General features: G+C 34.4%; 3 protein-coding genes across 5 annotated transcripts; all 3 read left to right on the forward strand.

Annotated features, from left to right (window-relative positions):
• The first annotated feature begins 1959 nt into the window (after nucleotides 1-1959).
• On the forward strand, nucleotides 1960-9959 carry LOC126717520 (uncharacterized). Its single transcript, XM_050419282.1, has 10 exons — nucleotides 1960-2277; nucleotides 3174-3215; nucleotides 3308-3452; nucleotides 4472-4701; nucleotides 5050-5107; nucleotides 6685-6762; nucleotides 6934-7022; nucleotides 8351-8432; nucleotides 9148-9336; nucleotides 9425-9959. Exons 1-10 carry the CDS (start codon nucleotides 2144-2146, stop codon nucleotides 9563-9565), a joined length of 1188 nt encoding a protein of 395 aa, XP_050275239.1. The 5' UTR covers nucleotides 1960-2143; the 3' UTR covers nucleotides 9566-9959.
• A 7498-nt stretch (nucleotides 9960-17457) lies between these two features.
• On the forward strand, nucleotides 17458-27182 carry LOC126717521 (bifunctional TH2 protein, mitochondrial-like). Of its 2 annotated transcripts, none has more exons than XM_050419283.1 (7): nucleotides 17458-17888; nucleotides 20224-20332; nucleotides 22186-22476; nucleotides 22625-23039; nucleotides 23511-23777; nucleotides 26233-26850; nucleotides 26964-27182. In XM_050419283.1, exons 1-6 carry the CDS (start codon nucleotides 17569-17571, stop codon nucleotides 26646-26648), a joined length of 1818 nt encoding a protein of 605 aa, XP_050275240.1. In that variant the 5' UTR covers nucleotides 17458-17568; the 3' UTR covers nucleotides 26649-26850; nucleotides 26964-27182. The 2 variants fall into 2 exon arrangements, with proteins under 2 accessions (XP_050275240.1, XP_050275241.1); XM_050419284.1 differs by having other exon boundaries at nucleotides 17460-17888; nucleotides 26236-26850.
• A 1979-nt stretch (nucleotides 27183-29161) lies between these two features.
• Nucleotides 29162-51582, forward strand: LOC126717522 (uncharacterized). Of its 2 annotated transcripts, XM_050419286.1 has the most exons (15): nucleotides 29162-29520; nucleotides 30508-30581; nucleotides 36988-37065; nucleotides 42630-42705; nucleotides 43241-43305; nucleotides 43740-43841; nucleotides 48578-48667; nucleotides 48759-48833; nucleotides 48955-48987; nucleotides 49118-49198; nucleotides 49498-49560; nucleotides 49724-49786; nucleotides 50244-50312; nucleotides 50873-50911; nucleotides 50994-51582. In XM_050419286.1, the coding sequence occupies exons 1-15, from the start codon at nucleotides 29478-29480 to the stop codon at nucleotides 51201-51203; spliced, it is 1161 nt and encodes a 386-aa protein (XP_050275243.1). In that variant the 5' UTR covers nucleotides 29162-29477; the 3' UTR covers nucleotides 51204-51582. The 2 variants fall into 2 exon arrangements, with proteins under 2 accessions (XP_050275243.1, XP_050275244.1); XM_050419287.1 differs by lacking the exon at nucleotides 50244-50312.
• The last annotated feature ends 20507 nt before the right edge of the window (nucleotides 51583-72089 follow it).

Here is a 72089-nt window from a genome sequence, read left to right on the forward strand (position 1 = left end):
AAGCTCTCCTTCTAAACCTCCATGACTGAAATTTTTCAAGCTCATCACCTCCAACCACGCACCACTGCTGAAACCCAACCAAAATCAAAACACGACCACCACCACGGCCAAAACTCAGCCAAAATCAAATCGCAACAAAAACCCAAAAGCCCACCAAATCACAAAATCAAATCACACCCACTGAAATCAAAGCACAAAACAACCAAAATCACAAAATGAAAACACTGAAAGTGAACCCATCGTTAAAAAAACATATATTGGTTTTGTTATTATGTTTTAGAAGAAGAATCATCTTGTTGAACTAATTTTAGATTCAAATTAATAAAACACATACCACAAGCAAGAATGATAGACTGAAAGCAAAGCAAAAAAAAATGGTATTTCCTAGAAAAGTGTTTTCAGAAAATAGAAAGGGTAAGCAAAATATAAAAACTATTTGCTTCATAATCTCAAATAAATAAATAAATAAATAACCAAAAATCACACACCATAATTCGGTAAAATCTCATGAACCACAATTTCACCTAAGAGGATCGTGTGAGTTGAGAGGAAGAGATTTTCATAGTCTCTGGCTCGACAGCACAATTTTCGATTTCCTTTCTTGACGTGGCTTTTTCTCGCTCCTCTCCTGTCAACCTAGGCGATGTATAAAGAGAAATAAAAAGAAGAAAAATAAAGCACCGCGTAAAAAAAAAATGGTGAGAGAAGAAAGACGGACTGAGATCAGGTGCACTGTTGTAGGTATTTTTTTTACATTTTTTACTCTTTTTTTTTTTTTTTACTTTTTAACTTTCCTTTAATATATTTTATTTAATGGTTGAGATTGAAAGTTGTTTTTTCAACTTTTAATTTCAGCCATTAATTACAATTGCATCAGGATATTGCACCTGAATCTAAAAAAGACAAAGAGATATACACATACACATACACATACACATACATAAGCACACGCATAGTGATTTTTATTTTAAACATAAAAAATACATTCATTAAAATAAATAGAAAAAGACAGTACAAACAGATGTGGAGAGAAAACAATTTAAATGCTAAAATAAATAAATAAATAAATCATTAAAAAGAAAAAAAGGGAGTACATTAAAAATATTCTTTTTAATAATTCCGAAATAAAGAAGAAGAGATTTGAAAAAAAAAAAAAAAAAAAAAAAAAAAAAAAAAAAAAAAACCAAAAAAAAAGTGAGATTAGAATTTAGAAGAAAAAAACCGAAAAAAAAAAAAAGAAAGAGAAAAAGAAAAGTGAAAACATTATGTTTAGTGGTCCTATTTTATAGAAAAAAAAAAAAAAGTCTTTATTTTTATATGTAATTTTTATTTTAAGAATCTAATTTATAAGTGAATGAAACAATTTGAAAATTAACATAAGAGTGATTTATTGGGAGTTAGAGTTGTATTTTTACCGGATTGTTTTTTAATTTTATCTCTACTTAATCATAAGGGTAAAGTATTTTTGAACAAAAAAATAATGATTCCAAATGAGAAAAACACCTTAAATAATAGTATGAAAAAAAGACTTTACCCTTTAATCCGTTTGGATTGAGCTTATTTTTGCTGAAACTGAAAACTGAAACTGAAAACACTGTAACAAAATAATTTTTAAATATATGAATAGTATCGTGGGACCCATTTTTTAATGAAAAAGTTACTGAAAAGTGGAATTTGTGGGTCCGTGAACAATGCACGAATATACTGTTCACTGTTGATTTAGTCAAAATGTGCAGCTAAAGTTAAAAAAAAAACATAAAAAACAAAAAAATTCAGAAAACGCAGCTTGGATTCAGCGGAAAACGCTGAATCCAAACGGCCTCTAAGATGTAACCCATAATTTGACTATAAACAATAACAACAACACTTGCCTTTTTACTTCATCTTTTTATTGTAAATTTGTAACGTGAATTTTGAAAAATGCAATATGTATATTCCTCACCGTACCGTGTGTGACCCGATTTCTTGCCGGGTTACACATCACACATTTTTTTTTTTTTAATAAATTAATTTTTGTTCATCTGATAAATAGAAAGCAAAAAAAAAAAAAAGGAAGAGAAATCAAACCCCATAAGCAAATCAATCTCAGAGACTCTCTGTCACAGTTGGAATACGCTAAGCTGTGAAACAATTGCGATTCAACATGTGGGGCTCAAAAGTTACGGTGTTGTCGTTTTTGTTTCTGCTTCTTCTGGGTTTCAGCAATTGCGAATCACAAACTGAGACTGCTATGCACACTAACAACTGGGCTGTTTTGGTCTGCACCTCTCGTTTCTGGTAATTCTACTTTCATTTCATTTCTTTCTGTTAAAGTTTTTACATTTATGCTCTTTTCTTTAATTTAGACAATACCCATGTCATATTTTTTTAATAATTGTATTTATTTGTTGGAGAAAATGAATCATACCCATGTTATAGTTTGTTATGATTAACAATACCCATGTCAATTTTTTTTTTTTTTTTATATTATAATTTGTTGGAGAAAATCCATGTTATTGTCTTAGATAATGGGCAAAACTAAATTTCATTTTTAGAATTATGGTTTATTGATTAAATTCAACATTTCCTGACAGTTTAAACTTTTGGGAGAATCGGTAATTAAACACTATAAAAGAGAGAAACTTGAGACCTTGTTGTGACTGATCTGATAAAATAATAATTTTAATGTCTCTATTGTTTTGCAAACTTGGGCGTTTCCAATAAGGAGATTTCCATTCTTGACATCTAGAGCCTTGTAATGTTATTGAATGAGAGATTTCCATTCCAACCATGTTTATCGTTTCTGGAGCTTTAATATACTAAAATTTTCTTAGAACTCTATGCCCTTCATGGTGGTGATGAGAAAGGGTTTTGTCTAAGTCCATTATGAAGAGTTTTGCAGATATTTGTTACTGGTCAGTAATGAAATTATTGGTATCTGTATGCAAGTTAAAGAGCACTCATAAAAATAAAAATTTGAAAAAGGAATTTAAAAAGAAGTGACAACATGGTTGTGAGAGTCTTTTTCATAAATCCCTGTCTTCCCTGAATTGTTCTTTGAAAGGAGAGGGAGGGATACAATCAACGTCAAATACGCTAAGCTTGAATATGCATTATGAGCAACTTAAGCAAAAGCACATTTTGTTTTATATGAATTTTCCAGTTGAATAAATTTTTCATGTGTCCTTGTTCAGGTTTAATTATCGACACATGGCTAATACTTTATCCTTGTATCGGTAAGCAAATTGCATTCTTATTTATTTATGTTTAGGCTCCATCTTTCCTGGTATTCATTGATAGAGAATTTTCCAATACTTTTGTCTCCCAGGACGGTTAAGCGGCTAGGAATACCTGATGAGAGGATAATACTCATGCTGGCAGATGACATGGCTTGCAATGCCAGAAACAAATACCCTGCCCAAGTTTTTAACAATGAAAACCACAAACTTAACTTGTATGGAGATAATGTTGAGGTGAGTCTTGTGCCTGCAATTAGGCTTATGACTCTTCCAAGGAGTGCATGCATTTATATGGTTACTTTTGGCTCTGGTCTCATTAGAAACCTGAGAATTATGGCATTCATTTAGGGGCTTTTTAGTTGTTCTTTAGAATTCAAATTACTCAATTGGTACATCTAGCGTCTAACCCACACAAACATCATGTTAAATAGGGCCATCAAGAACTTGGAATGATCACCATATCTAATCAATTTGAGATATTCATAAATTGCCTTTGTTTCAGATTTCATACAATGATGGCTGACGCATTTGAATACCCCGTTACCGTGATATATTCTAAATTTTTTAAATAGGCCCATTTAGAATGGAAGATTTAAATAAATATTCATATTCAGAAACAATGGGAGATACAATCCATGACAACCGTGACTGGTATAGATTTCACGTTTGTGATTGCAATTTCAGTTAATGGAATACGTTTAGAATGGGCCTTCAACTTTATTTCCTTCTATTTAACTGACCATCTTTAAAATAGTCGTGACTTTCTTGTAGAATTTGATGCTTTAAGCAGATCCAATGCCTCTTTTAATCACTGATACTTTATGAAGCAGAAATGCAAGTTTTGAAAGTGTAATAAAATTTCTGACAACTTCCCCTTTGAAATGAAATTCAAGGTTTGGTCACTCTTCCAAACTTCTAGCAACGGAAAACCTCCTCCTCTATCATTTGAGACAACCAAAAAAAAAAGAAAAAAAATTTATGACCTTTCTAAAGAGAGGAGATAATGGCATGATAGAAAGATATATTGTTGTTCCAGATAAGTTTAGTTTTTAATTCCCCCCTGCCCCCCCCCCAAAAAAAAAAGAAAAATTGAACTCCCACCATATCTTCTCTTAATTTCCATAGTAAATCTGGTTTATCAAAGTAATCTTGGAAGGAACATTTTCTTGCTTCAGGTCAATCATAACTGAAGGACTTTTGGTAATTGGTTCTCTAGAGAGGACTCTGATCTTTACCTGACTGCAATCTCTCAGGTAGATTATCGAGGCTATGAAGTGACTGTTGAAAATTTTTTTCGTGTATTGACTGGGCGTCATGAGAATGCTGTTCCAAGATCTAAGCGTCTTTTAAGTGATGAAGGAAGCCACATTCTTCTGTATATGACAGGACATGGGGGAGATGAATTTTTGAAATTTCAGGACTCAGAAGAGCTCCAGAGTCATGATTTAGCTGATGCCGTGAAACAAATGAAAGAAAAGCGTAGGTAGGAATCTTTTACTTTCATGCATGTTTTGTATGATATTTGTAGTTGAATCTTTTATGTTTCAATTAGGATGAGGAAAATCATATGTGGAAACTGGTACTGACATCGAGCTTTGCCATTTGGTTGGAATTCTGCAATAATACCATACCTTGCAAAATCAAAATTTGGATACCAGGCAGATATACTAAGAATTAAATTCTGTAAAGTGAAATTTCTGTGTGTGTGTGTGTCTGGATATTAAGAGCAATTGGTTTATTCTCTTTTGTTTGTAAAATCTTTCCAAGTATCAATATTGCTGATACTGCTGCACAATAAGCTCATATCTTGATGGTAATGTAATAAATCTAGATTCAAGGAGCTGCTCATAATGGTGGACACTTGTCAGGCTGCAACTCTCTTCTCTCAGGTCTGTAATCTGGGTTATTATTGGGTGACGTTCTTAGAAATATCATTAACTGAAATAACTCCTAATGAAATCTTTTTTTTAAGGAATTTTACTTATCCATTTAAAGGTAAATCCACATTTTAGGAAAAAAAGATTTTTGTTTGCATTCAGAGTTGATTATTTATATAGGAATTGCATCAGTGATACGTTATAGTTTAAGAGTTGATTTGATCACCAGAATTCCTGAATCACATTAAATTTTAATCAATTACAAGATTGAATGGATTTTGGAAAGATGCCTACCCAATTGATACTTGCAGAGGGTAGACCTATTAGTGACAATAAGGTTTACGAAGGTCCTGGTTCGAGACCAACCAAGCTAAAATTGATGGTCAATATGCTGAGTCTGAATAATGAGCATAAAATCGTATAAAAATTTGTTTAGTAACATTAACATACAAGGCTCACATACACACATCAAATGAGGCATCATCAAGCTTGACTAGGATTTCTGGGCCTTAATTTATGAACAGATGAAGTTGGTTGGTGCTCAGAATGCTTGTAAACCTTCCCTATCACCGTAATCAATCCACAGACCATACTTTATTTACAAAGCTCCTGCCCAACATATTGGTCTGGGTTTATTTAGATAAATAATCATTTTTTTTTCTTTGAGATCAAGGTAGTGAATGTGGCGTGACACTTCTAGAAGGAACGCCATAGGGACCTTTTGCTGATGCACGAAAGCCACCAACACATCCTTATTCTTGTGCTGACCTCATATTGATAATGGATAACCTTTACCACTTGTTATTTCTCTGCAATTATCCCATATCAGTGGTTGTGAATGTCAAAAATTTTGACTGACAAAATTGAGAGTCGTTAATCTCCCCTGTTTTATGTTAACTAAAAATAGCAATGGGATTTGGTAAATAGCAAAATTGAGAGTCGTTAATATCCAGTGCAGAGAGTCCGCACTCTTACTGTTCCTCATGTCTGAAAGACACGGTTTGGTAAATGAAAAAGAAACAATCCCAGGGTGAAGGGGATTAGGGTCCATTTGAGCTAGGGTCAATTGGTATGAATTCCAGTGTTACTGTATCCATGGTACATATTGGTATATCGATAGTACTGTTTTACTAAATCATTCCAGCTATTTCATTCTGATATGTAGGCCCTTCACATAATTCTCTGATTTTAGTGTCATTTAAAATTATCTTCAGTCTCTGCCATCTACTGCAGTTAACCTTTTTTAAGATAGCGTGGTCGCTGTAAACTAGTCTGCTGCATGAAACTCCCCACCTGCCCCCCTCCAAGTGCTAGCCATGTTTGGGGAACTATCTTTGCAGTGAGAGCTACATATTATTGTGGCATTTTTCTGAGTATGATGTGTTGCTACTGTTATTATGCTGTGTGCATCATGTCATGTGTCCACTTGTATATATGTTTCAAATTGTTTTATGCACTTCAGGTCGTGTTTGTCACAAATGGACATGCCATTCTAAGATTTCTATTGTAGTTATTGAGGCATGCAAAATGTGGCCTTTGTAGGAATTGATTTAATCATGGAATTGAAGGTCATTTTTTAAGTTCTGCAGCTTCAATCACCAGGTGCTTTAGCCATTGGAAGCAGCATGAAAGGAGAGAACTCATACTCACATCACTTGGACTCAGATGTAAGTGTAGTTTTATTGCAGTTTCCTTCTGTTGACGATTTGAATAATGTATATGTGACAGGATGCTATGAATTCAATATGACATTCTTTGAATTTTTATATTCTAGGTCTTAGGGTACCACATATTCAGATTTCTTCTTATTCTCTTCCAAATTTTTTTCCCTGAAACAGGTTGGTGTTTCAGTTGTGGATCGTTTCACATTTTACACCCTTGCCTTCTTTGAGAGACTAAATATGTATGATAATGCCTCATTGACCAGGTACATTAAAGTATTAAGTAATAGCAAAACACTGGTAGCTTATTTTACTTATTTAATGCCTCATTGACCAGGTACATTAAAGTATTAAGTAATAGAAAAACACTGGTAGCTTATTTTACTTCTGATGCATAGTGCATCCCTGTTTATTTTCTTTTCTGGTCCTATAATTTTTCTATTTTGTTTTGTATATAAACATTTACCTATAGTAGCCTCCCCCCTGTGGGTTTCAATTCTGTCAAAGCTAGGAAGGCCTCGATTTTTACAAGAATCTCCTTTCAATTGCAGTGTCATTTATCTCTATTGCAATTTATGTTATATTTATTCCAATTTAAAAAATAACTTGGACTAATTCAAAACAGGTAAAAATCCGCACCAACCAAAAAACAAAAAAAAAAAAAATGCTAATTCTATATTTACAGCGTGATGTTGTTACTTCAGGCAGAATTAGGTTGGCAGTATATAGTTTGGAAGAACTCAGTTTTGTGATTCTTAGCAGGAGAATAGTATGTCAGTGCTTTACTTTTTTTTTTTTTTTTACAAGTAAATATGTCAGTGCTTTACTATTAAATAATAATAATAATAATAAGGATATTATGTCAGTGCCTCTCTTTGTTCTAAACATTGTGAAGTGTAAAAGTACTTTTAAAATGATGATAAATCAATCAAACTTTGCATAATATTTTGGACTTGTTTGCAATGAGCTCTAGCTCAATTGGCACCTCCCCCCCAAATAAGTTTTAGGTGGAGGGTTAGGTTGTAGGTTCAAGACCCATGGGGTAATATATACTTTACCAATCAAAAACAAAAATACAATTGGACTTGTTTACTCTTAGTTTTTGGGGTAAGTTTACATGCACCTGGTGGCTCTTGAACCCATGACCTCACCTAGTCGCCTTCCACCTTAGTCATACAAGGGGAGGTGCCATTTGAGCTAGATCTCATCGGCTGCTCCCTAGATTATTTTGTGAATTGCTTTTGTCAAATTTAAACTTTTTCTTTCTTTAAGTAAAAATAATCAGAACAACATCTCTGGATGGAATCATAAGAGAGATTGTTTAACCCATCCAAACATGGCAGAGCCTATTGAAACTAACAGATTTATTTTCCACCCTTTTATGCCAACCATGTAGCCGGAGAGAGATTAAATGAATGTATAATATTGTCTATAGGTGTTCTCTCATTGATTTTCAGTTAAATACTTTGAATCATTTTTTGCTCTGTCAATGATTAAAGTGGTATTTGGGTAGATTTAATATATTTTGCAGATGTCTAAATACCCATCATATTTTAAATTAAGCTCCATTGTGGATATTTGTGGCTATTTGCAGTCTTTTCGGTTCATATAATCCAAGTATGTTGATGTCAACTGCATATTATAGAACAGATCTTTACCAACGTCGTTTGGAGGAGGTATGGATGTTCTACACTTATCTCTGATGCTATTGATCTTCTAATCCTAAATGTGTTGAAGCTGCTCTGTCTAAATAATTCGTGATGTAATTTGAGTCATATTATGCCACTTCTTAACCTGTCTGGCCACTGGCTTTGCATGAATATTTTTTATCTGTGTTCTTGGAAGTTTATTTTGTAGCGCATTTAGGAAGCATCTTATTTAACTCTCATCTCTAACTTACATGGGATTTGAAAATTTGAAAATTTCTTAAAATATTGATTTGTTTTGTTATTCAGCTTTTAATTTTTCAAAATGCCTTTAATTTTTTCCCCTTAAGCTGTCTTATCTAATTTAGGCCCAGAAAAATCAAGTTTGTTTTCTTCTTCTCCATGCTTCCTTATGACATTATTGTGGGCATTGTCATGTTTACAAAATAAGCTTTTCCATGGGTTGAACAATAGAGGAGGGCTTAGGCTTAAACCTGGCATGATTTACCTCTTCTGATTAAAGAAGCCTATAATAATTTGTTTCCTTGTATTGTCACTTTGCATGACAAGGTTTCTTTCAATATCAAAGCAATGACCAGTGATTTTCGTTGTTTAGAATTTTTTGGTATAATTGGTGCAGCCATTACTACTTTACCTGAGTTACCCACCAATGTACCTCTTTATCAGTAATTTTTGTTCAGCTTGAAATTAATCCTAAATTGTGTCTCTATCAAACTACATCTAGGTACCTGTGACAAATTTCTTTGGCTCAGTCATGGAAACAATACATACTGATTCAGCTTACAGGGTCCTGTCAAGAAAAGAGTCCGGTAGTGTTGAAATGAGAATGTCTACAGAGAAATCAGACCATGACAAGGAAAGATTATTGCTGAATTCCAATGATTTGGATCAAATTGGTGAGCTAAACACAGAGGTAAAATTTTATTGATAAGCCTTTATGGTTATTTTTCAGTTTCTTCTATATACAACTGTACTAAAGAGGGGAGGTACACAAAGTGCAGGATCAACGAGGCAATATTGAATGTATATGGAGCACTTTTCATAAGGAGTTGCAGAAAGTCAAAGATGTTGATTCCTTTGTGAACTATGGCTTAGTAATAATGCTTCCATTGCTGACGGTTTCCATGTGGCTGTCCTGGTGAAACTTTGAGGCAACATCTTTGATTTGGTACTTTCTTCCAGATACTTGTCCCATGTCCAATATCATATTAGCCAACCTTACCTTTGATGTCGGTCTATGCTATTGGTTAATTGAGGTTCGACATGTGTAGTCCCCCCCACCTTCCCCACGGGCAGGTGCAAAGGTTGTGTATTCATTTGTACCAGAGAGAGAGAGAGAGAGAGAGATGCATAACTTCAGTTTGCACTCTCTTGATAAATTTACTATTACTGTTATGATTTACTTGATCCATGCTTCCTCTATTCCCCTCTCCTCCCTCTCCATCCAAACACGCTCTTCGATTTATTATCTTGACTTCACGTGTTTCCTTGCATTGTAGTTATTTTCTTGTTTAATGATATTATTTTTTGTGTATATTTCATGAATAGTGCCATGATTCTATGCTTATGTGTTGAATGAAGTGGATGATTTTGATCAAAGTTTGGTCAGGATATGGTTTTAGTCTTTTTAGCCAATGGTGGGTTGTGTGAGTTCATCTTGCAGAATTTATTTCAGAGAATGACAGTGAGTTGGTTGGCAGCCCAATAAAACTTGCTTCAAACGAGTTTAGTCTTAAAATAGCCCAAATAAGCCTATAGAGTCAGAAAAAGGGCTGGGCTGGAATGGCTTTAGAAGACAGCATCAGGCTTGTAAAAGGAGACTATTAACAATGGACTGTGCTCCAATCCCACAGCTAGCCAAATAAGCCCCTGTTGGGTCCCTTAGGTTAGGTGGTGCCAGGTATGGGAGGACCACTGCTTAAACTTACATGTATAATTGCATAAGGTTTTCTATCTTATCAAGGTATTGTTCAGTTCTTCTCATGTATTTTGAATCTCCTTTTCCTACTTACATAAGAAAATTTAATATATATATACATATATATATATATATATATATATATATATATGGAGCCATTAATTTTATTTCAATTTGACATTCCATCATAAACGAGTAAAATGTAACAACAAAAGAAAAACAACCTTTTCACAAGAATGACAATTATTACTCCAAAATTTGCTTACATTTCTAACAATCCAATCCAGGACACTGCAAGCCTAACATTGAACTCTTCAAGGCTTCAGAAATAAAACAAGGAGTTTTGGATGTTCTAAGGAGGTGTTTGGTAGAGTGGATTTTGGAGAGGATGGAAATAAAAAATGAGGGAAAATGAGGAAGGAAAAACTTTTGGAGGGTGTTTGGTTGGGAGGAGGGAAGGGAAAAGAGATGGTGGGGCCTGGGTGTTTTCACACCGGGCCCATAAAAAAATTCTCTTCTCAAAATGGGGAGAAAATGAAGCACCCGATGGAACAAAAATACCCTTGTGCAAGTGCACAAGAGTTTTGTCCATGCCCAAATGCCCTTTTTTTTGTGGTTTCGACTAGTTGGTTTTTTTTTTTTTAATCCATTTGCACATACACAATTTATTTGCTAAAAAAGTGTTGCTTTTTTATTTTATTTAATGGAGACATAATTGTAAATTTATATCAACTTCACTTTTCCATCCTCTCATTTTTCTTTTCAACCAAACAAATAAGTTTTTTATCTCTCTACTTTTCCATCCTCCCAAACAAATACAAATAGGAGAAAACTAAATCTCTTCTATCCTCCACTTTTCTATTCTCTCTCAATTTTTCTATTCTCCCACTTTTCCACTCCTTTAACCAAACGATTTATCGGAAAAGAAAAAAAAAATGATTTATTTAAGAGTTTTATTTATTTTTCTCATACAAGTGGTATCAAATTATCTTAAAATGGTTTATTAACAAATGCTTAGACACTTGTTAATTGAGCCCATAAAATAATAAGAATTGTACCTGGGATTTCCCATGTAGTGGGCAAATCAAAAGTAGCTTTCCAAATTACAAAGGAGATGACATTGAAGAAGTTTCAAGGCCAGAAAGAATGATTGCAATCAATGGGAGTGTGCAAGTTAATGATCGTTATAGTAGCACTATCCCAACTTATATCATTAGCCGTTTCAAACTCCCTCAAACTTTATACAAAGAACTAATACAATGGTGAATAACCACCGCACACCCTTGGTGCGATGGTCACTCTACAAGTATAAGTACTTGTGAGGTGCGGGGGGCAAGGGCCGGGGTTCAAGTTTCCAAGAGAGAGTTTCAAACACATATACACTTAGATTAAGTTAGAGTAGAATTCTATCTTGTATAAAATAAAATAAAAATACAATGGTGAATAAATTTTGATGGGGTCAACAAGGGGAGTAAAGAAGAATCCTTAAGACAAGCTTGAAGAACTTGTTAGACCAAAGCATATGGGAGTTATGGGTTTTAGGCATCTCCAAAGGTTTTGTTGATATTGTATTTGTCCGACCTTGAATTTGGATAGAAATTTTAGCTCTAAATTAAAAGATTTCATGGTTTCAATTGTTGAACCCCATTTTTTGTTGATTTTTATTAATTTTTTATGTGCTTAACTAAATCTAGTTGAGTTTTAACTAAAATTTGACCATGTGGCTGGAATAATTTTGGTACCATATTTAAGACCATGAAATTTCGTCAAATTTGACTACTTATAGGCAAAAATCGAACTTGGTTTGAATGAGATATCATTAAATGAAAAATTTTACCTGATTTGTATTTTATTTGTCGAAAAAGGGTATAATTTCTATGGAAAACACACTTTAGAAATTTTAGCTCTAAATTAAAAGATTTCATGGTTTTAATTGTTGAACCCCATATTTTGTTGTTGATTTTTTATCAATTTTTTATGTGCTTAACTAAATCTAGTTGAGTTTTAACTGAAATTTGACCATGTGATTGGAATAATTTTGGTACCATATTTAAGACCATGAAATTTCATCAAATTTGACTACTTATAGGCTAAAAACAAACCTAGTTTGAATGAGATATCATTGAATGAAAGAATTTACCTAATTTGTATTTTATTTGTCATAAAATGGTATAATTTCTATGGAAAACAAACTTTAAGAATTCTAATGTGATTTCCATAGAAGATTGATCCGTAAATGGTCACTTTGGTTCCTTTTTATGCTAATAATTCCCTTAAGGATTGCATGTTAGTTTAATTGGAGGATTTATCTGAATCTCATAGATTAGGCCATGTTTGGTTTGCCACTCACTCATATCCAAGTCTCAACACTCATAACTCAAATCTCTTCACTCAAACCCATATCCCAATATCTCACAACTCTAACTCAATAAAACTCATAACTCACTCTCACACTCGTTTGGCTGAAGATTTTCAAAGCTATTTCAAATTCAAAAACCCACCTTTCTATCATTCACTGGGTTCCACATAGCATTGGGAGAAAGGAAAAGGAAAAGTGATGAAGAAGAGTAGGGCTGTCCATGGGTCTGTCCTGGTCGGGTTTGTGCCCAACCTGGAACCGACCCGCCAGAATCAGGTGGGAAAAAAATGCACCTGTTGCCGACCCGCCGGAGTAATCTGGTCGGGCGGTTTAGACCATCAACGGGTGGTGGGCGGGTCGGTCGGAGTCATAGATCTGAGAAGACGGCGAAAAAACAGTGAAAAAAACACAGATCCGACGAAGAAATGTAGATTCCGGCAATAGTTTTCCAGATTCCTACAATATTTCCCTTAGATCCAGTGAGATTTCGCCAGATCCGGCGAAAATCTCACCGAATTTTATGAGATTTCGCCAGATCCGGTCAAAATATCACCAGATCTAAGGAAATATCGCTGGATTCTGGGTTTCTTTGCCGGATTCTGGAAAATTATCGCCGGATTCTGGAAATTTTGCCGGAATTTGGAAATCTTTCGGTCGGTTCGGGTTTTTCGGGTTTTAGAGGAGGAAAACCGAAACCGATCCGCCGGAATTGGTTTCTGGTGGTGAAGACCTGTCCCCAACCCGCTGGAGCAGTCGGGTCGGCTGGGTAAGGGTCGGATCCAGTCGGTTCTTCGGGTGGGTCGGGTTGCTGGATCAATCTGGACAGCCTTAAAGAAAAGTATTGTTTGGTGGTTAGGAAAGTAATAAGAAAAAATGTTCGTTGCTCACAAAAGCCTACAGTGATGAGACGAGACATTGCTGTGGGACTCGTGTTTGTTGGAAATTTACAAAACTGCCACTGATAACTCAAAACTCTTAACTTGAAAATAGCCTTATCGTGTTTTCAAAATTGCTCACCCATCACTCAAAATTATGAGATATCATCATTGAGTTAATGGTTTGGAAATTCATCCAAACAAGCATGCTACCGTGGGCCTCACCGATTTTAGGTTATGAGTTAACAAAACTAGGATTTGTTAACTCAGTTAAGGGAAATCCAAAAAAGGCCTTACGTATCACTATTTTTATTGGGATCAAGTGTGTGTGGAATTTTTCCATGTTTTATTAGACTAATTCCATTATTTATATCCGGTCATACATGTGATTTATTAGAAATCAAGTCAATTTTTTTTAATTAACTTAATCTAAGACCATGAAATTTTGTCAAATTTGACTACTTATAGGCAAAAATCGAACCTGGTTTGAACAAGATATCATTGAATGAAAGAATTTACCTAATTTGTTTTTTATTTGTCGAAAAATGGTATAATTTTCTATGGAAAACACACCTTTTTCTATAAGTCCCACGATGTTTGGATTATTGGTGATGGAAACTGAGTTATATAACTCAGTTTCCACCCAATCCAAACAGCCTCTAAGATCCTGTTATTTAAACCCTATTTTTCTTCTATTTCCAAGAATAATGATTAGCAGCCTATAGAGGCACTCCCTTGGTAGAAAGAAAAACCCCCTACCTGAAAATCCCAGCCCTCCTACAACCCAAAAATCACCCCCTCAACCACCCAAAGAAAACCTGAAAATCCCAGAAACAACCCATGTGACCCGGCCAATCACCTAAGACCAAAACCTTCACTTACTTATACCCAAGCCCAATCCGAAATTAGGCCTAATCAGAAATAGCACACACTCAACTCACTTTGAACCCACATACGAGCCCATTCTCTTAATGACAAGCCCGATCCAAAAATCATAAGGAACCAACTTAGCCCCATTATACCAATTCGCAACTTAAAGCCCAGTCGGCACAAATGAAAATCCAAAGACTAAATCCCACACACTTTGATTCAACTCCAACCCAAGATTCGGCCCACCATCAAATAAAATCCACACAAACATCAACCCCATATCTTTCCCCAATATACACTTAGACCCCAATCGTTTTACAAAAGTATGAAGATGCCCTCCAATTCATGAATATAAACCGACCCTTTCCACTTCCAAAATTTACACTTTGATCAAGAGTAAGATTTGAGATGATATATTATTTACTTTTAATTCGACAATGACAAAATTTTTCACGGAAGAAAAACCAACAATGTCACCAAATGACATGTTAATGAACTCAAAAACTATTATTTCAAAAACAAAATTACTATTATAGGAAATAAAAATGAAAAATATATTATTTTGAAAATTGAAATAGAAATGAAATATAAACATTACTCCTTAACTAAATTTAGAAGAAACTTCTTTATAAAAAAACTTAAAGAAAATTCTTTAAGGTGGTACTCAGGTGGTGAATGTTGGGGTTTATTTATTGGTATGTCATAAATAATTAAATTGTTTAATTATATGAGACTATTTGTAAATGAACTAATGAAACATTATCATAGTCATTGAGATGTATTGTATGTGATTTATATGATTTAGTCACAGAAAATATAAATCACAAGTTCATTGTAAACTCAAAACATAGTTCGTAGTTGGTGATGAAATTGGGTGTTTCATCTGCGAAGATTATAACACATCAACTAAGATGATTTGTCTTGATCATGGAAGTGAAACTTCTAGTTGACGTGTTGATGTGTCTTAAGTGTTAAGACATATTGAACTGGACCACTATGAGATTAATTATTCAATCAACAACTGTCATCTAAATGATTAATCTCACGACTTCTAATTTCATAGACTCTCAATCCTGAGAGGATAATAAATTGAAATGTAGGTTATTTTGATATATCAGGAGTGAGATCTAATATTGACGGTCAAAACCTTAGTATGTTGGGTAACCACTCGTAGTGTTGAGGAAACACATATTCTCAATATGGAATCTATAATTTCTTTTTATAGAGATACGAAATATTCCCTTGAGATAAGTTTAATGAGAAATGCTTATTTAGGGCTCCCACTTTAGTAAGAAGTTACTAAAGTTTATATTTATTGAAATCGGATTTCAATAAATATGAATAATTAAAATATTAAACCGGGTACTCAAGGATAAAATAGTTGTTTACAAAATAATAGTTCATTATAACCTTGTTCATTATGGATATTTCATGGAGGGGTCAAATGATATTATTGGAGTCTTGAGATTTAATTTATTAATAAGACCTAGAATGCAATTATATTTATATAGTGGTATTAAATATAATTAATGGTAACTTTGGACTTGTCAAGAGTTGACAGATAAATCCAAAACCCATTGGAGCTAGAGTCTTATTTGTTCCCTTTGGTCTTATCTCAAGCCACAAACTAAAACCCAATTGGGTAGGCTCAAAAGGCTAACTCAATTAGATAATCAGTTTTTATTTAATAAGAGTTATTAAATAAAGAAACTATCAAGGTAGTTAGAATATACGTATGATAAAAAGAAAAGAAAATAGTTTTTCTCTACAATAAGAAGAAAAAGAACTTTCTTTGAGAATCAACGTACATAAAGATTGATTGAGAGATCACTCTTCTCGGGCACCGAGTGGAATTGGGATATTGATTAGAGGTATTTTCAAGTCTTGGTTTTGAATTTCACTGCATCAAGGTACACTTTCTATTTTTTGTTATAGAATTCAAGGTTACATGTTATCTCTCATGAATGAAATAGATCCGTGTTTGTTGCTTCCGCTATGTGTTTTGTATGGAATGCAAAACCAGTTTTTCTAATAGTGAATGCATGGGCTTAAAGAGTGAGAGAGATAAAATTTTCCCATATAATAAACCTATTTACCGATAGACAAAATTTGGCTACAAACTTGATCGTGGCTAATGGCTACAACTCTACTCAATAGCTTTATATTATATGTAAATTTTGACAAATCTACTAAGGGCTAAACTACTCATTAACTTGAGGGAGCTTTAGCCCTCCCAAAATTTTCAATAATTAAAAATTACCCTTAAATTTAATTAAATCTTAAAAATATATATGGATGGCCCCCAAAATTTTCACATAATTTCCATGTTACACTCTTAAATGGGAAAGATTTTATCTCTATATATTATTTCTATATATTAAGCGGATTTAGAAAGTTAGCTATGACTATCAAAAATACCCATAATCTAATTAGATAATTCTTATTCTTTTTTTGATACAGATAATTCTTATTCTTAAAAAATAAAAAACGGGGTTAAAATTATAATTCAACAAAATTAAAAAAAAAAACTACCAGAGAAATTTTTTTTCCCAAAAATTAGCATACTCTTTATTTAAATATATCTCACACACGTTTGATACATTTTTTCCTAAAAACTAGCACACACTAAACCCAACCGTTTACTCAATGTTAAATCCTAAATTTTAGTTTCTTAAAATTCCCTTCTAGTATAACCTCACTAACAATAAATAAATTCAAATTGAAAAATTACATTAAACTCAAAATAAAATAAAAAGAGTCTCATTACACGTGCAAAGTGTGCGATAAAATTAGTATATATTATTACTTTGGTCTCCTCATTCTTAAAATTCTAGTTATGGTCTTATTTATAATTAAATTTGTAACCAAACTTTATCATCAAAAAATAATAGTTAGAGGGGGGAACCAAAATGACTTCTCTATTAAGGCACGTGTAACCATAATACCACTCTTAACTGCTTTCGAAGAAAGATCCCACACAGCACACAGCATTAGTTGATTAGCAAGGTAAACAGCGTGTACTTGTATTTCAATGTCTCACATTGGCACCTAAAATTTCAACATTCAGTACTATTCACCTATTCACTACTCTTCTCTCTCTCTCTCTCTCTCTCTCTGTGTCTGATGCGCTTCCTTTTCTCCCTAAAAGCCTCAATCAAACCCCTTCTTCCTCACTTCCTCTCAACTCGCCTCCTCTCTTCTTCTCGATTCAACAACTCGCCAACTTCAATGGCGATCCCTCCTCATCCTTCAGCAAAGTCCGTGGCGGCAGTGGACTCCGAGGTGGGTCTAGCCAAACGATCCTGGATCAAGTTCCGCAGAGAATCGGTGCTCGCTCTCTACACGCCTTTCGTTCTCTGTTTGGCTTCTGGGAATCTCAGGGTCGAGACTTTCCGCCATTACATCGCTCAAGATGTCTACTTTCTCCGCGCTTTTGCTCAAGCGTGAGTCCTTTTTCCTTTTTTAATTTTCATTGATTTGGTTATATCATTGATTTTTTATTTATTTATTTTGTATTTGGGAGCTTTTTTTGGTATGTGGGTCTGTTTGGTTGGTGGGAAAATGTGAGTGTGGAATTGGATTTGAATTGGATTATACTTACTTTCCCATTTGATGCAATGGAATGGTTAATCGAATTTTCTCCTCTTTTGTTGTTTCTATTTTGGTTGCAAAGCTTGATTTAGTAATATGATTATATTTTGTTTGGTTGGGGGGACTTTTTCTCATGTGGTTCTGTTTGGTTTGTAGGAAAATGTGATAGTGGAATTGGGTTTATTGGATTTTGAATCTGTGGGGTGTGTTTGGGTTGCGAGGAAAGTGTGGTAAAGAAGAAAAAGAACTAACTGTGAAAGAGTGGAATAATATATCGTTGTGGAATCCTGATTGCTGATTGCTTTATTTGTATTTGAAAGGAATTGGAGTTTTAGTAAGTTTACTGTATAATTAAGCTTTTGGGAAGTACTACTTGCCCATTTGATGTAATGGGATGGTCAATCAAATAAGAATTGGGCATATTGGGGTTTCCTTGAAATGGTGCTGATCCATTTAATGGTTCAAATGTAGATCCTGAGTTTCTATTTTGTATTGTCTTTATAGCACTCTGCCTATGTGCCTTGTTTTCATTGTACTTTCTTATTTTAAGGTTCAATGAAGTTTATTACTTTCTTTTATATACATAGAAAACTTTGGCATTTGTCTTTGCATTTTTTAGAAAATTGTGTTTTTAAAAACCAGATAAAATGATTGTTTTAAAATTGTAGCTCATGGCATGCTTTTAAAGAACACCATTATAAAGCAAAGCTATTTTTTTGAATCATAATTTTTTACAGCAATAGAACTATTCACAAATTTTACCAAATGCTCAAGTGTGTTAATAGAACTCACATTTTCAAAGCTCATATTTTGAAATTTCTGTTTTTTCAAAACATTCATTTTCAAGTAGCTAACCCAAATAGTTGCTTAATTTCCTTGAATCCAAGGGTGTATATGGTACCAAGTTATTTAAAAATTATATTCCACCAAATTAGGAATAATAACTGTCATGAGCCTTGAGCTAAACTGGTTGACACCTCCTTGTGTTTCCGTTGGAGACATCTAGGGTTCAAATTCCCCCATCTCCAACTATTGAATTATCTAAAGAAAAACTTATAAATTAAAATAAGGAATAATAGCTGATTTTAGATGGCATGGAACTATATTCACATTTAGATTTGTTCGGTACCCATTCTGTTGCTGGAAAAATTTTCCCTTGTTTGGTTGTTGAGAAAGTGTAGGAAAAGATGGTGTAACTTTAGCACTGAGCTAAAATAGTCAATTTGATTCAATAACCGAATAAGACATTAATGACAAAGAGTCTAGTGCATCAATATATTTAATTTTTTATTGGCTTTGAGGAAAAAGTTCGGAATATGTAATTTAATTTACATAGGGGGTATGGGGGAGATGAGGAAATTAACATTACGAATATAATATTCTAAATGATTTGTGTAAAAAGATCTACAGATTGATTAAAGACTTGCGCTCTTCCATGTAATTGCTTTTTTTAGGCATGATCATCTAAATATTCATTTTTGGGATCTGTTTGGTTGCAACAAAATTTAGCAAAACACAATGAAGTGAGGGTATGAATCTTACATATATATCTTATATCACTTAGAGAATCACAAATTCAGAATGTTTTGCTTTGAAAAAAAAGGGGTTTTGAAATTAATTCACCTATGCCCATTCCTGAGTATATGAGTAAACATGTTAGTTTTTATTTTTATTTTTATTTTTATTTTTATGTTATTTATTCCTCTAGTTTGGTTGCTGAGAAAGTGTAGGAAAAGATGAACTTTTTTTGAATTTTATGCTCTCCTGCTGAGGAAAGGTGGGAAAATTAAAGAAAAGATCAAATGATAGGATATTCATTGTATGAGGTTCAGGATAAGTAATGTTAAATCTCAACTAAATAATTTGATTGATAGGTTTATGTGGGTGAGTTAGAATTGTTTAAGTTGACTTAAACCATATGATATTAAGTTTCATTCCCCCAATTCTTTTTGTTAGTTTTTCTCTGCAACCAAATGTAGGTTTTAAAATATGTACCTCTACTAATTGAGGTTAGTTTTAGTCTTAGTAACATTCTAAATGCCTGCATAACTCTTTATCTGTTTTTTGCCCCGTTTTTATTGAGGACTGGAGGGTTGGGCTATATATTTGTTGGATATTTATGTCTCTTTTATTTTATAGTATTATTATTATTATTATTATTTTTTTATATCTTTTCACTGATTATAGGTATGAGTTAGCAGAAGAGTGTGCGGATGATGATGATGCAAAAATTTCGATCTCTGAATTGAGGAAAGCAGTTCTAGAGGAGCTGAAAATGCATAATTCATTTGTACAGGTAAAATAAACCTTATCTTATTCTGTCTATGATCCGCTCAATTGCCAAGAAATGTAGGTTAACAAAAGAAAATTGGAGGCCAAATCTTATTCATTATGTTTTCATTGTGTTTTGGTTGGTAAAATATGATAGATTTAACTAGATGGATAGTTATATTAGGTTCTAGTTTTGCGAGTGTGGGAAATATAGAGGAGATAAAAAGTGGTTTTAGAGCTTTTGTTGAACTATTGCTGTTGTAAATCTTATAGAGGGTTCTATTCTTTTGTATTAATAGCATGGACATTTCCATTTTCATATCATGGTATTTGAAAGTGGATCGGGAATTAGGGGTTTAATCTTAGGATAAAGAACCAACCTCCCCCTCCCCCCCCCGAAAAAAAAAAGAAAAAGAAAAATAAAAAGTATATGTGAACATTACTCTTAGGACTCTATTTATTTGATGGCTGATTCAGCATATTGGGGGCCCTAGGTTTGTAACTTCTCGTAATTAAATTGTGGCTGATATAAGTTGGCAAATTGGTCAACATGGTTTGATAAAAATGGGTTCTTTGTGAGCTAGTTGCTATTCTTGACTGTGCGGTATATCAAAGTTTGATGGTGGGGCAATCAAGTTGGGAAGGCATATCTAACCAAAAAGTTATTTTGGAAAACATAAAGTGTGATTGTTGTGGTATTATATTTGCCCTGTGAAGAAGCTTTGGCCCATATATTTAAGAATTATACACATGATTTGGTGCAAAATTTGATGCAGATTCTCCTTGTTGAATAATTTACTTTTACATAAAAAATCTGAAAGCAATTTTTAAGGGTTAGAAATATAGAGGCAAAGGTGCCTTGTAATTTATTGGAACATAGATTTGCATTAAGTAGAAGTAGAATAACAAGGGAAACATCTGAGAGAGGATGCTTCTCACATACTCCAGTGCTCTCTAATTATTTTCCTGCTGAAACAAAGACAGGAAATAATTATATATACAGAGCTTGGTAATGTGACATTTTTCGTGGACCATTTCAAGCATAGAACTTCTTAAGAGAAGAAAATGTTCTGAATTAATTTTCCTTAGTTGACTAATCTGATTGGAGGTTAGCAACCTACATTTGACCTAAGTGAAAGGCTTGAGGTAATAGGATTAATTATCTCAATACAACCAACTAACCAAGCGTTAGTCACAACAATTTCGGGTTAGCTATGGATTCTTAATAGACTAGTCAAGGTTGGTCACATGTATTCTTTTTTGCAATTCAATTCTACTCGAACTCGTCTCTCAATTAAAAAATAATATTCCTATAATATAAAATAAAAAAAGTAAAAAATCTTAACATTGATTTCTCTACATCCTAATATTGATTTCTCATGGACGGGATCCCTGTTTGTATATTGTCCATAAATTCTTGAACAATTGTTAGAGCATGTGATAGAAGCTTATTATTTCTCTTACATACTTGCCATTCTTTCCTCTCTTTTTTCTGGGACGTGTGTGTGAATTTTTTTTTTCAAAGAAGCACAAAGATGGTGCATTGGGATATGTTTTATAGAAGAAATGTTCTTCCCAAACGGGGCATTTCTAATTCAAGTGCTGCTGTGCCCATCCAACTCTTCTGAAGTAATTAGTGATATGTGCTCCAATTCTTGCACTTACTCAAACATCTCAATTTATTCAAGAATACTGGCTCTACTAACTATTGGATCTTCCAAATGATGGATTTTTCCCATCAAATGTTATGGAATTTCAAATTCTTGTCTACAAAATTATGTCATAAATTCCCGTTTTGTTTGCATATAAATCTCTCTTGCTGTCTCTCTTCACTACCTAAGTTATTGTCTTCAATGTCTGAATGTATGGCTTATACAGGAATGGGGTTCAGAACTTGCAAAAGAGAGCTCTGTTAACTCTGCAACAGTGAAGTACACAGATTTCTTGTTGGCAACAGCCTCTGGGAAAGTGGAAGGAGTAAAAGGTCCTGGTAAACTTGCAACTCCTTTTGAAAAGACAAAAGTTGCTGCATACACTCTGGGTGCCATGACACCATGCATGAGGTTGTATGCCTATCTGGGGAAGGAGTTGGAGGCACTTTTAGATCTTCATGAAGGCAGTCACCCTTACAGGAAGTGGATTGAAAATTATTCGTCTGAAGGTTTTCAGGTCCGTCACCCTTTGGAGCTGTGAGCTTTTCATTGGTATCTTATTTTAATCGGGTTACCCTTTGCTGACTACAGTCTCAGAGGAAAATACATTACTTAAATGGCCTTCTTTACATCAACAACTCAACTATTGTTATCTTTGAATTTAGGCATCAGCTGTGCAAACTGAAGACTTGCTCGATAAACTTAGTGTCTCTTTGACAGGAGAAGAGCTTGACATCATTGAAAAGCTCTATCACCAAGCCATGAAACTAGAAATAGACTTGTTCTCTGCTCAGCCAGTTGTTCAGCCCACTGTTGTTCCTCTGACCAAACAGCATAACCCTGCAGAGGACCGCCTTATGCTATTTTCTGATTTTGATTTGACGTGCACTGTTGTTGATTCCTCTGCCATTTTGGCAGAAATTGCAATAGTAACAGCGCCAAAATCTGATCAGATTCAACCTGAAAATCAACTTGCTCGGATGTCATCAGCTGATCTTAGGAACACATGGGGCCTTCTTTCCAGGCAGTACACAGAAGAGTTTGAGCAATGCATAGAAAGCATTATGCCCCCTGAGAAAGGTTTAATATCTTACTGCATTTATTGTGTGATACTTTATGGGTATCTTTGTTTTAAAGAAAATAACTTTGCAGAAGAATTTTTGCCTTTGAGAGTTATATGTTAGTAAAATATTTGTGCTCTTCTTGGGGATGACATGGTCTTAAAAATGAAAAAGGAGAGAAAGAGAGGTTCACACTTTTCATATATATATATATATCAAGGGCTTACTTGGATATTCTTTATATTCATTTAAGTTTCTCTTTGTGTAAAGTGATGATAATATCCCTAATAAAATCCATAATATAAAGTCCAGTATTTTTTTTTCCAGTACAAGATTTTGTTTTGTTTTGTTTTTCTGCAATTCTCCAAAAAACAAAGACAAACTGATGTATGAACTCTTTGTTTAAAATTTTGAAAACTTTCTTGGAAGCATTTGCCTGAATTTGATTGCTCATATATATTTTTGGCTTTCAATTTCTGTGTCTTTGCAGTTGATAAATTCAAGTATGAAGATCTACGAAAAGCACTTGAACAACTCTCGGATTTTGAGAAAAGGGCGAATGATAGAGTAATAGAGTCTGGGGTATTGAAGGGTCTAAATCATGAAGACATAAAACGAGCTGGTGAACGTCTTATTCTTCAAGATGGTTGTACTACTTTCTTTCAGAAAGTTGTAAAGAATGTAAATTTGAATGCAAATGTCCATGTACTTTCATACTGTTGGTGTGGTGATCTCATTAGGTCAGCTTTTTCATCAGGTATGTCCTTACCTATTAGAATCTTTGAATATGATATTCTTTGCATATATGTTAGGTCTGAAATTATATGCTGTGGAAATTAGAGTCTCATGTAATACTTTACTGATGGTTTTATTCCTCTGATGCTTATATTCAAGTCTGAAGTCAGTTGAGTTGCTTACTTGATCCCTCTTGTTTTGATAGGATTGTCTGACTCCTATATTATTTTGCATGTGTAAAAAGATTGAGTATTTTCCTTTGAGATATATTTTGTTTGTTTGTCTTAGCAAGAGCCCATGATATACCTTTATATACATGTCACCAAGGATTATCTTGTTCATGTCTTAAAATTTTATTTCAGGGGTCTTATAAAAAATTTTATTTAGGGGTTATCTATCAGGAAAAAATTGTGAAAGTTTTGTTGGCGCTCTGAAATTTGCAAATGTGAAGTATGTAATGTTGTACAGAAGTTTGGAAGTGTGAACATTTGTTTTCATACAAAGATGACCTCAAAAATCAAAAACTCTATGAAAGACTTGCTGTTTGTTTGGGCTTCAATGGGTTATGCCGAAGAGAGTTATTGATATGTTTGCAGCTTCACAGGGTTCTTTCGGAAGGCATAGAAATATAGCCTTCTGGAAGGCAGTGCCACATTGCATTATTTGGTGCCTTTGGCGAGAATGGAATGCTAGAAAATTTGAGGGATGTGAACGGACTATTCTTTATCTTAAGCACTTTTCTTTTGTACTTTATTAGATTAGAGTGTCGCATTTAATTCTCCTGCTTCTTTCTCTTTTAGATATGTTTGAGCTTTGTAATTTGAATTGATTGTTCTTCTCACTGAGTACACTCCCAGTGTACTTTGTCTGATTTCTTCTTAATAAATTTTTTTTGTTGCTTATCCAAAAAAAAAAAAAAAAAGCTCTATGAAAGATGTAGATAAGAAACCCCTCAGTAACCCTCGTTAAAGTGAAGAGCGATCCCTGTCTGCAGCCAAGGGGAAGTAAAACAACTTTGGGATAAGTTTTCCTGGTAGAAAGATGGGTTTGCATAGCTGTCATGTAGGATTTGTAAATTAGAGGTAGTTAAGGGTTTATCTTGCCCAACTGCCACCTCCTCCCCTTGCAAGTGCTAGGTGGAGAGTGAGGTCTTGGGTTCAAGACCCACAGGGTGTGTGTACAACTTACCAACCAAATATATGTATATATGTGTGTGTGAAATTTTCTTTAGATATATATATATGTAAAAATATATATATATATATATATATGTAATTTTCTTTAGATGTTTAATTTACATCCCTTTAGGTGTGTAAGATGGATGATGGAAGGAATTGCACTAGAACTTTGGTCATTGAACCAAAGAGCTCTAGCTCAAATTACGCCTCCTCCCCTTGTAAGAACAAGGTGGAGGATGATGTTGTGGGTTCAAGATTCACTAAGCGTGTGCGTAACTTACCTATCAAAGAAAGAAAATAAATAGTCATTGGAAAGGATTCTGGTGGGCATAGCAAAATCAAGGCTTGGAATGTAGTACAGCTTTGTTCTATTATGTGGTGCATACATTGATATCATTGAGCTTCCCTGCAATAAGCTTGAGCTTGTGATTCTGAGATAGCTTTTGATTAGATGATTAGTGTTTTTACATTTTTCCTCTTCTTTGTCTTCATTGACCCTTTTTTAAGTATGAGCAAGACTTAGGTACAGTACTTTAGGTTTCCCTTTTAAGATTTTGCCATGTGTATTTTTTCTATGGAAGTATATTTTTAAGTTAAGTAGTCACATGGCTGAATCTTAAGAGGAGAACCTAAGGAACAGCACCTAAGGTATTGTACCTAAGTTTTGTCCTTTAAGTATTACATTTTACTGTGCTGGGGGGTTTTGTGAACTGTTACATCTGACACCTTGTTCCTATGTTGAAACACGACACTAATTCTTGTTTCTATAGAACCTAGGTTTGTAAATTCCTAATATGACATGGCATGATGTGGAAACAATGTAAGGTTTAGTTTGTGGACTGTATAAAGCTAAATCAATGGAGCATTTACTGGTATTTTGTCCATATGGAGACAGGACACATTTTTTATAAGGTGTGTTTCTTCACATTCTCTTTTCTTCTTGTTGTTCTGGTTTTTGTGGTGGTGGTGATAGTGGTGGTCATCAAGTCAGGTTGGATTTTCTCCTGATGTTCAATTTATCGCTTCATCCTATCATAAATGGGGTTATTTCAATTTTTACCTGTGTTGTCAGCTATTTTCATGTGTTTACAATCTACCGATAACATGGACTATTGTTGATATATTGAGTGGAAATTGAACCCTCTGGTATTGTTGTCATTTTTACAATCCCAATTCAACTTAGCATCCCCAACTCCAACTCCTTCCTAATTTTTAATATGGCATCTTATCAGTTGCTAGCTCAGTCTACGATTTCTCTATGTGGTTATTTATAATTTTTTTTTCTTTTGTTCTATGAAGCAGGGGATTTACTTGAGCTGAATATACACTCAAATGAGTTCACTTTTATAGAATCCATTTCCACTGGTGAGATTGATAAGAAGGTCGAGTCTCCCATTGACAAAGTTCAAGCTTTTAAGAATATTTTAAATAATTGCAGCAATGACAGAAGGAACTTGACTGTTTACATTGGAGACTCAATTGGTGACTTGCTTTGTCTGCTTGAGGCAGATATAGGAATTGTGATTGGGTCAAGTTCAAGCCTTAGAAAAGTGGCAAGTCAGTTTGGTGTTTCTTTTGTCCCATTGTTCCCTGGCTTAGTTAAGAAACAGAAAGAATGTGGTGAAGGAGAGTCTTCTAGTTGGAAGGGGCTATCTGGCATTCTTTACACAGTATCTAGTTGGGCTGAAATACATGCCTTCATTTTGGGTTGCTAGAATCACATTTTTCATTCTCACGCACTCAACTTCATGAGGAATGAAGGGATCGTTTATATATAATGCAACACAAGATACAAGATGGTGGCTAATTTTATTACGTGCCACCCATTTGCTTCTGTCTACCCTTTTTGTTTTTCTTCAGGGTCTTATCATTCAAAAATGTGATCTTGGTATATCGGTTGCATATGGTGTAAACATGGTATTTGCCTTTTCCTCAGTTTCTTATTGTTTTGCTGACATTATTACCTCTTTGCTCATTTCATCATATTATTGTTCTCCTTTTATTAATATTTTATGAGTCACACATTTCAGGTATTCAGAGGTTTTTGGCAGCAATGATTCAGAGCAAAGATTGTTACGTACATTTGTCCATATAAACATTTCAAGTGCTATGTCCTTATTTTCATACATTGTTGTTGTTCCATATTTGGGAGGAATGGCAGCTTAAAGAAGATATGTATTTTTATAAAAATTGTTGCCTATGATGAAATCAGCTTACATTATTATTATTTATTGCAGTTTTCTTTTGGATTTCTTGTCTCATCTTTGATTTTAACGAGTAGACCTTACAGCTTGTGAAAGCTTCCACTTCCAGTCTTCCACTTGTAAATATGCGTTGGCTCCTTGACCCTATTGGAGTTAAAATACCACAATAAAAATTTTTTAGTGTGCTTTTCATTGCCCAGGTAGTAAAGGCGTGGGATTGAAGTACAGAGCTGGGGGCAGGCCTTAACTTTCCATCAACGATTATTAGATGAGAGTGCTCAAAGGGGAGCAGAGGATTTCAAATGATTTATCATCAACGAAGCTCACACATGCAATCCAAAACCCTAGTTGCATATTCCTTCAAGAACCCTCATCAATTATTCTTTCTCCAATTTTCCAATGTTACACCTGAAATTCCCCGACGCCTTAACTATATTTTAATCTACCAAAATCTCACATAAAACATTAATTGCGTTTCATTTTTAAGTTAAACCAAACCCTTAAGGCTTTCCAGTCCTAAATTTAGCCCTCTAGAATCCTTTTGAATTCCCTTAGGAACCCAAATCCTAAGCATGTTACTAACAAATTCATTGATTTTCCATAATTTGAGCAATATTCAAAATTTTGACTTACACTATCCCAAAATGAAGTTCGAAATTCATTTTAGTCAAATGTGATTTTATTCTTACTTCTCTCAAAACAGCATCATGCTGTGTTGAAATAGCGTACACAATTCATAAAAGTAAGATATGTATTTATTTATTTTATTATAGAAAAGTAAAATGATAGAAAATTATAAGTAAACAGTATTTTCTCAACCATTTTTCCTACCAAATTGGGAGGATGGTTTTCGGTGGGCCTAGGTGAAAAACTCCACCCGTCCCTTTTTCTGTTCCCCATTTTTCTACCACACCAAACAAAGGCAAACTTCCATTTTTCATCATCCTTTATTGAAGATGTTTGCTTAGATAGGAATGAGGTGTGTATAAGGTGAGATTTAGATCAAAGCACAATACCGAGGCTAGGTATTACAATCCATGCAATAATTATGAACGATTAAGAAGAAAAGTTAAAAAGCTGACTTTTAATTTCAAACATCCTATATGAGGAAAAAAATAAAAACGTAACTTTTAGCTTTTTTACATTTTACCCTTCAGTTTTTTTTTTTTTTTTTTTTTCAAAATTAGAGTGTTGGGATGGAAATTAACTTTTTAATATTTATTTTTTCCTGGCACCCATAACTATTGCAGGAGTCCTAGTTTGAATCCAAAAAAGTTATTGCGTATACATTAGTAAAAGATTTGAGATAAGCTGTAGTCTTTGTTGAGTTGTTGGATGGATCATGATCATCCATTCATCCTACCAAAAATTTAAAATGAGAAATAGGTTATGTTTGTTTTGAGATTAATATTTTTTGAAAAATGAATCATTTTCAAACAACATTTTTTTATAAAACTATATAATTTTCAAATTTTCCTATTTTTGGTAGCCACCATTAAATGAGTTGAAAAACTATTTTTTGATTTCTATTCTTTAGCTGCACGTGAGATATAAAATGTTTACCTTATTTTAGTATTGTGTGAAATAGAGTTGTTATCCATAAAATTTCAATAGAAAACAATTCTATTTTATGCCAAACTAAATAAGAGAAGTTAAAAGATAGTTTTCCTTTAATTAATTTTTTATGATACTAAAAAATACAGAAAAATGCAAAAAACTATTTTTACATAAGATTTTTCGTTGGATAAACTACATATTTGGTTCTTACTTTTTATACTAAATCTCAATTTGGTCCCTAGTCCTTCAAATGTGTCAATTTGATTCTTGACATTTTAATTTTTAGTACTGTCTTGCATTGGTAAGTTTCCACTTTCAAGTCTTTAAGAAAAAAGAAAAAAAAGAAAACAATAACTTGTGCAAGGGGAAATTAAAAAAGAAAAAGAAAAAGAAAAAAAAGGGTATTTAACAGAAGAGGGGCATTTATGTAAGTTTAGAGAAAAGGAGAGAAGGTATATTCGCGTATACACACACAATATACGCACACGAGTCACGACGCCACCTGCAGGGTCGGAAGAGTGAACAGCGACTGCTCTATCCCGCTGCACTTCTCTCACTCTACACACCCAGATTGAGAGATATACAAACACACGCACACACAGAGAGAGAGAGAGAGCTCTTTTCTTGTCACTTCAACTTCTACTCACGCTTACGCTTTGCTTCTTCTAAATTTCGGAGAGAGAGAGAGAGAAAGAGGAGGATTCATTATTTAATGCCGTACCGTTGTCGCACATATTAGTCTCTACTACTTCACCGACTCTCTCCCACACTACCAAATCGGCTATGGCTCTCCCGATTGGGAAGGTGGTCGTTCTTCTTGGTGCAGGTCAGTCTCTGTTTTCTCTCTTTTTCTCCGATTCTCCCCCTTTTTTAAAAAAAAAAAAAAAAAAAATTCTAATTCAGTTATTGTAATTTGAAGGATTTAGGGTTTTTGATAAACTATTACCCTATTGGTTGGTTTTGAATTTTGAATGTATGTTTTTTGTGACTGGATTGGAAAAAAAGACTAAGTGTGTTACTATGGTGGTGTTGCTTCGGTCTGATCATGGAGTTACTGTTCACTACAATTACCTGCTGTTGTTGTTGTTGTTGTTGTGTGTTTTTATTTTTTTATTTTTATATATATACCAAAAGTGGGAGCTGGTGAAGTCTGTTGTGTGTTGCCAATTCAATAATGATTGAATTGGAATTTTATTATTGCCTGATAAAATTCAAGGCACCTATTGTGTTTGTTTGGCTTCTAGGTAGCTCAACTTCTTGTTGTCGAATAAGTGATCTGGGTGTTTGAACAAAATCCGATTGGGATTTTGACCTGATAATAAAAAGCAATTCTCATGGAGGGGACGCCATAGGTTGCAAATCTATCTTATTTATCCAAAAAAAAAAGAAAAAGAGAGGCGGAGACACCCACATTCAAATTCACCCTCCCTCAACTATTGAGTGTCTGTTTGGCTTAAGCTTATAAGTTCAACTTTTAACTTTTATGTACAACTTTTTAAAATCTCGCCTTTTCAATACGCACATTATCCACAAAAAGCTTTCAGCAAAAAGCTAGATAAGCTATTCCCAAACGAATAGAGAAAAATCAAAATGAAGAAAATGAAACAACAAAACTGTTGCTCTACAAAGTGCCAGAATTTCTGAACTTATGAAGTGTTATTTTGGATGTGATACTATGTTTTCTTTAATGGTAGCCAAACTGGGTTATATTTTTCTTTATTGAAGTATGTAATAGTTAATTTACTTTTATATTAGCTTGTTTGAAATGAAAGAAACTCCTTGTTAACCAACTACTTTACCTCATGTCTTTTAGGTATTGTTGGTTCAGTACTTGCAAAAGAAGGGCGTATGTCAACTGTATCTGATTTCGTCTCTGGTGCTTTTAAGGTACTTTTGTGATGTATAACCATGCAAGTTCTTGTTTTTGTTTTTGTTTTATATATCTTAAAAATTGCTGTGAGATTTCTCACTTCTCATGTACTTGCTTGATGTCCTCTTTTTCCTAATCAATTACTTCCAAAAAAAAAAAAAACTGCTTATTGAGATCTGTCTTTCAAGTACCTCAATTACAACAACAACAACAACAACAACAACAACAACAACAACAACAACAAATAACTGTTAGCCTTAAATTTTTTAGAGTTGGTTATGGATCTGCAATAGATTAGTTAGGGTCATCTACATGCATTTTTTTCCTGTCACGTAGTCATACTCTTTGGTACTTATTTAATTTAACATACATATTTTTCGTTCCCTTAACTTAATTCATCTCACTTTATCACACGTGGTGCATTAATCGCTTTTATCTAAACATGAACAAATCATCTTGAGCGACTCTTTCTTATCTTTTCATCAATAGGGGCACCTATCCTTAAGCGAATTTCTTCATTTTTAATTCTATATTTCCATGTATTTCCACTTATCAATCTTAACATTATCATTTCAGCTACACTCATTTTATGAATATGTTTATTCTTAATAACTCAATATTTAGTGCCATTGAACATAGCTGGTTTTATCACCCTCCTCTGTCCAAACAAGAGGTCTATCACCCTCCTCAGTAACACCCATTGGATTCCAAAATTTCTAAAAAGTGGGATCCATAAAGCATAGTCTACCTCACAATAAATCAACAAATGATCTACTGTTTCTCCACCACATTGGCACATGCAACCATCCAATCAAGGTAAATCCATGATTGATAAGATTATCACAAGGATTTTTCCCCATGTCATTGTCCATGCAAAAAACAACTCTTTGAAGCCTTAACTTGCCATACCCTCTTCCACGGGAAAGGGTTAGCTCAAGCACCTAGAAGAGCCTTATAATAAGATTAGACAGTATAGGCTTCACCCACTTTCAATTTCCAAAGCATCCTATCATAACATCCTCTTCTCAGGATATTGGAGTAAATAAGAACTATAAAAAGAGCCTATTGAGTATTATTGCTGATTCCCAATCATGAAAACTTCTGTGAAATCTCACATTCCAGAGCTAGCCTACCCACCTACCAGGCAATCCAGGACTGAAATAGGGAAATTTGATCAAGCAAGTAGGCATACAATTCAGAAACAGCTCAAGAGCTTGCCTTCCACGCCAATGATCATGCCAAGCCTTAAACAAGCGCCATCCTCCAACTCAAAGTACACAAATTTCTGCAAAGTGTCCCAGCCTGCCCTTATACTCTGTCACAAGCTGCACCCAAAGTTCAACCACCCCATTCCTCTCCATATTTTGTAGCAATCACCTGTTGCCATAATTGTGTAACCTCATTTGTAGTGATTGGGTTAGGTTCTCAATTCAAATCTTAAAATTATTACTTGAGTTGTGGGTGGAATAATAGAAGTAGGAAATGTTGCAAGAGTCAAGTCCTTGGGTGGACTTGTTCTCAGTATCTCATCCTTTATGTTGGCAATGAGCTCTAGCTCAACCGGCACCTCCCCCTTTATAATTTATTGGCAAGCTCTATATCTCAATTCAAGATCAATTGGGTGCATGCATGGTAGTCAAAGGCAAGTTGGGCACTTGCCTAGGCTCTTGGGTGACGTGAGGCGCCACTAAGGAACTTCTAAGGCTCTAGGGGGAGGCACCTTTGGTGAGGTTCTTGCCTTAAGAGCCTGGGGAAGCGAGCGCCTTAAAACCATGATCAATGTGCTAAGTTGAGATTCAATTTTTTCTATTCTCTACCTCTCACCTTTCGAGCGACTACCCCTTTTCTCTCTTTAATTCTTCACTTTTCTCTCAGGCAGGTCTCTTTCATCCCTTTCTTTCTATCCCTCCCCTTACTCTCTCTCACCTCTTGAGCATCTCTATTTCTTCTATTTCTTTTTTTTTGATAGGTAAGAAAAAATATATTAAAAAAAAACAGCTAGATGCAAAAAAACACCAGCATGATTACAACCAAAAAAAAAAAAAAAAAAACATTAATTACAAAGAAAGAGAGCTAAGGAAAAGAGGAAGAGAGTCGCTAGATGTGAGTCCCCAAGCCCTAGCCCAGTCAAACAGGGAACTAGAAAAGAGAGCAAGCATTTGGTCCTCAGACCTATCCAAATCCTCAAACGTCCGCCGATTGCGTTCATTCCAAATACACCACATCAAACACAACGGAACTAAGTTCCAAATGTAAGATGAATGCTTCCCCAATCAATTCCACCAACTAAAAAGAAAGTCTGACACTGTACATGAGGGGACCCATGAAATCCCAAAAATCCGATAGAAAAAACACCACAGCCGATAAGCCCTTCCACAATGTAACAACAAATGATCCACTGTCTCACCACAGCAACCACACATAATGCACCAGTCAACAAAATCAAAGCCTCTAAGCCGTAAGTTATCACCCGTGAGGATCCTATCCCATGCTGCTATCCAAACAAAGAAAGAGACACGCCGGGGTGCCTTAACCTTCCAAATACCTTTCCATGGAAAAACAACGGAAGAAGAGCCATGTAACTTATGATAAAATGAGCGGATAGTAAAATCCCCGTTTTTTGTCAACTTCCATCTCAACCGATCACCATCAGTCCCTATAGGTAAATTGGCTGCCAAGAGTCGAAAGAAATCAACCACCACATCTGCCTCCCAATCATTAGGACCTCGATTGAAACGAACATCCCAAGTTCTCCCATCCCCTACTCCTAGACATATCAAAGATGATTCTACAGAAGCTTCTCTATTTGCAGCAAAATAGTACAAGACTGGAAAAGCCAGTTGGAGAGAAAGATCTCCACACCACCTGTCTGTCCAAAATTTCACTCTATCCCCCACCCCAACCTTATACTGGACATTTTTGTTGAAAATTTCCCAGCCTTTCCTGATACTTCTCCACAAACCACAACCATGAGCACCCCTTCCTAACTTAGAGGTCCACCCCCCCATTCTTCCCCAAATTTCAAAGCTACCACCCTCCTCCAAAGCCTATTCTCCTTGTTCCCAAAACGCAAGCCACTTTCCTAGCAAGGCTTTATTGAAAGTGGTTAATTTTCTAATACCCAGGCCACCATTAGCAATAGGCAGACACACCTTATCCCATCCCAATAAATGAGTCTTAGGGTCTCCCCATAGGAAATCCCTTTGGAGCTTCTCAATTTTGTTTGCCACATGTGTAGGGATGGTGAATAGAGATAAAAAATATGTGGGAAGGCTGGATAGTGTGCTTTTAAGCAATGTCAACCTACCTCCTTTCGACAAATACAACTTCTTCCACCCAGCTAACTTCCGATCGACTTTTTCCAAAATAGGGTTCCAAATAGAGGGGGACTTATGGGACGCCCCCAGCGGCATACCAAGATAAGTCATTGGCAAGGCCCCAACCCTACAACCTAATATCTCTGCCAAAGCCTGCACATTATTTACCTCCCTTATGGGAACCATTTCACTTTTAACTACGTTAACCTTTAAACCAGTCACAACTTGAAAACAAAGTAACAGCAATCAAACATGCAAGACTTGCTCCACCTCTGCATCACAAAACAATATAGTATCATCTGCAAACAGCAAATGTGAAACGCTTTCCCCTCTGTCCCTCCTACCATCCACCCTAAAACCACTAAGTAAACTTGCCCCCTCCATACGCTTCACCATCCTACTAAACACCTCCATCATAACTAAAAATAATAAGGGAGACAACGGATCCCCTTGTCTCAAACCTCTAGAGCTACCAAAGAAGTCAGCTGGGGTCCCATTTACCAACACAGAAAACTATACTGTAGAGATACAAGTTCGAATCCAGCTACACCATTTCTCCCCAAAGCCCATTTTCTTCAACAACTTCATAAGTGCCTCCCAATTCACATTGTCATAAGCTTTCTCAATATCTAACTTACAAATCACTCTTGGAATCTTACTCTTCATTCTGCTATCAACACACTCATTGGCAATGAGAACTGAATCAAGGATCTGCCTACCTCCCACAAAACTATTCTGAGATTCAGATATCAGTTGATTTAACATCACTTTCAATCTATTAGCCAAAACCTTGGCCAAGATTTTATATAAACTGCCCACCAAACTGATAGGTCTAAAATCACGAATGTTGGAGGCATCATTCTTCTTAGGAATCAAAGCTATAAAGGTAGTATTAAGAGATTTCTCAAACGTACAGTGTTGAAAGAATTCATCAAAGATTGCTAAAACATCTCTTTCTACTACTCTCCAGCAATGATGGAAAAAAGCCATAGAAAAGCCATCTGGACTTGGAGCTTTATCCCCTTCCATATCTTTGACCACTGATAGAATCTCTTCCTTTTCAAATCTCGTCTCCAACCAGCCCCTTTCCAACTCCCCTATTTGATCAAACTCCAGTTTTTCCACAAAAGGTCTCCACTCCTCAGACTCCTGATACAGAGTCCCCCAATCTTCTCCTTTCTTTGAATCACCTCTTTATTATTTTCTCGTCACTTAGATTTTTTTATTCAATCATATAGCTTTTTAGGCTTTAGTTGATAGTTCTTTCTCTCTCTATTTATTTATTTATTTATTTTAATAGAAGCTTATTGTAAAACCTATCGGTTGATTAATTATTTATAGAAGCTTGTTGTAGAACTTATTATTAGATTTGCAAAAACTTCTTGTGAAACCTACTGTTAAAAAAAAAAAATTATAAAAGTTTGTTGTAAAACCTGTTGTTATATTAATTAATTTACAGAAGCTTGTTGTAAAACCTGTTGTTAGAATAATTAATAGAGCCTAAATTGTGTTAAGCTTATGTTTAAATCAATTAACCTAATTTCTTCATGCAACAAATGTCAATACTCTTGATTATAATATTTCAATACATTATAGACATATGATTAAGTTCTATATGTATAAAAACTATATTTAAAATTTGGTGCCTAGCTTCAATTGGGCTAGCGCCTTTTTGTTACCTCTTGAGTCTTGCCTTGGACTATACAAGGCCTTGGCATGTTAAAGTTGCCTTTTTCCTTTGACTACCTTGGGTGTGTGTTTGGCTTACCAATAATAATAATAAAAATTGATCCTTTATGTTAAATGTTTTGTCCTTCAATTCTTTGGAGTCTCACCATGAGGAAACGATTTTCCTAAGAGGAAATTGATTCTTTCATTCTTAGGCTTAACTCTTTCAAGTAAGACCATCAAAAGAGGCTTGGAATCCTTTGGGAGTTATACGGCTATACCATAACATGACAAATTGAGGAATTTGCCTGTGTGTTTGTGGTGGGTTTAAGTTTAAGAAGATTTGTGGCATTTGGGGTTTAGAACCTTTTCTAGAAGGATTAGGGTTTAAGATAGAAGAATGGACTTATGGTTGAAAAGAGAAGGAAAAATAAGTAGGAAATAAAATCCTTTTCTGATATGTGAATAGTAATTTTGAACAGTACTGTGAACAGTAATGCAATGCGAACAGTATCTAGGAAAAGAAAAGAAGAAGAGAAGAAGAAAGACGAGAAAGAGAGGAGAAAAGAGCCATAGGCCAATGTGCCTCACTACTCAAAGCACTCAATTTTATTAATCAACTCTCTATCTCCTTTGAATTCACTGAGAACAATTTATATAAAGAGTGATTCCCACTAGTACTTGGACATCTATTTGAATTAAATGAAAGTCCATACATAAAGACCCATAAACTAAATAAGACTTATTAATTAATAAAATAAAACCCATTGCCTATAACTATGGCCCATACCCAACAATTGTAAAATTACTAAAGTACCTTTGACTCTAGAATAACCAAATAAAATATAAAAACCTAATTAACTACAATGGACACTTATTCTTGGACTTTGCCTTAGCCTTAGGCTTCCAAAGAGATATTCTTCTCTAACCATGCTATGGTTTCACACACATGAATTAAATGATTATGAGTCTTTATACTCAAAAAGGACCAAAACCAGTTGACTAACTTAACCAAGTAACTGCTTGCATTATTCTTCCGAATCAGGGGTTTTACTTCCAGGACCAGTAATGATACCTCGAACATGCTGCAAATGAAAAAAAAAAAAAGGGAACTTGATAACATGTGTTTGGTGGACATTGTTGTGATTTATTCATTTATTCTTGAGCCTCATAGGATCCCACATGTTTTGGATGTGATTTAGATCTCGTAGCCATGATTCTTACAGGTATTAGGGTACTCTAGAGTCTTGGCTTGTGTTTACCACAGGGATAGAATGCGCTGATTGTCAGTCTGGCTTTTCAATGTCTTTTTCTTCTTTCAAATAATATGCTCTCTTTATCACTCTTCCTTTTTCTTTATGGATGTAAATTATGTTAAATTATTAATATTTTTTAATGTGTTTTTCAGGTTTTCTAATCATTTCTGTTTTTAATGCAGATTGTTTTGAAGCAAATAAAACAAGATGATTCTTCCTCATCAGTTAAAAAACCACACAATGACTCTCTAATGGCTCAGGTTTGCCCTTGATCTTCTATTACTTCAGTGAAGTTGGCTGGTTAATTGAAGTAGAGTGGCGTCTTCAACAGCCAAAAAAGAATTGTCCCACTTAATAGTTTTTTCTTTTGGGGGGGTGGGGGGTGTTAGGGAAGAGTCAAACTCATGGCAAAGCCACTCCTTAGGACCATGATGATAGCAGCCACTCCTTTTATTTATTTTATCAGTACTCTCCTATTATGTTTTATAAGTCCTAATTGCATCATCCTCCAAGTGAGCAAGCAATATCTGCCTTACAGTTAAAGTAAAATCTGCCTAATTGCACCTTTCTTATATATTATTGAGATATTGGGGTTTTTGATGCGCTAGGTATGACCTTTTTTTGGGTTTTTGATGCAATATTATAAGCAAAGTCTTTTCCACCCTGCCGAGCATCTTGCCATCCTTTTCAATATAGAGTTTGAGATTTTCTTTGATTTGGAAGTAGAGCTGTAACGACCCAAGGAAAAGTGCTAGCCACATCTGCGCTATACCTCAAAAGGACTAGTCACAAATGAGGCTCCTTGTAGTTGTTAATAAAGCCCAGTTCAACCCAGTAAATACCCGATGTGGGACTCATCACACACCCACACACATCACACAATCAATCAAATTGGGGCATCACAATCTCCCCCACTTAAATCCCTAACGTCCTCGTTAGGGCCCACTTTGTGGGGTAATGTCTCTGAGCCCACACAGGGTTACCGGGCCGGTTCTGATACCATATGTAACGACCTAAGGAAAAACGCTAGCCACATCTGCGCTATACCTCAAAAGGACTAGTCACAAGAGCCCAATGGAAGACTCAGATATTTCATAGTTTGCACCCAAGAATTTGTACCATCTCCTCCATATTTTGCACATTACCAATTGGAACCATTTTCAAATTCACCAAATTGACTTTCAAACTTGAAATGGCTTCAAACCTGGTAAGGACATATCTTTTTTTGATACGTAATGTAACTTCATTGAATAAAGAAAACAATACAGGAAACCAAAGCACACAGGCAGTGTACTAAGGAAACAGACAAAAAACAGTTAGGACATATCTCAAATGCATTATTGTATTAGAATTAGTTCCACAAATTATCAATGTGTCATCTATAAAAAGTAGGTAAGAAACCTTCAATGAATTGTTCTCTGAACCATTTACTGTGTAACCCCCCTTCACTACCATCTTGCTAAATGCCTCCATAAAAATAACAAAAAGCATTGAGGAAATAGCTCTCCTTGGCACATCTCTCACCGACTGTCAATGAAATTACTAGGACTACCATCTAAGAAGCATGGACATTGCAAGATGCTTGGCGTGTCTGCGTAAGCACTTGTCTTGGCTCAGTAGCATTGCTGGTCTATTAGGTACAGCGATGATGTCAACTTGCTTGATTGGCTTCTATTTCGCTGACTTCTCAAGCTCCCTCGAATTCACTTTTTTTTTTTTTTAAACCTTTATTTCCTTAATTATAAATGCTCTCTATTCTCTAGTCTCTCTCTTTTAGTTGCCCATTACCCAACTACACGATAACTCAACACTTTTTTCCCTTCTTTTTTTGAATGTCTAAGTGTTTTTTCTCTCTTGAAGATTAACACTGTTACTTCAACACTTAATTTGTAGTTTAATAGTTTAGTTACATTTTTTTTTTTTGATAAGTAATAAGATATATTGATAAAAAGGAACACCCAAGTGCACCGGAAGTGAACAAGGGATAGGAAATCAAATACAAAAATTACAAGAGTCTAGGAAAACAATAAAAGAAGGGAAAGATTTATTTTGCAAAGCAAACAACCAATCCCGTAATGTTCTAAAAAAGAGAAGCTTGAGGTCCGGAATAGATCTCTCAGAATCTTCAAAACATCTACTATTCCTCTCCCTCCAAAGGCACCACAATAAGCAATGAGGAATGATAGACCAAATAAAACCATTACGATGACGACCAAAGCTGCCTTGCCAACAACGCAGTAGCCCAAAACAGAGTGTGGCATAACCCAAGAAACTCCAAAAAGACCCAAAACCATAGACCATAGATCCGAAGCAAAAGGACAATGAAGGAATAGATGGTCAATCGATTCACCATTTCTCTTACACATGTAGCACCAATCCAAAATCCATACCTTCTTTTTACGTAAATTATCAATCGTCAAGCATTTCCCTAAGGCAGCAGTCCAAACAAAGAAAGCAACTCTAGAGGGAATCTTCTGCTTCCAAATACTTTTCCAAGGAAAACCAAAGAAGGCGGAGCCAGCTAAAATTCTATAATAATCACTAACCAAGAAACCCTTAACTTTGCTAGGAATCCAACACAATTTATCCTCACCTAGCCCCCTTATAGAAGAACCGTAAATGGTTTCCAAGAAATCAGACATAGCCTCTAGATCCCGAGCATGCACACCCCTAACGAATCTCACATCCCAAAAGCGGACACCATTGGTGGACATCATAAGCTCAGCCACACTAGCATCCTTATTCCTGCAAAATCTGAACAAGTCCGGATAACTAACAGCAAGAGAAGTCTCTCCACACCACCGGTCCTGCCAAAACTTCACTCTAGACCCATCACCAATATCATATAGAATATGGCGAGAGAAGGAAGGCCATCCCTGATGGATATTTTTCCATAAACCAACACCATGAGGGCCAATCACAGCTCTGGTACACCAGCCCCCCCACATACATCCATATTTTATCTCTATCACTTCCCTCCAAAGGGCATCTTCCTCAATCCCGAATCTCCAAAGCCACTTTCCAAGCAAAGCTTCATTGAAGAGTCTAATCTTCCTTATCCCTAAGCCACCCGAAGAAATAGGAGAACAAACAGTAGCCCATTTAACCAAATGAATTTTAGGATCATCTCCAAAACTGCCCCATAAGAAATTCCGCTGGAGCCTCTCAATTCGGTTAGCCACACTAGCAGGAATAGGAAATAGAGATAGAAAATAAGTGGGTAAATTAGAAAGGGTGCTTTTGATTAGGGTGACTCTACCTCCCTTGGATAAATATAAGCGTTTCCAACCCGCCAATCTCCTCTCCATTTTCTCCCTTTTAGTTTAGTTACATTTTTTTTTGGGGTATCATTGTATCAATGTATTTTGCAATCTATTATTGACTTGTTTTTAAATTAATTTCATATACGTTTACAAAGATTTTGATGCATGTTACATAATTTTTAAAAACCTAAAATAAACATAAAATAGGTTTTTAAAAATATGTTTATTAATTATTTAATTGTCATGTCCTTGTTGCATTGTGTCCTAAATTTTTGAGAATTGTTGTGTTGGCATGTCCCATGTTGTGTTTGTTTGTGTTGCTGCAAAGAAATTCAATTCCTCTATTTTTCACTAAAACCACACCTTCTCAGCATGTGTATGGGGAAATCCCAATTAACATGCTCATTGTTAATGTCATGGAGGCTTTGAGTCAATGATGGATAAGGCAGTGGGAGGTGGATTTTAATTGGGTTTTGCAGTTGGACAGAATAATTTGTTGATGATTTCACCTCTGTGGATGGCACCTTGAATTTTTGTGATGCTGAGCCCAATCAAATTTGCATTTTAGGTTTGTTTTTACATGGTTTTAAGCTGTATCTGGTTTGAAGGTGAATTAGGAAATTTGGAGTTTGCACTTGTTGGGGAATGTGCAGAATCTGGGGTATTTTGGTGACATTGCCAATGAAATACCTCAACCTTCCTCTGGATGCTAAATTCAAGACAAAAACCATTTGGAACACTATCTTAGAGAAAATGCAAAGAAGATTGCCGGAATGGAAGTGCCTTTATCTATCTTACGGAGGTAGGATTACCTTGATTAAATGCACACTCATTAATTTACCCATATATTTCTTCTCCCTTTTCCCCATCCCTACGGATCACGGATGTGTCCCACTGCATTAAAAATATACAGAGAGATTTCTTATGGAGAGGGTTAGGCTAGGGGTCCAAATTCCACCTTGTTAATTGGAATAAAATCTGTGAACTTTTCAAAGCAAGGGGTTGGCCATCAGGAATTTGAGATTGTTTAATCAGGCTCTGTTGGGGAAGTGGTTGTGGTGTTTTGGCACGAATAGAGTCTCTGTGGAGGAGTTTATAGAGAAGTATTGTACTATGTAGGGTGGCTGGTGTACTACGGATGCTGATGGGCCTTATGGAGTCGACCTTTAGAACTACATTAGGAGTGGTTTTTTCACATTTCATTTGATTTGGTGTGCATAGTGATGCCACGATTAAATTTTGGCATGGCATTTGGTGTGACACACTTCCTTTGAAGGAGGCTTTCCTGGAATTGGTTTTGTATCACTCCAGAGGACAGGGAGGCTTCTGTAGCAGATCATATGTAGTTCCATAGTGATGTTTTGCACTGCATTTGGAATTTCACCAGACAAGTAAACGATTGGGAGCTAGAGCCCTTATCAGTTTTTGTGGACTTAATTTATGCTATTGCAGTGCTGGGTAACGGAGAAGATAAGCTCTGTTGGATGCCTTCTTCACAAAGGAGGTTTGAGGTTAAGTTCTATTCAAGAGTTTAGTTCCTAAGGACGATTTGACCTTCCCTTGGAGAAGTCTAAGGAACCAACCCGAGTTTCTTTCTTTGTGTGAACTGTGGTGTTGGGGAAAATTTTAAAAATAGACAATTTGCAAAAGAGTATTATTGTGGTTAATTGGTGTTTGTATGTGAAAAAGAGACTGGGAGACAATTGATCATCTACTCCTCCATTGCCCTATTGCCAGAAAATTGAGGACTAGTGTTTAGTGTCTTTGGGGTTCACTTGGTGATGCTGAAAGGAGTCTCAGATATGTTGGCTTGTTAGCAAGACCACTTTGGTTGACATCTAAACTTATAAATTTGGAAGGCATTCCCTTGTTGTCTAATGTGGTGCATTTGGAGAGGAAGGAATACTAGAAGCTTTGAAGGGAACAAAAGGACAGTTTTACATTAAATTGTTTTTTGTTATATCATTGTTTGAATTGCAACGGTGACAAGATTATTTTCCTTTTCCCATTTATTGGACGTGATTGATCACTGTAATTTTCTAGTTTAATTGCACTTCCTTTCCGGTGTACACTTCCTGTGAATATGGGTTTCACACCCCTGTTTTCAATAAAATTTCTCCAAATCTGATTTGCATAAGACCCTTGGTATTCCAGATTTCGGTTAATTGTGTAAACATCCATTAGTAATTAGAACTAATTTTAAAATCTACTTTCCTTTAATGCATTTTGAGAGCCTGATAGAATTTGTTTGGCTCCATTCTCAACCTATTAGCTAGGACCTTAGCGATGATTCTTATAGTGCCCACTGCCCACTAACAAACAAATAGGGTGTAAGTCCTTCACATCCAAAGGTCAGTTTTTGTTTATTTATTTATTTTTAATGAGAGTGATAAAAGTTGCATTAAGATGCTTTTCAAACAGCCTGGTTTTGTTAAGCTCAAGATGTTGGTTTTTAGTCAATTCTGCCTATCATTCTTAACTAACTAGAATACCTTGTACTTCTTCAAGACTTATTTAGAAATTGAAAAAGTAATTTATGATCATATATTTGACTTCTCCAGGTTAACAGCCTACGGCAAGAGTTGCAGTCATTGGCATCAAATGGGCCCATTACAATTGTGACCACAAGTGGAAGAGGTTAGAGAGTTATATGCGTTCTCCCAGATACTATTGGAGATTTTTGTTTTTGAGAAACCACTAATGGAGATTTTGTTATTTATAATGTTGATTGACTCTTATGTTCCAGCTAAACTTTATCAAGGGTTATCAAGGAAATTCATGCTGGACATTTATATCATTTCCTACCTCATTAAATGAAACATAAATATTGGCACAGATGAATGAGCATCAATATAGTGTCTTTGCTCAATAACCTTGGCTGGAATTAAAAATTTATTTGAGGTTTTAACTAAGAATATCATCCTTTGATTTTGAATTATATGTAAAAAAGTTTTAACTAACATTAACATTCTCCTTTGATCTTATGCTTTTTTCCATGTTTTCTGTATGGCATTATTATATTATAGTTTAACCTAGTGAATAGTGACATTAGTGACACTCGTTTTACAAGAACAGCTTCCTACTTACTCATCATTATTGATGGTGTCTTGAAATATGCTGCATCTTTAGCTCTGTAGTAGCTCCTGAGAAGACTTGTTTTCTTTATGTACAGGTACTACCAGATATGGTGTTATTATCGTTGTGGTCGTTTTAGGATATGGCTATGTTTGGTGGAAGGTAATATTTTTATTCCTTGTTTAAGTATTGTAATAACGGATATCTGATACTACAAGCTATCATCATATGCCCATATAAAAGAAAATTCTTGATATGTCCTACTTTTTTAAGCCAAGAGCCTTGTAACCATGAGAACCAAGGTTTGAATCCACCCTCCCCCATATTGTAACTATCAAATTATCAACCAAAAAAAAAAAAAAAAAAATCCTAAATTTTTAAAGATTTTTGTATTAAAATGTGTTTAGTGTTGTACCCATATTCTGTATCTTTGTCCATTCCTATTTCCTAGTATATGATGTAATCATGCCCTCCCCCTTCTCCAGCCTCCCTGTTCTTATAAAAAAAATTTGATGTACTTTACTTTGTATCTTTAGTACCACGTCTTCCTTTTAGTTACTGATGAACATTTGAGTGCATCTGTTGTATGATTGCAGGGCTGGAAACTCCCGGATTTGATGTTTGCATCAAAGCGTGGTTTAAATGATGCTTGCAATAGTATAGCTAAACAGCTTGAGAGTGTATATTCATCAATCTCAGTAAGTTTTGTACTTCTGATCCTTTTGTTTGGCCTTTATAATAACATCTAACCTTGTTCAATCAACATTATGAGTGTGAAAGAATAACCAAATTATATTATCTCAACAATAAACATCAATCAATTTTTCTAGTTTTACACTCGTTTGTTTTGAAGTAAAATATTTTACATGTAAAACATTTTCAATGAAGACAATTTCAAGTGTTTGGTGTGACCAAAATTCTTAAAAATGAAAGCACAAACCAGCCGCTGCAAACCCAGCCACCAGAGTCAACCACAAATCTAACCACCACAATCACCACCAAGTTAGCACAAATCCGACCAAATCCACTCTACTAACCATCCAAAAATTCAAATCAGAATGCCTAAAAAAAGAAAAAAAAAAAAAAAAAACCTACAAACCCAAAACCCATATCAGAAACCCAGCCACCCATGAACCCAGATTGGCGTTGTATCACAATGGGCGGTAGAGGTGTTTGCGTCGATCAACCTCACAAGCCGCTGGTTTGACCCATCAAAGACCCAGTCCCATTATTTGATCCAAACCAAATTTGAACCTGGTCACAATAAACCCGCAACAAATGTTCCCTCATCCACCAAAACCCAGAGCTAAACTTCACCAAAGCAATCACTCGTATCCCAAACCCACTGACCCACTTTCTTTCTTGCCTGAAATTTGAGTCGCCACTTCTTGGCTCATTGACCCACTTTCTTTCTCTTCTGAAATCCGGTGATGATGGTTGGTACTTGGTATTGTCGATGCTGATGATGGTGGGTGGTCTCTTGTGTGGCTGTGTGAGATGGGTGGTTTGTAGCAGATGGGTGAGAGAGCAGGCTGAGAGAAATATGTAAAATGTTTTACCCTTTGTTTGAACGTAAAACATTTTACCTGTTTTTGCTTGAGTTTTACAGTTGACCAACTTTTTACAACAAAAAAAACATGGTAAAATGTGAACATTTTACATTGAAACAAACGGAGCATTAGATAATAATGCGATACTCTATACTACTTCTGTCAATTTTATTTTATTTTAATGAAAGCTGCTGTTCATAATACCATGAAAAACTTGAGATTGTTCTCTATTATGACTTTGCTTGTGATTGTTCTTTATTATTCCATTCTGGTCAACCTCGTTGGCAGTTATCTTTTACCACCAATGCCATCAAATAGGTTTGTATCTTAGCTTTGAATGACAAAATGAAGTATTATATTTCAATACCACAGTGAAATTGAACAATAAAATAGATAGTAAAAATAAAAGAACAAAATTTGTTTTAAGTTACATGGCAAAAGAACATGTAATACCAAGTTTTATCGAAACCGAGAAGTATAATAGATTATTAAAAATTTAAAATAAATAATGAAACTTAACTTATTATAATTTTCTGAAGAAATTTGATAATTGAATAATTTTTAAATTACTTGAAAATACTGAAATAGAGTTAATATTTTCACATACTTATAGTGTGTGGTGAAAGCATGTTGCACGACAATATAACATTTAAGTTGATTCATAAGTGCAAGCATGATGTTTAAGACTGAACTTTTTTATTAAAAAGAAATTTATGGTCGCTGATTCAAATAATTTTAAGTAAATATTACTTATATAAAAATAATTTTAAATAAATATTGAAACTTCAGTTAAATTTTTAGGAACTTTTGTTAATAGAGGAATAGCAACCAAGCCTTACTGCCTTAGTTTCAAATTTTTGGCGTCAGCGAATGATTTTCAAAAAAGGTTGGCCCAGTGTATTCTTTTTGTCCATTCTATTCTATCCAAAGTCATACTCTTTAGTTTCTTAATTGACATGTTCTTTTTAACTACTACTAAAATTATTTTTGGTTTTCCTCTGTCTTTTTATGTTTCCCTTAACGTCACTCTTTCTCGTTGGTGCATTAATCGATCTCCTCTGAATAAGACCAAACCATCTCAAGTGACTCTCCCTCATCTTTCACCGGGTCACCCTTATCTTTAAATGAATTTCCCCATTTCGAATCCTATCTTTCCATGTATTTCCACTTATCCATCTTAACGTTTTCAATTCAGCTACGCACATTTTATTTAGACTCACCTCTAGCCAGTAAAACTTATGAGCAACTGACCTCACCTGCCATAACCAATTGTTGGGTAATCTAGGGGCATTCACCCCTGATGGCAATTTATACTCATTCCCAGGTGCAGTTGGTCTTATAAATTTCTTTTTAACTTAATAGTGTTTTTAAATTTCTTGGCAATAGAGTTTTGCTTAGAGCAACTATGTTAATAATTATACATATAAAGCACCACATGATGAAAGCAATGTAGTTTACACTTAAAAGTTTTAAGTGTATCAAATAAAGGGGCAACAAATTTTCTTTCCTATCAAAAAAAAAAAAAAAGGGGGCAACAAACTGTCCACGTGGAATTAGGAGGAAAAAGGTATAAAGAAAAAAAAGAGAACATCTATTTGTTGCAACTACCAAGTGTAGGTCACAACTTTTATTGTATAGTATGTGATTTAGCAGATTGTACTATAGTCTTGTCATTGTAATTCTAACTTATTATACAGGGTCTCAAAATAATATATATTTTTTGATAACTAAGTTTGCCCCAATGGGAGGGGGAAGGGGAGATTCAAACTTGTGACCTTTGCTTCAATAAGCATGGTTTTAGTTGATTGTGCTACGCTTGGGATTAGGGTCTCACAATAATTATGGGGAGTGAATTTGCTATGGCACGGTATCCTAAATTCTTCACCAGGTTGTTAGTGATTCAATTTCTGTAAATTATATTTTAAAAAATTTGCATTTTGCTGTTCAGACCACTTATTTTCTTTTTTTGATAAGTAATGAAAATTTTATTGAAAATGAAAAATACTATCTTAAAATTACAAGAAGATCAAATGGAAGATCTAAAAGAATTTTGGAACCTTAAAAAGAAAGAGCAATGAGTAAAACCCCATTCTTGAAACCAATCAAAAAGAGTATAATTAGCCAGGATTTCAATTGATCCAAAGGTCCGTGAACATCCTCAAATGTACAAGTATTCCGTTCCTTTCACACAATCCACGTCAAGCATGCGAGCTCGCGGTTCCATACATTCGAGGAATGCCTCCAAAACCATTTTCGCCAACCAAATAATAGAGTTGCAATGGTCCCCAGCATCACCTAATGAATCCCAAACATCCTGTAAACACTTTGCTCCACAAAGCACAAGCAATATTACAATGAAGTAAAAGACGGTTCACCATTTCCCACTATGATGACACATACAACAACTTACTAGTGACACCCCTCTTGATGTGGTTGTCAATGGTAAGAATCTTACCCAACTTTGGCACTTTAACACACCAAATACCCTTCCATGGGAAAGAATGGGCAATGATTCCACAAATAGCCTTATAGTAAGACCATACATCAAAATTGTGACTCCCATTCAATTACCCGTCACCCCCCACCCCCACACCCCCCCCCCCCCCCCCCCCCCCCCCCGGGGCACATGAGAATAGATATGATCAAGGAAAGAAAATACACCCTCCATCTCCCAATAATGAAAATCTCTGTGAAACTTCAAATTCCAACTCCTAACTGCCCCATCCAATTGAGAGTCCAACACATTAGAAACTAAAGCTTCCATTCAAACAAATCAGGGTATGCATTCTTTGGAGGAAGGTTTCCATTCTAACAATCATGCCAAAATCTTATGCTACTATTTTTATCATGTCAATAAATTTCCTTTAAAAATATAAGGTATCATTTTGAGGAAAGTCAATTGAAAAGGATAAATCTAAAAGGATGTACAATGATAGATGTATTTATCTAAAAGAAAAGGATATGTCAGGATAGATTCAAAACATGAAACTGTAATGAGAGATTGGAAAAGATGCAAGTGATTGCTTTTAAATAGTTAAATATATATGTTAAATGGGTTAGATAGAATATATTTGTGAGATAAAGAGGGTAAAATTTGAAAGGTATGTGTCAATATTCAAAGTGAGATAGAAAGGGTAAAATTGGGAAAACATTATTATGGTGATGAAGAACAAAAATTGTAGGGGATAACAAGCACCTGGATTTTTTACAATTTGGTGTTTGAATTTGGATAATGTCACATGGTAACAAACACGTGTCATCCACCTTTTCCTCCTTTGATGATACTTGTTGCAGAAGACTATCAAATAAAAAAAAATGGTCATACCAAGTGCACAAAGTTCCCGCTTTTTGCAGGGTTTGGGAGAGGTCATGGTAGGCAGCTTTACCCTCAATTTGTTTTGGAGAAGTTGATTCCCTGGCTCAAACCTATGAGTTGTTGCTTTTGGTGGAAGACACTTGTCATTATACCAATGCCTGACCTCTGCCAAATGATTATCAAATGGATATTTTTATTTTATAAGTTTCTCTGCAAGAAAATTTATTTTGTTTTTGGGGGCTTGGAATTGTTTGTGCACTTGGTTCAAACACATCTTAAAATGATACTTAAGCTAAACTATATTGCAAAACCAAGTGTAACCTGTCAAAAGGATTAAGTGTATTAATGGTGAACTTGATATGCTGGTGGAGATACTTATCATTGTCATCTAAGTAGCGCATAACTTTCTTAAACATTCTAATAATTGCTATTCTATACTTTGCAATTTACTTGAACAAATTCCCCAAAACTGATTTTCTTGTCTTGTATTTGGAATATCTTTTTTATTTTATCTGAGAAATAGAGACATGTCTGCTTTCTTACATAGTGGTGATTTTATTTTTCCTAGGCCACCAAGAGGGGACTATCTTCAAGAATGGACGTCATGGATTCAACCTTGGATGAGTGTGCAGAAATTACTTCTGAAACACAACAAGAGGTGGGTCCAAGACAGACATTAGCTAGTAGTTTAGGTAGTCCTATGTTTTCTGTTTCAACTTTATTTACACAGCATTTATTAAGCTGTTTAGGTTTCTGAACTACGAAAAAGAACGGATTTTGTCGGTGTGGATGTTATAAATATCCATGATGCAGTACAGACTCTGGTGAGTCCTCTTCAAGATTTTATTTTATTTTTTCAGGTTTTGTTTTTGTAGCTCAATCATGTTTGTAAGTGTTCTCCTGGATGTGATATTTAAGTCTAATATTTTTTTTTTGGTGCCTCAGGAAACGAAGATTAGTAGAATAGAAGGGAAACAGGTAGCTATTATGCGGCCAACATTATTTAGATTCCCTTTAAAAATAATATGTTAACTTTTCAATATGGTGTTATATTCTGCCCACGAATATGTTTTGTACTGATGGTCATTGCTTCTGATTATCTGCTTAGGATCTTACAAATGAAGGAGTAAGGAGGTTGTGTCATTACGCCCGGAACCTGGAAAATAGCAGAACCCCAGAAAGTGCTCAGGCATGAACTGAACCCCTACCATATGATATTTACAGATCTGTTTTCACATGTCTGTTGCTTCAATGATTATATGTCAAGACTTCTGTTGCTTTTTTGTACTATCTCATATTACACTAAGTCAACTATGTCCTTCACTTATAAAAAAAAAACTATGTCCTTCACTTAATAGTCAGTATCTGAATTTTATTATTGCTAACCAAAATATCTTTACTCTTCTGGTTTTGGCACATCTTAATATCAGATTTTCTTTTCAGTTTGTGTTTCTGCCTCATATTAATTGTGATCTCTAAAATCTGTAGGCATTGCCTTCCAGTTCCTCCAAGCTAGCTCTTGAACAGTCGCCTACTACTCCCTCTTCAAAGGTATGATATATACATTGGTTTGATTATGCATTCACTGTAAGTATATTCATCTGTATATTATACACACACGAACGCATAAAGCTTGGGTATTTATTTCGTTAATTTCTTATAGATTGTATAGTTCTTCTCTCCCATATGAACTACTTATTTTTAAATTATGTAGGTGGCGCCATCCAGTTCCTACAGGCCAGCTCTTGAACTACCACCGATTTCGCCCTCATCAAGGGTAAAAATTTGTCCACTCACTCTGTTAGATAACATTTAAAATTAAGTCATCAGAGCTTATTGTTTAATACTTATCTCTGACACACATCCACAACCACTTGTATATGTATATGGGAGTGTTAACCTCTAGCGTTTCTGGATATAAGAAACCCCAACTTTCTTGGGCACATCTGGGAAGGTCTCCTTTTTGGTTTTTCATTTTGATTTAGCTGTTTTATAATCTGCCTTTGCTTGAATTTGGAAATGAAAAAGGTTGATTGATGACCTTTTAATCTTTTCCTCTGTTCTGGACATAACAGTAATGATGAAGAAAATCATCTCAACAGATAGAAAAGTATTAAAATGATGTCAAATACATTGTTCACTTGTCTTGCCTTTGATTCTGTTCCACCCTTAATGTGCTTGTTATGTTCTTGAAATGATGTCCTAACCTTATTCTACTTCTTGTGCTTGAGCAGAGTGCATCTTTGCCCCCTGTTTTATCTGCTGAACCTCTGCCTTCCTCAGGTTCCAATGGATCTCACCAGGTTCCAAAACTTTTCTACTCCTTTGGGTTGAGTAAAGGCTGAAAGAGCGGCCTTTCAGTTTCTGGGTTACACCGCATATCTCCATTCTTATGGGCAATGATGGCGAAAATTCTTATCAAATTAGAATTTTGGCCATCATTGTTAAGTTTCTTTTGTCCATAGGACACCTTCACCCCCATAAGTCTGTGGTGGTGGCTAAGATTTGGGGGTTCATGTCCCTTAAGTGTGTGAGTAAATTTGCCAAGACGAATATGTATATTTGGTTTTGAAAGCTTAAAAATGTACTTCGAAAAAGGTCTAGATTTGATCATTAGCAAGGTGGATTTTTTTAATATGTTGAAGATGTATACATGTATATAATTTTCGAACCCATTTATAGTTTTTCCTTCCCCTTATGGCTCTTGTTTCCTATCATTGATGTGAAATTCCCAAGTGTTCCTCAAAGAATGACTTTGGAACTTGTGCCCCTCCTTTAGAGCAACTTGAACATCATAAAGAGAATTATTCCTTTTTCATGACTTTTAGTTTCTGTTCCTCTTTCCTGATGTGTTCCTTTTCAGGTTAAACGGCCACTGCAGAATGCTGTCTCCGGTCTCCAGGTTAACCTGCACTTCTACTTCTGGATTTGCATTCTTTTTTCTTGTGCATCCACTATCTTGAATGTTTTCAATCTGTTTTCAGGACATTAGTGGAATTTCAGAAGTGGTAGAGGGCTCAAGAAATCATGAGGTTTCTAATGGGAATCAAGCTTTAGAAGACACCAATGGTGGGGCTTCAAGTTATGGTCGGTTCGGGCTGAGGTTTCCTAGCATTAGTACTTCATTTCTATCAAGAACGCGTAGTGCGACAAATGCAATGTTACAACAAACACGTTCAAGTAGTCAACAATAATGAGGATCTATTGTGTTGATCCCAATTAGAACATCTATATAAAGATTTACCATTGGACTCTGCTTGTGGAAAAGATTTCAGGGGTTACTTGTGGCTGGCCTGAGACCCCCATTAAATATAGGTTGTGCCCATGCCAAATTGATGGAAACAGGACTGGGTACTGAATTTTGTAGAGCTGTTTACATTATAACGTTTAATTAGGGTTATTCTTGAGGTGTAACTAAAAATATACAGTTCCCTTTTTGGTCTAAAGAACGGTGGCTACTGGAGAGAGAGGGTCTGGCAAACAAAGAGAGGCTTCCAAAAATAAGCAATTACTTTTCTGTTTATGTAACTTCGACCCTATGATAAAGATAATTGTTTGTTATCATTCGTCTCAGCTTGATGTGAATATGTATGCAGATTGTTAACTATGTGGTCGGCTTAAGTCACGTCAAAATGATGATATATTTTAAAATAATAAGGGGAAAATTAAATTTAAACTCTATAATTTAGGTGTGTAATCAATTAAACCTTAAGTTTGAAAAGGAATTAATGGGAAAATATACTTTTTCACTGTAATATTTCACCCCGACAACGTTTAATCCCTTGTACTAGTCAAATGCACAATTGACCCTCCAAAGTTATTACTTTGTTTCAATGTCTTCCTAACTGTTTGTTTTGGTTTTAAGAGCATCAGCAGTGGGCCTTCTAAATGTCAAATGTAAGGTACATTTAGCATTTAGGCCCAAAAACATGCTAGCAACTGAAAGGTTAAAACTGAGAAATGCCAAATTTTTTTGGCATAGCGCTACAGTGCCATCTTACATGTAAGATGGCACTGTAGCGCTATGCCAAACCAAAATAATATATTTTAATCCTTTTATTTTCTCTCTCCTCTGTGTCACTGTAGCATCTTCGAGTATTTCGTCTCCCTCTCTCTCTCTGACTTCTCTCATCTCTCTCTCTTTGTGCTCCTCCAGTTGAAGAACTCGGTCTTTGACCCATCAGCTTTGCTCTCTACTTAGGACTTTGATGATTACTGCTCGTGGTTTGGTCTCTCCTGTGACTATAATTCCCCTGTAGTTTCACTGAACATTACTGGGAATGAGCACAAAGGTAATTCTTGTTCCAACTTTGCTCAATTTCCGCTTTATGGGTTTGGGACTAGGAGGGACTGTTGGACTAGTAGTGGAAAATTGGTTGGGAAGCTGTTGCTTGTGATTGCTCAGCTTACTGAGCTTAGAATTTTGTCACTGCCCTTTAATGGTTTTCATGGTGAAATTCTTGCTGATATTTCGTCTCCTTGGAGTCACCGGTGGCGGTAGAAGGGATGAGTCTGGTGTCAAGGAGCTTGAGGATTTCGTCGCAGATGTTGGAGAGCTCCGACTCGATCCGGGTAAAAAGCGCCGCTGAAGTGGGTTGTGATCCGGGTTAAGAGTGGGTTGCGCCGCCGAAGTAGAGTCTGGTGTCAAAAAGCGCCGCCGAAGTGGGTTGCGATCCGGTTCTTCTGGGTTGCGATCTGGGTTCTGTGTGTGTGTGTGTGTTTTTTTTTTTTTTTTTTTTTTTTGTGACCGACAGCTTAAGGAAGAGGTGGATTTTGCTGTGATTTGTTGTGATTTTTAGATTTGTTCTTCTGGGTTGCGACATGTTTAGATTTGTTGTGATTTTGTTGGGGTGGCAGGTGGATTTCTGGTGCTTGTTTGATTTGGGTGATTTTTTGTTGTGATTTTGCTGGGTATGGGTTTGCTAGAGGTTGAGGCCGGTGCTAGAAGTTGAGAGGAAAAGGAAGAGAAAAAGAGAAATATTATGGTAAAATAGGAAAATAAAAGTTAGTGGTGGTGGTTTCAGTGGAAGAGAGACAGAGGAAGAGAGTTAAAAATCAGAGAGAGGAGAGAGATGGGAGAGAATAGATATGGATTTGGGATATATTATTTTATTGGGTAGATATATTATTTTAAAGAGTAGAATAGGAAAATAAAAGTTGAGATGTTGGATATGTTGTAAAATTGTATGGTATAATTGATAAAATTACTTTTTGAGATGGTAAAATAGGATATGATGGGATTTCCGGTTGCGGATACTCTAAGTATGATGAAATTTAGCATTGAATGACCAATTTACTTGCCTTTTAAAACAAACAATAGCGGTAAAATACTAAATTGGTCCTTCAATGCTAAATTTTGTCAAACTTAACACTTATTCCAATGAATCTCACCGCTCAGTTGATTAAGAGAGAAGTTTTTTGAATATTTGACTGTAGTCCACGAATAATTGGCTGACTTGGAAATTGGAATTTGTGCACTAAGGTTCCTAAAAGGTATAAAAACCTTATTTTATTGCCTTCATCAAAATGGAAGAACATTGTACATTTCGTGAAGCTATTGTGACCTTGTGCCCCTTAAAGTTTTGTAATGGGCTGCTTTCGGTTCACTGAAGGTCAAGTGTTCACGTGAAGACATCTGCACCAACACTTTCAACAATTAGAAAAATTGATTGAGTGAAATTAGAGACGGATTGGAGATGACAAACTAAATTCAACCTTACATAATTTGACTAATTCGTTGTACATTTGTCCACATAAACATTAAAAGAAAATATGTATTTTCATTAAAATTGTTGCCTAAATAGTACATGTGTAACAATAGATATTATCAAGTCTGGGTCCTAGACCCTCACAGTTTTATTCTCCTCCTAAGGTTGCTATACATTAAAGGGAGACGTTCCTTATAAGCACATCTCTATGTGCTTTCCCAAGTGATGTGAGACTCCAGAATTGCTTTTCCCTTTGGTCCTTCACAACATATACTATTTAAAATCATTTTCTATTTTTATAAGTTTTATGTATTGGAACATATAATATATTGCATTCAACAACAATACGTAGTAATATATACATGAAAAACGTAATTTAATAAAAAAAAATTTAAATTACAAAATTATAATATTGTTTTATATAAAATTATAAATGAAGATGTTATTAAAAGGACAATTTTTTTTTAACTATACCATAATCAATTGATTAGTTTGAACATATAAAAGAATATTAAAAAAAATGTATATCCCTATCCCATGGAACACATGTAACATGTTACATTAAATTTAAATTATTAAATAAGTTTAGACTTGTAGTTTTTTTTTTTTTTTTTAATTTCCAAATATAAGTATAATGTATATATTATCAAAACTTGAATTTTAAGGTAATTGTGAATATTTATTATTTTTAGTGCTTTTTTAGACCCATATCTCTATTTTTTTTTTGAGATACCATATCTTTAATTTTCTTTTTTTGAGATACCATATCTCTAATTTCTAATATCTATTTTGTTTGTATTTTTTGAGCCCAAAACTAAAAGGTTTCGCCCAAATAAAATAAAATTTCATACTTTTCAACCCCAAAAATTAAGAGAATTTTTTTTTTTTTTAGTTCTAAATTGAAAAGACAACCTATAAAAAGAATTAATTTATGGCCAAATTAGTCCAAAATGGACCGAATTGGATTGAAATGGACCAAATTAGACTGAAAATGAACCAAATTGACTGAAATGCTATGCTAATATTGTGACTTAACATGAACATATCAGCAATAAATACTAAGTTATAGTTTTTAGATATTATATTGATCTTCCTCAACAAAAAAGGAAAAAAAAAAAGAAAAAAGATATTATTTTGATTTATTGCAGTTTTCTTTTGGACTACTTTTCTTATCAATGATTCTAACGAGTATACTTCGGCAAGCAGAGACATAAACAATGTGGTTTTAGTTGAAGTAAACCTTAAACCTAACTGCTTGTGAAAGCATTGCACTTCCGCTTTTAAATTATGCATTGGCTCCATGACCCAATTGGAGTTACAGTACCTTTCTCTCAGACCAAAATATTCAGAAGTAAGCCCTCTAGTATAGGTCGAAAGCTTTAATTCATCTTCTTCCAGGAATAATAGAACAGGTTCCAGGGCAAGTTATTCTTTCCTTAGACCATTAGTTTTTCTAGATTTTTGGGGTTAAAACTAAAAACTTAAAGGTCCAGCTTGATACATATATTCATCATGGGTTTAAAATATCAAGCATAAGCTTGGTTCATATAAAGTTTATTAATAGTGGGATAAGCTTTGTCTGGTGTAGTACATGTAGAATTATCCGATACAAAAGGAAAACCAAAACTACAAATCCTCTTTTTTTGAACTCCTAAAGTTGAACATGTTTGATGTTATAGACGCCACTGCCAAATTCTTCCAATGATGATGCTGATGAGCTACTGAGTTTGATTACGTTTCTAAAGTCCACATCAGTGAGCCGTGCACGCCTGTTGCTCCCCAAATATTCAATAGTTTTACATGCCTTTTTACATACATCACGATGAAATTTTTTTAGTCTAGTTTTCATTATTGGATATGTAAAATCATATGTAATTGTGCCAAGCCGACGCAGTAAAGAAGTGGGATAGCTAGAAGTATAGAGCTGGGGTAGGTTTTAACTTACTATAAATGATGTCTTCAAATGCCATAGTATCACATGAGAGCTCAAAGGGGAGCAGATAAACAGCACTGAGAAAAGCACAACCAATATTTCATAAGTAATAAAAAATTATTACAAGTGGGATTAATGTTTTTCCTCATTACCTATTAAACTATGATCCTCTATAGTTATTAGGGTTTTTTCTATTATAAAGTTTCTAAAATTCTATCCATCCAATTTAAAATAAGTAGAGTGGATTTTGCCACATCATTTACATTTAATTTAAATGCTAAACATCCTCATTTTGGTATCTATAAATTACTGATGATGTAAAAAAAATTATAATCCACTCATTTCAAATTGGATGGATAAAATTTTAGAAACTCGTACCTAAAGTAAAAACTACTCATTAGCTAAAATCACTTAAAAAAGGATTAAGCCTCTAGAGTTCTTAGGTAACTCCAATGGTAAAATTCTTAAATCTTATTCATTTATTTTGAAATGACTAGAGATTTTACTTGTCATCAACATTTAAAAAAAAAAACATTTATTATCACCATTTATATAAATTATTGAAGATATGATAAAATCTAATCTACTTATTAATTTTAAAATAGATTGATAAGATTTTAGAAATTTTATACTAAGGATTCTAATAATAAATAATAATCCCTCTAAAAACTACCCATTAGAGACATAAAGTTGCTTCAGGTGTTTTGTCTTCTTGATGTGATTAATTGTTCCGGTTCTTGCGTAAAATTCATTCGCTTACCCCAAAAAAGAGCAAAGACTTTTATCTAATCCCAGAGGTGGCTTGACATATAGTGTGTCCCAGATCAATGTTATCGAGCAGCCAGTCTTAGTGCAACATCATTGTCAAGTCATTAGAATAAGAATCACTTTCTTAAGCCATCATAAGTTTGTCTTCAAGAAAATTTAGCTTACAGATTACATGCACTAAAACTAGAATATAAAGCAGTAATTTAATTAATGGATAAACCAGAAGGCATGCCATGTTGACTACCAATTTGTGCGTTCATTCAGACATGGATTTTTTACTTCTGAGTTGTGTCCCGCATTATGTCTTTAGTGCCCGCTAAAAGCCAAAGTAAACATGGACAAAAATGAGCAAAAGTAAAGCTTTTTTTGGAAGATTTATTTTTTATTTATTTTTTAAATTTTTTTATAACAACCATTCCTACTTTCAAACTTTATAGTGCTTTGTGGTAAATTAAAGTTCTTTGTCTTGAAACAAATTTCTTGAAAAATTGTTAGTGTTAGGTGTAAAAGAAAATCTTGTTTGGTGGAAACCATGATATGTGGGGACTTTTGTGTGTTTGTACAAGATCCATTATATTTCTATAGCTTTAGGAGCACGGTGTTACCATTATGATCTTTAAAGGTTTTTTAAATCATTGTTATAAGCACTAAACATTTTTTTGATGGGGTTTAGATTTTGGTTCCCATTTGTTCATCCTCAATGAGCTCGTACATGTTTCCAAATCTAATTGAATAGTAAAACATCATAAAAGTTAATGTTTTCATACTCTTGTAAGTCTTCAAACTATTATAACAAAGTTCTTTATTTTTGCCACAAAGTATGTCTCTGATACGAACTCAAACTCACAGTATGAGTTTTGTAAATATTGGCATTATAGAAAATTCTAGCCGTTATAATTAAAAAATTTGTGGCATATATTATGGTCACTCATTTCTATTTTTCCTTTAATTTTACATAATTTCAAAATGTTGACTTAAAAAATCATGCTTGTAATGACTCAAGAAAAAACACTGGTTACATCTATACTATACCCTAAAAGGACTAATTGAGTCATAATTGAGGCTCCTTATAGCTGCTTATAACTTCCAGATTGAACTAGTACATGCCCGATGGAAGACTTAGCACACGCTCATAGAACACATACTCAACTAATTAATTCAATTCAATATCCAAACAATCCAAGGCATCATGATTTCTCCTACTTAAATCTCTAACACCTTTTTTAGGGCTCATGATGTGGGGTAATGTTTCCGAGATGACACAGGGTCACCAAGATGGCTTTGATTCCATTTGTAATGATTGAAGGAAAAACATTAGTCACATCTACACTATAGTACTCCAAAATGACTAATTTAGAAACAATCTAAGCTTGTTATAGTTGTTTATAAATCCTAGATCAACTCAGTATTCGTTCGACATGGGATTTAACACACACCCACATGACACACACTCAATTAATTCAATTCAATATCCAATCGATTTGGGGCATCATAATGCCACCAAAGCCTAATATAAATTGGATCACATGCATACATTGACGTATGGAAGTGAATTCTTTCAAAATATGTGAGTTTATCTTAAAATAAAAGCTTTTTTTTAACTTTAACATTAGAGAGGTTTTAGTCAACACCACACCAATGTCACTTCAATCACATCATTTATCAAAGGCGTGCTTCGTTTAACCTGTCTCTACAATAAACTATTTCACGTGTGTGTGTAACACCACATGAGACTTAAGCATGATACATGCCCTTATAACGTCAAACAGAATCGTTAACCACACAATTCAAGATGGCAATAAGCGCGTGCGTATGCGCGCACACCCACACACACATATATATTTAGAGAGAGAGAGAGAGAGAGAGAGAGAGAGAGAGAGAGAGAGAGAGAGAGAGAGAGAGAGAATGTCATTCTGCTATGGTTGAGAGTTGAGATGCGGAATATCGTTTGTCATTCTGCTATGGTTGAGAGTTGAGATGCGGAATATCGTTTATAGTCTAAATTTAAAGATTAAAGAAACGGACGTGAATCAAAACTTAGTTGGATCAGCACTTGGAATATTAATGGATGTGACCTAAATTTTGTTAGGGACCACCCCTACTTTGTAAATATATATATTTCTGAGAATCCCCTACTTTGTAAATCAAATCCAATCACTTTGCACCAGTTAATAAAAGTAACCTTAATTTGCATGCTTGATCTATTATTTAAACTATAGGATACATTCAACCATTGCCACTGTCTGTTTACCAATTTGTTTGTCCATAACTTAAAACAGGATTATATTAAGTGTTCTAGAAGCGATGGATCAATTTTTGGGTAATGATGATATCACCAATGTTTAAAGGATTCAAAAGAATAGAGAATTCACTGTAAATTGTAATTGGAGCAACAATGGCTGTGCCACATGCAACTCTGGGTATTCAACAACCTGACTTACAAAAAGAAATATACTTGCAAATATATAATTAATTTTAAACTAACTTGTTTTGCATGCCCAACAAAAAGTTATTAAATACCCTAACTTAAGAATATCACGACGTTGGATTCAACAAAAATAAAGTAATGTTAAGTTCATAGCAACAAGTTTTAAGTTTAAGTTTACACAAGTATCCAGTAAAACCCTGAGTTGGATTCACCTTTACATTTTGTCAGCCTCCACCACGAGTTTTTGATAAGTTTTATAAGTTTGAAAATAGCTTTTCAAACCTCCCACCTATCCAACACGCCGCGTCACCGAAGTCTTAACCATCCCTCTGTTTTTATTTATTTATCTTTAAAGAAAGCATTCATTATCCTTTAAAAAAAAAAAAACTTAACAATGCAAAATTTTTATATTAAAGTAGAAAAAATGCATTTAATCTATATATATAGAGAGAGAGAGCATTTATTTATTTATTTATTTTCTTCTATAGTATTTGGTAATTTATTTGGTTAGCCTTATACTCCTCAATGCTTTTGTTTTTGATGAATGATATTATTATATGGTAATCTTTTATTTATCAAATTGAAATAAAAATAAATTATACTTTCATATATGTTTTCAAGCATTTTGTTGTTGTTACCTAATTTTAATAACAATTTTTCTCTCTAGACTAGTTTAGAGAGAAATCCTTCAAATTCCTCATATATTTTCTTGTTTGATGTGAATTTTTAAAATCTAACCGTTGAATTGCATTTTTTTTTTGTTCTTAACATACATGTCAAATTTCATTTAAATCGGATGTTATTTACTATTCAATCGATAAAATTATTTGTTATGCCTAATAAGACTACAAAAACTTGAAATTTAAATATTTGATTGATAGCATAGCTATTGATATTTGGTCTTCTTGATGAAATTTTACAAGAATGGAGAATATAATAAGAACATACAACCCAATGATTAAATTTTCAAAATTCACATCCAATAAAAAGATATAAGAGGAGTTTGAAGGGTTTTTCTCCAAACTCTAGTTTGGAGAAAAAACTTTTCCTAATTTTAAAACCTAAATAAATATAAATTATTTCCAAAGATATTTAAAATATACCTAAAAATATATATATTTATGAATTAATTAATTCCAGTACCTCAGACATGTTGTACCCTAGTTTATTAATAAATGTTGTATTCTCATACCCGTACTCGTATTTTACTAGTACTCGTGTTGGTATCCATGCAACTTAGCATCTTAGCATATTCTTATTTATTACTTTATCTCCCACTAGTCTCTTTTTGCCTTTTCATTTTGTTAGTAGACAAAACTTGTAAAATTTCATATATTTGCTTAATATATATTTTTGTGTGATTTTGATATATTTAAATTTTTTTAATTAAATTTTGTGCAATTTAAGTTTTTTAATAACTACCTTACACAGTGGCGGTTCTAGGAATTTTTTCCAGGGTGGTCATTAAGAAACTTAAATTGTACAATATTTAATAAAAAAGATAGTTATATTTCATTATTAATACTGTAGGCTATATCTCTTTCAAAATTTTAGTTAAATAAATTTTTTCTTGGATTTTTTTTTTTGGTTGTAAAGGCCCAATATATTGTTAAAAGGAATAAAGTTTGACTACAAACTTAGTTATAGCCTAAAACTACAACTTTCACTAAACAAATTAACATGACTACATATTTTAAAAATCTAACCGTTGAATTGTATATTTTTTATGTTTTTAAAACACATTTCAAGTTTCATATCAATTGGATGTTATTTACTATTTGATCCATTAACTTATTTTTTATGTATAATTTTAGACTACAAAAACTCAAAAATTAAACATTTGATTGATGACATAAGCTATTTATCTTTAATCTTCTTGAAGTTTTGTAAGCGTAAAGGATATAAGAAAAAAAATGTAATCTAATTGTGGAATTGTTAAAATTCATATCTAATAATTTTTTTTTTTTTTGAGTGGAGTTGTAGCCTTAATCTACAACCAAGTTTGTTGCTAAATTTTGTCCAAAGTTTAATTATATTGGACCTAAAAAAATTTAGGGTGGTCACACATTTTTTTTAGGGTAAAAAAATCATAAATTTTTTAAATTTTATATATAATAATGACTCTTTTTCCAAGCTAGGGTGGTCCTGTGACCACCCTGACTCTAACTTGGAGCCGCTAGTGAGCTTACAATAGTTTTTAGAGCCACCTCTGTGGAGTAGCATAACTTTTATACAGCACTGATTGGCCAAGAATGTATTGACCCCTTTGGTAAATTAGTCAATTAATTAGCCAAGTGAAATTAATTAGATTCAATTTCATGCAATAAGCGTGGTAGTACAAATAAATCACCAACTGAGTTAAATGCAACAGAAAATAAATTTGACACAGGTGATTTGTTTATGAATGAAGAAAATCACTGAGGCAAAATCTCACAGGGTGAATTTAATGTCACTATTCCCGGAAATCCACTATTATCAAAACAAGCGGTTACAAGTAAAAAGAATTCCAGTACCTAATACCAACCTACAGTTGAACCCTTACCCCAATACCCAATTGAACCCAATTGGACTTGTGATGTAGTGCCAATCTCTCATTTCAATGCACGGCTCTCAATACGTGACTAACCAATCGATGCATGAATCGTAGTACGTGACTAACACACCAACTTGAGAAAGATGTTGGTTGTAAAGTTCTTCAGTTCATTTAGACGATGAAGATCAAGAAACTCCTTGATTACAAAGCCCTTGGCGCACAAATGCATCAGTTTCTTCAAGAGAAAGATGAACTAGGGCAAATTGTCTCCGGTCACAATTTGAGTGAATAATCACTTTGCATCAAGTTGCATCATATTTGACGGCCCTTAAAATAATCTTTATATATGTTTAGGGTTGTAAGAAAAGAAACCCTATACAAATAACTTGGATATGCGTGAAAAACAGATTTGGAAATCTGAATTTCGTAATTTTCGATAGATATGGCTTCTGTCGAGAATTGTCGAGAATTGAACATTAAATCTTGATAGATAATCTGTCGAGTTTCGATGAACAGTACTTCTTTACTTATTTTTTGGACAGACTTGCATGGTTTTAATACTAGACTATAACTCTTGTTCCTTGAAGTATTAAACACATCCTAAATTTACCCAATTATAAGTAAAATGTGTTTTGTCAAAAGATTAGCCAATTCTACATGACAAATGTTCTAACAAGTTCCGTATATGTCCTAACAGGCACTATAGTTGATATCACTTTTATTATATAACAATCACAATAACGTACGTTGTGAAAAATGTTTTGAAAAATTATTTTTTTCGAATAAGATTCTGAGATTCACATCTTTCAAATGCCTCACTGCGTGGATCTGGTTAAAAGTGTTGACCATTAACAATTTATAAATTATAATGTATCATAAGACATTCAAATAGTATTTATTGTAAAGAGGTGTAAGTGGAGGGATGCGATTAGTAAAGAATTGTTGACTTGAGAATGACCCTATTACTAATGCAAATTTTATTACAATGTAGATTCTTATTATTAGTAATTATAAACTATTTTTCTAAAAAGTATTTTTCTGTTTCTGAAGAAACCAATTAGGTTCCACGATCTATAAAACTATTATCTCTAATATCATCCCACAACTGTTTTTTTTTTCCCCGTAACCGCTGAATGTCCTCTCATGAGTCAAGACTTATAGAAGTGATTGATAAACTTTTGGGGTTATGCATTTACCAATGTTTCAATGGCTTAAAATAACAGGGAATTCACGTGTCATCTTTTGTCAATTGGGATTCACTGCCTTTCAAAAGCTTTCATTGGATGGATCTGGTTAAAAGTGTTGACCGTCTACTTGGCAAGATTCTAAGGAAAAGAAGAAGAAAAGAATAAATAAAATCATATATAAGATGGAGAGTTTATAAAATGAAAAATGTTAGAACTAGCTAGTACAGTATTTACTATAACAAAATTTATAAACTCAGTTGTTTATGTATAAAACATACGTAACCTATGATCATTTAACCCGAATGTCATCGAACTTAGCACATCACCGAATTTAAGGTGTCACTTAACCCTGGATGTCACCTAACTCTAGAGTCACCTACAAAGATGTTAGCGCTGTACATTTCACATCACAGGATAAATAATTGTGCTTGCCTAACCTTAGGCAAAATCAAGGTGGTTTTGGCACTGCTTTCACAGGGAACATCATGAGAATGGTGGTTTGGAGGGATTGAAGCAAAGGCTTCATCGCAGAGTTGACTCCTTAAGGCTTAGTGCCTTAAACCGCACTCTAATTGTGACTTTACATGTGGTGATGCAATGCATCTTGTGGCAAATGTCACATTGACCAACCATTGGATCTCTTCCATTTTGCCTACAATTAGGTCCCTCACCTCCTCGTTTGAGACTAAGACACTGGGTGCCCACCCTTTTCCATATGTCACTCGAATATTGGGCTCTAAGTCCCTTATAGTTTCTTACTGCATTCGCTAACACTTACCACATGTTAAGAAAAAGCTTCCATTTGAAAGGGGAACTTATTGATCACCTATGTAAAGGGGGGGATTTGTTGGAATATTCATGTGTAAATACTGTTGAGGGCCATTTGTAAGAATCTAGGTAGAAAGAAAGAAAGCCCAATAACAAGGGCAATAAAGAATTGACAAAACAGACAGCAAAACCATTGGACCCAAGCGGCAGGAATAATGAATTACAGGCCCAAGAAATAAACAAATGGGTCTTGAAGAGGCAAGTGGGCTCAAAGAAGCCCTGAAAGAGAGAAATAGTATCCCATGGGCAGTGTATGAGGTAGAAAAGTGAGAAAGGGCCGCCGCAGGCCCAAGGTAATGCAAACTAAGAAAGTAAGGGGTTTATGGCAGGCCCATAAACCCCCATAAATCCCAAGGATGAGAATAAGGTTATTGGGCCAGGGAAGCTCAATGAAGTTAGTAAAAAGTCCATGGGAGTATGGAATTAGCAAAAAGACCAAGGAAGCCCAAAGAAAGCAAACCGGCCAAGGATGCCCAAAGGAAAGTCAAAAGGGACATAGGAGCCCATAAATAAAAGCAAACCAGTGGCCATGCCAAGCCACTGAGAGAAGGAATAAACGGCTGGCCTAAAAGAGGCTCAGCAGGATTAAGTTATTACAGTAGGAATAACAATATGACATTATAAGAAATAAAGGAAACTAAGGAATGGACCAAAGAAATGTAAGACCCATCATCAAACAAAACCCAGCTCTTGAATGGAGTGGGAAAAATAAAGAACAGCCCACATAAGAGGTCAAAAAACACGGACGGCGAGCCTCCAGACCACGATAGACGGATGGGCAGCAGACAAGTTTTGGACACATATGGAATGAAGGCACGCGCAAGACCTAGGCACCACCAGCCTGTACCCAGCCAATACAGAGCATGGTGAGGTCGGGGGGTCAGAGGATCAGAGGACATGGTTTGGTGGTCGGCTAGTACACCCAGACTAGACAAAGGAAGTTAAGGGTCAAAACAGTAAAATTGGGTCACGGCAGGCACTATAAAAGGAGGGTCTTGCCGTGAACAGAAGGGGGGGGAACGGAACTCGGAGAAGGAAATAGAAAACTTAAAAGAAATAGCAAAGAAAACAAAGTGAGAAGAAAGAAAGAAATAGTGAGAATTAGAAAGATGGGCATGCACCGGTAGATTAATCCTTTCTCTCCCTCATGAAATCCGGCCCTCTGTAAGAAAAAACTCGAAAACACCTACGCAGAAAACTACTCAGGCCCGTTTCCCTCAGAGCTGTTAACCTCTATGGCAGGACTCTTTCCTGAGAGATTGACTGCTTTGAGGAGAGACGTTCTCCCCTTTGTGGTTCTGCTCCCGCGAATTGAATTTCCGGTCGAATTCCTCTAGTATTCCGATTAACTCATGATTATAAACATTTGACGTTCTCTGTTATTCTTTTTCTTTCTCTTCCGTAAAAAGAAAACAAATAGTATTGTTATTGTAATTGATGTTAAGGGCTATTTGGTCAATTCCCCATTAAAGTGGCTAGATATTTTCTGTTTGTTTTTTTATTATTATGTCTGCCTGCCACAATTTGTCTGAAACAGTTTCGCCTGCCGTGAGCATGTCCCTGGCAGATTTGGCCTAGTTTGCGCACAAGCTGGACCAACTTAAGTTGAAGCTGGGCCGGTCCCGACTCTCTTATCCAGAAAACTTGGGTTTAGTGCAGCAGGAGGCAGCCCAACACCACTAGCATAGCCCACCCCCTTACAAATACTAAGTATTGTGGTTAGTTGAGTAATGAAATCCTACATTAGAGTCTCCTTTAGGTGTCCTCTTCCCATTAATAATGAATGCTACCTACTATAAGCCTCCTCTCTATTTTAGGCTTAATGCCAAATATGAATAAAATATGTGATACAACATAAATATTGGTAGATTTTTTTTAGTTGATATCAAATCACCAATATAATAAATAAATAAATATATATATATATATATATTTTAAAAAATTAGCTCACCAACTTATAAGGTTTATATAATAAAATTTATTATATCCATGAAGTCACTATTATAAAAACAACATTACCTCAATAATATCTAAAAAAAATATTTTAAATATAAAATCCTTAAATTAAATCACATATTATTAAAAAAATGTGTCGGTATAGGGATACCGGAATACAATTTTATAAAGAGTGGTTTACAAGAGATTCACCATATTTTTTATGTAAAATTTTATACAATTGATGCAGAGATTTTATTAATAACTTCTAAATTGCATCTTTAATAATTGCTTCATTTTTTTTTTTTTTTTGAAGAAAGCAAAGACTTTCCGTGGTCTTTAATTAATATTCTTTAATTTTCCATATTAACTATGCAAAAGAAGTGGTCCATGAAATTATACAGTCTACCTTTAGTATTTGCACATTTCGGACTTTAGGGCTTGCCGACTCTGGCTGTCAAATCACTCTCTCTCTCTCTCTCTCTTTTTATTTTTCTGTGCTTACATAAATTTTCAGGGGAAAAAGAATCGGTGTTTCCTAAGTGCCACTACTGCTTAACTTTCGATATTTTAAAAGTTGTACAAATTAGTACTTTCGGTCCTCGACCTGTATAGCTTTCCTTTTTTCTTAAACCTTTTCATCACTTATTTGAATGTAAATTCATTCTCAGTCTCTGCTATATATCAAGAAAAAAAAAATTTAACTTGTTGATCTCCACAAATTTAAAGAATTTATATTACAATTAATACATAATCAAAACAAATACTCCATAATTTGAATGAAGGTTTGGTCTTTAATAGAAAGTCTAATATTTCTATATACTGGATCTGTTAAGATGTGAACATATACTAAACATTTGTCACGTATTTACATCTTATCATCAAGAATTTTGTCCACCTTTAACTTTACCAAAAAAAAGAAAAAAAAAAAAATACCCACACGGCAGAAGCAGATTTTAGAATGTTTAGTCATAATGCTATTTCATAGACATAAATATGCCTTGAATTATTTATAAAGGTTGCCCAATGTCAATAAACTCTAATTCATATATGGAAAAAGTTAACCTTTTATATATATAAAAATGACACACACATATATATATATATATATATATATTTATATATAAACAAAAGATGAAGGGTGAGATGAAAAATTCGAACTTGTAAAAAAGTAAGTATATATATATATATATATATATATATATAAACAAAAGATGAAGGGTGAGATGAAAAATTCGAACTTGTAAAAAAGTAAGATGAAGGGTGCGATAATAGATTCAAATATCATGAGATGCATGTATGTATATCTAAAAGAAAAAGGGTACAAAGTCATCTGATATAGTCTTTTCTATTTTGGAGTAAAGACAGTCTGTTAACCACTCAAAGCACCAAGGAAACATGCATTGACCTGAAATATCATGTTAGGATAAAGGACGTTGGGAATCAAGGGGAAAAGACAGAGTAACAGGGTTTTCTTTACTTATTTATTTATTTTTTTATGAAACACATTTCATGTGAGCTAGCTAGGGCTACAATGAAGTGCGGTTCACATCTCAAGTGATGGTTTACCTATAGGACTTCAGTTGATTTTGCTTCATTTTATTTTTTAAATTTTCCCTTACACTGAAACCTTACTTCCCGAAGTGTTTCCTTTTCTTGTTAAAAAGTGACATTTAGATTTATTTATTTTAAAGTAAAAAAAATGGTTTATATTGTCTATACTTATTTAGAATCGATCCTTCGGTAAATTATCACCACTTATCGGAATTTTAAAATATGATCATCCTACTTAGGTGAGGTCATGAGCTTGGTGGCGGTAAATGTATTGAACTAAAATTATAGATTTGAGGGTTGGGTTATATGAGGAAACTGTGTTAGCTATCACACAATATTCGTCTTATGATGGTTAACACAATTTGATATAAAAAAAATATTTTAATTTAACTCGAGAACGCTGCACATTTATTTTTATTTTTTATTGGTCAATTGTGTTAAGTGTTAGCAAATACGTATTCTAAACTCTTTTTCAATGTGATTGAATTGTAATATTTTAGTGCCTAAATAGCGGTTGAAGTTCTACATTGAAGGCACAAAAAAATAACTCAAGAAATTACTCAATAAGAAGAGGTTTTGTTGCCTCGACTGTAGGTTGACCGATCGAGGTTCATTAAACCTCAACTCTAGTCGATCAGTCGAGCTTTGATTTTATAGTTTTTTTAGTCTGCAATCCATGAGGACTAAATGATCTTGGAATCCGTGCACTAGGGTTCCAAGACATTTAAAGCCCTTCTTTTGTCATCATAACAAAAGAGAGAATATTGTGAAAGTTGGAGAAGCTACTGCGACGTTTATGCATGAAGGGTTTTGTATCAAGTTACACATTTGGTGTCCTTTGAAGATCCAAGTTGTTCTTATGGTCAAGACTAAGGGTTTTGTACCAAGTTACACATTTAAATCCCACATCAGGTGTTTACCATATGAATTTTGGGTTCATAAAGGATTATGAGAAGCACTAATTGCAACTTGACTAGGGTATAAAAAAAAAATACGTTTTTGGTCCCAAAACTGTATTACCAATACGGTACTATAGGGTTCTAAACACCGAACATTGTCGGTGTATGTTGCCCACACTGGCATGAGACCATAGCACACCAAACATCGGAACTCTATCAGATTTCCACCAGCAAACAAATAGAAGGTGACATTCAATCAATTTTTTTGCATAGAAATTGTTAAACTACCGATTGTTTTAAAAGTTTAAACTAATAGAAAATGGTGAGTTTAATCATTTAACCATAATTCTAACACTCTCCCTCACTTCTGGGCCTAAACCTCCCCTTAATAAGTGAGGGCCCAACAAGTGGGAATTTAACATTTTAAATGGGAGGTAGAGTGAAGACAGGGATCGAACTTAAGATCTCCTGCTCTGATATCATGTTAAACTACCAATTGTCCCAAAAGTTTAAACTATTAGGAAATGGTGAGTTTAATCACTTAACCATAATTCTAACATAAATTATATAACAATACATACACAGTCTTGACATGTTGTGTAAGAATAAATTCCCTTATTTGATAACGTATCCATTTGATAACTTCATATATGTTATGGTTTAATAAGAAATTACAAGTCCTTAAAACATTGGTTAATGGAGAAGTAAGTTTCCTAAGTAACTCAAACTTTGATGGGCAAGTGGAGGTTATAGGCACAAGAAATTTGGTCCTCTTTCCACCTATAAAAGAGACATTTAGCTACTCCATCACATACACTTAATAGTTAAAGAGAAAAGAGGGTCAAGAGAGAGAAACCAATTCTATAAGAATTAAGTGTCTTTTATACTAAGAATTGATCTTACGAAAATATTAGCAATGGATCAAGGTAAGCTTTATAATTAATTTGTGTAGTTGTGATATAATGATAATTCAAGATCCTAGAATTTATATATGGTTGTTTATAATCTAACAACGAAAAAGAAAACATTTACATGTTGATGAACCTGAAGATAAAGGATACATATGCTTGTGTTAGTAACAATTTAGTTACAACCATCATTAGTGGGGATCACATGTACTTTGTACTATGTACTTCATCCTATAAACATGTTCTTTGGGGTTTATAGTATGAAATCATTGAACTCCCCCTTATTAACATGTACTATTTACTTTAGGTTTCAGTCTATAAATATATTCTTTGGGGGTAGTATGAGATCATTGAACTCACCCTTATTAGCATATTTACTTTCATACCTTTGTGGAAACCGGTAATGCCAGATTCATTGAAAATTGTGAAATTAGTGGGAGTGATAATCTATGAAATGTGGATGTTCAAGAAGTTAGGGTACAAGTTCCACTACCTATAACTTCAAATGAAATTGTTGTTCCAACAATTGTTGAACAACCAAACAATGTTGAACAACCAAACAATGTTGAACAAAAAATTAATGAACCACTACTCCATAATGAGATGCTCACTAATGAATAGGTGGTAGAAGAACCACAGGAAGTAGCATTAAGAAGATCTCAAAGAGAACGAAAGTTTTCTATTTCTGATGATTATATGGTTTATCTACATGAATCTGATTTTGATATAGGAACAATTAAGGATCCGATTTCGTTTTCACAAGTCCTAAAAATTGTTGATTCTATTAAATGGATGGATGCCATGAAAGATGAAATCAAATCAATGGACCAAAATAAAATATGAGATCTTGTAAAATTGCCTAAAGGATACAAGAAAGTTGGTAGTAAGTGGGTTTTTAAGACCAAGCGTGACACTAAGGGCAATATCGAACGATTTAAAGCTAGACTTGTAGCCAAAGGTTTCACTCAGAAAAAAGGCATTGATTACCAAGAGATTTTCTCCCCTGTATCCAAGAAGGACCCACTTAGAATCATTTTGGCATTGCATTAGTAGCTCATTATGATTTGGAGTTGCACCAAATGGATGTGAAAACTGCTTTCTTGAATGGGACTCTAGAAGATAATTTCTATATGGATCAACCTGAAGGTTTCTCCATTAAAGGTAAGGAATACTTAGCTTGCAAACTTAAGAAGTCAATATACGGACTTAAACAAGCTTCCCGACAATGGTATCTTAAGTTTAATGATACCATTACATTTTTTGGATTTAAGGAAAACATTGTTGATCGGTGTATTTATCTGAAGGTTAGTCGGAGTAAGTTTATATTTTTAATTTTGTATGTTGACGATATTTTGCTTGCTAGTAGTGATCTTGGCTTATTACATGAAACCAATAAGTTTCTCTCCAAGAACTTCGAAATGAAAGATATGGGTGATGCAACTTATGTGATAGGAATTGAAATATTCCGAGATAGATCACGTGGACTATTAGGGTTGTCTTAAAAAGCATATATTGAAAGAGTTCTAGAGAGATTCAATATGGAGAAATGTTCTGCTCGAGCCCCAATTCAAAAGGGGAACAAATTCAGCCTTATGCAATGCCCACAAAATGAATGGGAATGGAAACAAATGGAAGGAATTCCTCATGCTTCTATAGTAGAAATTTTAATGTATGCCCAAACATGCACAAGGCTCGACATTAGCTTTGCAGACCAAAGCAATCCAAGGTTGGATCATAGGAAAGTTGGAAAGAAAGGGATAAGGTACTTGCAAGGCACAAAGGATTACATGCTCACATTTAAGAAATATGATAATCTTGAGATCATTGGTTACTCAGATTCAGATTTTACTGGATGTGTTGATGGTAGAAAGTCCACTTTTGGTTATTTGTTCATGTTAGTTGGAGGAGCAATATCATGGAAAAGTTTAATGCAAACTATCACTACTACATCCACTATGGAAGCTGAATTTGTGGCATGCTTTGAGGCCACAATTCATGGATTGTGGTTGCGGAATTTTATCTCAGGACTTGGAATTGTTAACTCTATTTTCAAGCAACTGAGAATTTATTGTGATAATTCTGCAACTGTGTTTTTCTCTAAAAAAGATAAGTATTCTAATGGTGCGAAACACATGGAATAGAAATACCTTGCTGTTAAGGAAGAAGTTCAGAAACAATGAGTGTTAATAGAACACATAAGCACACAGGTTATGATTGCAGATCCACTGACAAAACGGTTACCTCCTAAGAAATTTAAGGAACATGTTGATCGAATGGGTCTTAGACGTAAAACATGATGGTTGTTATTTTAATGTTACTTTATGCTTTTGACACTTAGAGATCTCATTAAATGTGTTTATGATTATTCATGTTTTATTTTATGTACATACATATATGATGATAAATGAATAATAACAAGAATAGTCTCTAACAAAAGAAACATTATTGTTGGACCTTTTAAGTCACTTCTCATTGATTGGCTATATTAAGCTAGTGTTGTGGTACATGGAAGGAATTATGCTGTATAATTGATATGGAACTACCATGACTCGCATTAGTGGGTTGTTTAATTATAGTATTATGATGACCAATTTAAAGTAAAAGGATATGTTCCATTGTGCACCTAATAGTTATTCTTATTAAGCCTTGACGTAAGTTATCATATGGGCCAAGTGGGAGAATGTAAGAATAAATTGTCCCATTTGATAACTTCATATATGTTATATAGTTTAATAAGAGTTACATGTCCTTAAACTATTGGTTAATGGAGAAATAAGTTTCCTAAGTAACTCAAACTTTGATGGGCAAGTGGAGGTTATACGTACAAGGAATTTGGTTATCTTTCTACCTATAAAAGAGACATTCAGCTATCCTATCACATACATTGAATAATTAAAGAGAAAAGAGGGTCAAGAGAGAGAAACCAATCTATAATAATTAAGTGTCTTTTATACTAAGATTTGATCTAAAGAAACTTTTAGCAATGGATCAAGGTAAGCTTTATAATTAATTTGTATAGTTGTGGTATCTTGATAATTCAAGATTCTAGAATTTATATATGGTTCTTTACAATCTAACAATGAAAAAGAAAACATTTACATGTTGATGAACCTGAAGATAAAGGATACATATGCTTGTGTCAGTAACAATTTAGTTACAACCATCATTAGTCGGGATCATATGTACTTTGTACTTCATCCTATAAATATATTCTATGGGGTTTATAGAATGAAATCATTGAACTCCCCCTTATTAACATGTACTATGTACTTCAGGTTTCAGTCTATAAATATATTCTTTGGGGTAGTATGAGATCATTGAACTCACCCTTATTAGCATATTCACTTTCATACCTTTGTCGCCTATATTTTTGATTGTGTTAAACAACATGGAATAGAA

This window comes from Quercus robur, chromosome 3 (assembly GCF_932294415.1).
Source record: "Quercus robur chromosome 3, dhQueRobu3.1, whole genome shotgun sequence".
In the NCBI taxonomy this organism is placed as follows: Eukaryota; Viridiplantae; Streptophyta; class Magnoliopsida; order Fagales; family Fagaceae; genus Quercus; species Quercus robur.

Excerpts from the sequence above, each read along its gene's own strand:
- LOC126717522 (XM_050419286.1), top strand. The coding sequence starts at position 29,478 with ATGGCTCTCCCGATTGGGAAGGTGGTCGTTCTTCTTGGTGCAG. Across the intron at positions 43,842-48,577 it reads GTGTATATTCATCAATCTCA|GCCACCAAGAGGGGACTATC; the intron begins GTAAGTTTTGTA and ends TATTTTTCCTAG. Across the intron at positions 49,199-49,497 it reads GAACCCCAGAAAGTGCTCAG|GCATTGCCTTCCAGTTCCTC; the intron begins GCATGAACTGAA and ends TAAAATCTGTAG.
- LOC126717521 (XM_050419283.1), top strand. The coding sequence starts at position 17,569 with ATGCGCTTCCTTTTCTCCCTAAAAGCCTCAATCAAACCCCTTCTTCCT. Across the intron at positions 23,040-23,510 it reads CATTATGCCCCCTGAGAAAG|TTGATAAATTCAAGTATGAA; the intron begins GTTTAATATCTT and ends GTGTCTTTGCAG. Across the intron at positions 23,778-26,232 it reads TAGGTCAGCTTTTTCATCAG|CAGGGGATTTACTTGAGCTG; the intron begins GTATGTCCTTAC and ends TGTTCTATGAAG.
- LOC126717520 (XM_050419282.1), top strand. The coding sequence starts at position 2,144 with ATGTGGGGCTCAAAAGTTACGGTGTTGTCGTTTTTGTTTCTGCTTCTT. Across the intron at positions 7,023-8,350 it reads GATAATGCCTCATTGACCAG|TCTTTTCGGTTCATATAATC; the intron begins GTACATTAAAGT and ends GGCTATTTGCAG. Across the intron at positions 8,433-9,147 it reads ACCAACGTCGTTTGGAGGAG|GTACCTGTGACAAATTTCTT; the intron begins GTATGGATGTTC and ends AACTACATCTAG.